The sequence below is a fragment of the Pleurodeles waltl genome, chromosome 2_1 (assembly GCF_031143425.1).
Source record: "Pleurodeles waltl isolate 20211129_DDA chromosome 2_1, aPleWal1.hap1.20221129, whole genome shotgun sequence".
NCBI classification, from domain to species: domain Eukaryota; kingdom Metazoa; phylum Chordata; class Amphibia; order Caudata; family Salamandridae; genus Pleurodeles; species Pleurodeles waltl.
This window is the reverse complement of record NC_090438.1, coordinates 649,104,600-649,176,688: the sequence shown is the minus strand read 5'-3', so window position 1 is coordinate 649,176,688 and position 72,089 is coordinate 649,104,600.

Sequence of the window (72,089 nt, the reverse complement as noted above, 5' to 3'; positions counted from 1 at the left end):
TAAATTAAATATGCCAACCATTGATAAACCAATCCCCAAAACAACTCAGACAGAGAGCAGTTGCACTCTAACTCTGGCCAGCAGTGGTAAAGTGCCCAAAGTCTTCAAGCCAGCAAAAACGAAGTTCAGAAGAGGATCAAAAACAGGAGGTCACAAGCCAAAAAGACAGGGAAACCCCACCAAAAGCTGACAGGTCTAACAATCAGGATAAGGAAAAACTGCACATGATAAGAGCTGCATTTAAACGGTTCTGCTAGCTCAGTGTATTCAAGCATCAGCAACTAGATGGCCATCCATTTTTGGTATATGCTACAATACTTTAGAGCTCACTTCCTCTGCTTCAGTTTAATGAAAAGGCCTGAAAATCATTTTCTTATAAAATCCCAACTCTAACTATGTGGGCAATTTTCTGCAAGTGGCAAGAATCGTGTGAAAGAAAGTGCCGTCCCCAAAATAAATCGTAACAAATAACTACATAAAAATATGAATTTGTTCTCAGATCCCATTACTGGAGTTCGGTGACCACCATTGAATCATTATTGGAGACTGGGGACCCCAGCCTAAGCAATTCCTGATTTTAACCCTAAAACAATACGTATAAATACAAAAATTAGTATACACAAAAAATTTTCAAGTAGTGAATAATTCACAATCAAATATAGACACATTTTTCAAATGTTGTGTTGCTTCATTTGCATATACTTTATTCTTTTTGATGTATTAATTTTAAGTTGCGGGCTCCCTGAGTAGGCTTTGAAGACCCTCAGGCATCCTTGGGCCACAGTTTAAGAACTACTGCACTAGACGTTTAGGAAATTACATATTAAACATTTTTGCGGTTGCAAAGTATGCATTTCACAAGGTCACAGGCTTTGTGATCACAAACATGTGGGACTCAATAAACAAAGCTGAATTTTCAGACCAAAAACCACTTGCAAAGAAAGGGCTGTTCACTGGGCACCCTTGTCTCCTTAGCAAGTCAGTGTTCAATGGCTGATAAGGTGCTGAGCAATGCTCAGTTACCCGGAACTGAAATGGGGTGGTGACAGATTTTGCTAACGTAAATGGCAGCTTCCTTTAATGGGGAGACCAGATAGCAGTGAACCTCTGCATGTTCATCCTAATATCATTCCCTGAATGGCAACCTTTTTTTTAAAGAAGCTCCTCTCCGTTTAAAACACAATGGCTTCTTTATGAAAAAATGTGTTAGCAACCAGGGAAAACCAATCCAGAGTTAGATGAGTGAGGATGGAGGTCTGGTGTTCATCCCTGAATTTACAGCCATTTCAAAGGGGTCACAAATGGGCTCCTGCCTCCTACATATTAATAAAGCAAGAGTAGACATCTGAGAATAAGCCTTCTGCATTTACATTTGTTGCCTCTCTAGATGATGGTGAGGTCACTAATCAATTGTTGTTCAAAAAAGCACAGACAGGTTTGCACATCATCTCTTTTAATCTGTAACATTTAAATCAACCACATTGCTGCCAGTGCACTACTATCTTGTTTCACATAATTTATACTGGAATGGAGTAGAGATGGAGAGTGATAGCTAAATAACTTGCTGTTATACTTTTACTTGGGGATGCATGAGATGCAAAGTATATATGTACAGGTAAGGGACCAAGAGGGCCAGAAAGCAAGTACACAACCAGTGTTCATTTCACAAGGGATATAGGGCCAAATTTACAAGGATTTTGGCCACCATAGCGTCATTTTTTCTTTACGCTGTGGAGGTGCAAAATAAATGTCAGATTTACTAAGTAATGCTAGTGGCCTCTAGCATTACTTTTACTGGGCAGCATCATTTTTCATCAGCGTTGGATCTGGCTGTGTCAAATACCAACAATGATAGGCAAAGTAGGCTTTCCCTCATAAAAAATTATGCTAGCCCGCTAGTGCCGTATTTACAATCATTTTGAAGAATGACACGCACCTAGGAAAAGTCGCGCTTACTCTGACTAGCATCAAAATTTAAAAGCCCGGTCAGACCAGGCATTAAAATGTCTCCTAGGCACAGGTACATTAGGAGAACACTTACAGAACACCCTGGCAACAGGGAGAACAACATTGACCTACTCCTGTTACAACTTGGGACACCAAGGAGACCAGCGCAAACCCCAACATCACCACCATAACATCCAGCACCACACAGTTACCACCACTCAGACCACAGAGACAGCGTAGGAGAAGGGAGAGCCTCTACCGCCAATGGACATCCCTGATTGCCCTCAGGGAGGAGGAGGTCATCATCTTACACTGGCTGTGCAGAGAGCCAATTGTACAGCTACACCGCCTCATTGCACCTGCAGCCAACGGTTGAGCGGTTCACCACCATCTGAATACTGACCAAGCTTTTGGCTGTGCTTTACCTCCTTGCATCTGAATCCTTCCAGACCACAGCAGCATGAGTGGGTGGACTACCGCAGTCCCCCCTGTCTGTGTTTCTACCCTCTGTTGTGGATGCAATGATCCACCTCACACCCCAACACATCCTCTCCCCCAGCTCCAAGCAATTGCAGCATGAAATTAAACAGAGCTCCTACGCAATTGCTGGGTTTCCCAATGCCCTCGGAGCCATGGACTGTGCATATGTGCAACTGGTACAACTTGACACAACAGAACACGTACCACAACCAGAAGAACACACACCTGATGAACGTTCAGGTCATCGTAGATTATCACAGTTTAATCCTCAATGTGCTGGCCAAATACCCAGGCCGTGTCCATGATGCATACATCTTCTGCAACCCCATCATCAATCAGAGGTTTCAGGATGGACAGTATGGGAATTACCTGCTTGCAAGTACCTAGAAGACACAAGAACAAACAGATATGGGAGACACAATACACAGATCACTCTCTGCCTGCATAGATAGGAACTGCACAATGAGGACGGTCACATAAACATGCACTCTGCTACTGTATGGATATCTAATGCAAGTCACTGTGACATACAGGTGAACACATCTCAACACAGTTTTGCATATGTTGCATGGCACTCAGCCATGTTTTGCATACAAGAAACATGCTCAACATCGACGTGTGCAAAGAATGTGCACCATCTACACTGGGGAGTGTTCACATTCAACAGAAATGGGACATCATCTGTGTCATGCCCATAAATCAGGGTTTGGGGTCTCAATTACCAGGCTCTTGTTCCACTTTGTGCCACCAGAGCAACATTTTTATTATGCTCCACTGGCACAGTATGCCAGGCCAGATTTATAAGGCAGTGCAAAGCCACCTTGCATGGCTTCTCCTGGCCTTGTAAATATGTACAACCTTGAAGCACAATACTATGTGAAAAGGCTGTTTAGTGGGTGTTGTTTGGGTATACCCACACAACAAACATGTAAAACAAACCTAACTGATCTAATCACAGATTTACAAATCTGGAAATGTATCACAATTTCATGCCATCTCAGGTGTGAGGCAACAGGGAGAATGATCTACATCACTCCCTGTATCTTCCTCTTTCCATGTCTGCTGCATTCTGTAGCACAACTAAAAAGAGCTAAACATCTCCAGTGATGTTTTGTGTGCAGGAAGGTGTTCCTTCCTGAACAAAAACAATCATCCACACAATGCAGGCACCCTTGCACCATGGTGCAAAGATGCCTGCTTTTGTGCCAGGCATCAATTTGTGCATCAGTGCATAGGAAAAGGTAAGAAAGGTGCCTTATTTTGTATATATTGTGCATACCTGGCCTTTCCTGGTGATGCATGCAGCACAGCAACGCACTTGTGTGCTACCCTGTGCCATGGGCTTCATAAATGAGGCCCTAAGTGCTAGGTGAAAAACCAACATCTATGGCCAGGTGACATGTAGCTGTACAATTGTCTGATGCATTGTAAAGTAACTCACATCTCACAAGTGCAAAGTGTAGTGTCACACACAGACATCACTCACCATGCCACTGAGGCCACAGCCTTGTCTGGAAGGTGCACCTGCACACACAAATTCCATCCTGAAAGCTAAGAAGTGCACCTACAACCCCTGATGCAAGTATGAATGTGTACTTCCCGGGCAACTTCTCTTTAAGCCCAGTCCCTTGGACCCCAAATTGGCATAAGCCCCCAAGTAATGTGCACCAGGTTCTCTTCTAAGAGACGTAGTACAGTGCATGAAGTTGTGTAGCTGTCCTACAGATGATGAAACACAAATCTGCATGCTACATGTCATGTGTGCACAAATTGGGAACAAATCTGTCTCATATGTATATGATGTTACAATACTGTGTCATGTAAACATGGATTGAGAAATGGCAGTTGTCATATCATGTCTCTCAGTTGGGATGTCTAAGGGCATTCTGTGTGGATGGCATCATGTCAACTGTCATGGACAATGTAGGAAAATCATGGGTTTGGGCAAATATAATGCAGGGCAATGCCAACATCTAGGGAGGAGCCTGGACCTATACATGTGTCTGTGTCAGCCATCTCTGGCATGTCACCACCAACCTAGGCTGGACATACAAAAACAATTTGCTGCCACATTCTGTCCCACCACACATGTAGTGGCAACACAAAACATTGAGTGGACCAGAGTGATGGGGATCGGATACCATCAAACCCTCTTGCACAAATATACCTGTCAGGAAGTTGATTAGTATGATGTAGATGCCCGTGGACTGCAATGGACCTCACATACAGTCAGTGAACAGGCCCCTGAAAATGGCATTACACTGCCATGATGTGCGTACCATGTGTTCATATTTGGGCGAAGTGCATTGTAATGGAAATACACATGATACACATGCAGGATGAATGCAAATGCAATAAAACATATTAATGGCTATCTTTTGTGAAACATGTCAGCTAACAAATGTTATGGCATCCAACCATGGGGAATGACACATTTCGGCAATTCAGAAACCAGAAACCGATGTGGAGAGGGCTTATAACCAGGCACATGTTCGGACCAGGACATTTTGGAGAGGACTTTTGGCTTGCTAAATGCATGCTTTCACTGCTTGGATGTATCAGGTGGGTGACTGTTGTACCGTGGTCTGCAAGATGATGATGGCATGTGCCATTTTGCAAAATATTTGTGACAAAACAAATGTCCCCTGGGATGAGGAGCATGAGCCTCCCTGGGAAGAGGAGGAAGATGTCATGCCAAATCATCTGTACATTCAGAACACTGCTTCCAGTGCACAGCGATGTGCCCACAGTCCCAATGACTACATGTGGGATAAGGCATGGCTACCAAACATGGGAATAAATGTTCATAATCCACAACAGGTGGAGCAATATCCACCAAACGTCTGCACTGATCCCTTCAGCAGCTCCTACTCGTGAAGAAAAGTCAACATTCAAAGTTGAATTTCTTGAACTTTATTCCATGTGATTATACCAAGTATGGAGCCTATTCACACAATTTCATCATGTATTGTAACCCATATATGAGAGCATTTTATCTTTTAAATTCTAGATTTACCCTCACCATTCAAAGTGCCTGGTATTTCTAACATTAATACATTTTTTTTCTGTTTTATAAGGCACAATATATTGATAATTAATCCTTTGTTCAAACTTGTGGTATATGCATGTAATAGAGACAAAAAGGGCACTTAATAAAGTGCAAAGTGCTAACCATCAAAAACACTTCTACATAAATTGTGAGTATCACATGTTAAAAACAGTGATGGAAAATGTATCTCTTCCCCTACTATCATATAAATATCGGAAGAAACAAAATAAATCAAAATCAAAAATCAAAAATAAACGCATACTGTTCTGTGTTTCTCAAGGCAACATAAAAAAAAAAAAATCACCACTTATTGATGGTGAATGTAGATAGTATACTATATGCAAAATCCAATGGATGCTGACTACTGCATCAATCAATAACATTTTCCAATATATTGTAATAGGAATACATGTCCTATGATACATCATAGATGGACATGTAATTCTGCATCAAGATTGTGCCCCAAGGAGACTCAGAACCAAGTAATAAAATCATCTTAGATTCCATTTGTCTAAGTTCTGATGTTCTATCACCCGCCCTAGAACTGCTTTTGATAAATTTGATTCCATAGAATATTAGTGTGCTACAGTCGCAATTGTGTGTATCCCAGAAGTGTTTAGCCAAAGGATAAGTTTTATCATGATTTTTAATAGCTCTAAAATGTTGTAGAAATCTGATCTTCAACTTGTGGATGGTACTGCCAACATATGTTTTACAACATCCGCATTCAACCACATAGACCACATATTCAGTGTCACATGTGATGCGATCCTTGATATCACAATGGCATCCATCAAAAGTTTGATAATTTTGCATATTCTGTGCATATTTACATGCCTTACAGTGGCCAAATTTCCAAAATCCCAGATGTTTTCTGCTCAGCCAAGATGTGTTATCTTTCATAGAAAAGAAACTTCTAGTCTAATGATCTCCTAATGAGCGAGCCTTGCGATAGGATATTGGCCGAAGATGTCCCTGATATTTGAATCATTCTGTAGAATATGCCAATTTTTTTGTAATATGGTTTTCAATGAACCATGTTGTTGATTAAATTCCAAAAATATTCTAGGAGGTGATTGTTTTATCTCATTACTTATAGGTGTATTCTTAAAAAGTAACTCATCCCTGCTTTTCTTTTTGACTCTGTTCTGTGCATCCACCAAGATTTTAAGGGGATATCCTCTACTTAAAAATCTTTCTGTCATTGTCATGATTTCTATATCATAACTACCCTCATCAGAGCATATTCTGCAAGCCCGCAGAAACTGACTATAAGGTATGCTCCATTTTAGTGTTGTAGGATGTCCACTATTGGCATGCAGAATGGAATTGCACGCTGTGGGTTTACGATAAATGGTGGTCTCTAGTCAATCATTTTTCAATTCCAGTAGAACATCTAGAAATTCAATTGTCTCTCTACTGAAAGTGGTTTCTAAGGGAATGTTGAACTCATTATCATTAAGTACATTTATATAGTCCAAAAGTGATTGATCAGAGCCATCCCAGATAATAAAGAGATCATCAATATATCGAACCCACAATACCACTTTGTCCATGTAAATGTTATTGCCCTCAGACCAAGCCAACTCTTTCTCCCACCAACCCATATATAAATTGGCATACGTGGGAGTGAAAGAAGCACCCATAGCTGTCCCTTGTTTTTGCAAAAAACAATCATTATCAAATATGAACAGGTTATGGGTCAAACAAAATTGTAGCATGGACATGAGCATTTCTGTATATTCAAAAAATTCAATGGGTCGTGTTCTTAAAAAGTATCTGCAGGCTTGTATCCCATATTGATGCTTGATAAAAGTATAGAGAGAGGCCAAATCCATGGTGACCATTAGATAATCTTTATGCCAAGGAATGTTGTGTATCTTGGCCAGGAAATCATTAGTATCACATAGATAGGAGGGTAGTTCAGTGACAAAGGTGCACAGAAACAGGTCTAAATATCTTGAAGTATTTTCCAACAGAGACTGATTTATACTAACTATAGGTCTACCCGGGGGATGTGATTTATTCTTATGGATTTTAGGCAAAAAATAAATACATGGAACTTTTGGATATTCAATATTGAGATATAGATATTCCTCATAATCAATAAGATGTTTAGTGTGCCATTTCATGATAGGTTTTTTGATACTGAATCATGGGGTTGATCCGTAACTTGTCATAATGGTCCATATTAGTCAATTGTCGGTAAGTTTCTTTCGCATAGTCTTGTGTGTCCATGATGACAATATTACCGCCCTTATCTGAGGGCTTGATAATAATAGATGTATTAGATCTTAATACGTTCAGATCTTTCCAAACTTGTTGGGTGAAATTCGATCTATTCATGCTTTCAGATGGAGTTTTCATACGGAATTTATCAATATCCCCAATTACCAACTCATGAAATATGTCAATTAAATTTCCACTAGGTAATTGAGGATTAGATTCGCTCGACAGTTTTCAATGACTGGTACTATGATGATCAGTGGTAAAGCCCATCTCATTCAGCATCCTAATGTTCGTATTAGTATCATCATTGGTCGAATATCTATGTACATTGCTCTCTTTGGCTAAATCATTAATGGCGACCAATTCTGTACTCTCTGCAATACGGAATCCTGAAGAAGGAGCCTCACTGCTCCCACTTTGGGCAAAAGAGATTTTATCCTTATTAGAGAAGTGTTTAATCAGTCGTAGTTTGCGAACAAATTTATAAAGTTCAATACGTGTGCTGACATAGTCCAATTGAACATGAGGACAGAAGCTAAGTCATAATAAAGAATACATGTTTGATTATCTGTTAAGGTGATCTTAGAAATGTTGACAACAGTGCTGGGGTAATTCAAATTATTCAGAGGATGAGTATTCGATTTTATTCCTTGTGCTGATTGCCTCTTCATGTTCATATACAACATATGTCTCAGAGTGTTTGGCATAGTCCCATTTCCTAAAAACTCTACATGCAGGAAACCATGAGTAGGCCCCAAGACCTTTCAACCTAATGTGAACAATGTTGTCATCCTCTAAGTACCAGACATGATGCACTGAGTTCAATAAAGTGTGGTGTCTGATGCTTGTCTGCCAAACAAACATGTTTAATCATTTCTGCCATTAAACTGTTGTTCCAAATGGAAAACCAATATATAGGTATCACTATATGATGCATCAGGGCAACACTGTATGCCAAAGTCAGAAACTAACCAGTTGTTCAGTGTGGGATATGTGTCAAATCAACAGGTGAAAGATTTATAACACTGCTGAAAACACACAACATCTTTTGCACTCATATGCATGACAAATAGTAAGTGTATCACAGAGCACAGTACATCTGTATGTGTAGCACAGTGTCTCAAACATCAGTGCTCATCTTGCATGTATGCCAATCGATGTCACAGCATGTTCCATTCTGTTGGCAATAGGTCTTGGTACATCATGACATAGAATGACTTGTGTATCTGTGTTGGAATGTTAACTGGACACAAAACATGATCCAAAACCACCCCTACTCACTGTGTAGCTGACAACGTATAGAGTCTGTAGCTGTGGCTGACTATTCCTTACAAACACAACCACAAACAAGCCTAGCAGAGCCCAACTCTCGGTCTTACCAGGACATGCTATGTTGTGTAGGGTACTCCCAGAGTACCCCAGTACCAATCCTGGAGTCAGGAGAAGATTTGGGACCATTTACCCTACTCCCTCACAATAGCCATTAAACCAATATTACTGTGCTGCATATTGCAAAGACATGTGCAGGTCACAATCTCCCATTGCCCAATGACAATGAGGAGCAGGAACAGCTGGACGATGAGGATGTGAAAGATGGGGAGCAAGCCCAACATGTAACATCAATAGTAGCAACCTTGCTGAGTCACCAAGACTAGTCAACTGTATGGGACATGTGTGAGAGACTTGCACAATGTCAGAAGAGTGTGATAGCAAGAAAGAGTGTACCTGTGTAAGATTACATATAGCATGGCAACCAGTGTGTGGCCAAGTTACCTGCTCAGCCACAGTTTGTAAAAGTCAACCAGTTTCCATAAACTACAATTTTTCAGTCACTGAAAATGGTGTGGACTGACCTTGGCTGTACCCTGGGTCTGCTCACCAGGCCTAGGGCCACTACTCTGAACAATAGGCATAAGCTAAATTGGCAGAAGCACAATTGCCAATGGCAGATACCTGTGACTCACTAGTAGATAATAGGTCAAAGTTGAATCCTGCTACCTATAATTCCCTAGTAGAGATTAGGGCAGGGGGAATCACACTACCCATAAGCTCCTAGTAGAAAATAGAACAAGGTGAAATTGCTCTACCTATTATAAGTCCATAGTAGATGATTGTGCAAGGTTGAATTGCACCACCTATAAGTCCCTTATAGATAATTGGCTGTCTGACTGTCTGATCTATGTCAAATGTGGTGCCAGGTGGAGGATCCATATTCTGTGGCAAACTGCCCATGTGTCCCCTGATGGGACATCCCTGGATGGGGGGAACATGAGCAAATTAAACCATTCACATACCCATACACATGTGTGTGTGTTAAGGGTCAGAGTTACAAGCCCATTGTGCCACTGGAGTGTCACTCTTCTGCAATGCTCCAGGGGTGCTGTGCTCTGCTCCAAATTTACGAGGTGGCATCAAGCCACGAAACGTTGCTTATCACCACCTTGGAAATATGATGAAGGGCACAGTGCCACCTGAGCGTCACCAAAAGTGAACCTCTTATGGCAATAGCAGCTTGCAAATGTGACCCTAAGTATCACAACTCATGTCTCCACCACACACAGAACACTACCCCACACTTGCATGACAAACTGGTGTCTGCATTTTGGGACACAGCACGTATTGTTTGATGTGTGCACAGTCCTACATGTGGGTGACCGGACCACATTCCATGGCTAATCCATGGCATCCCTGGGGGTAAACTAAGCAATGGACTGAGGTGCCAACACAGAGATGGCACCTGAGGCAACCGTCTGAAGTTGTTGTGTACATGAATCATAGGAAATGTGGCCTATGTGTTGTCTGATTCTTGTAATGCATGTACTCTCACCCATGTGCACTTACAATACATACATTAGACACTTGGAAAGAGAGGAGTATGTGGAACACAATTATTCACAGGCAACACAACAATCCATATGACTGAAAAAATGATTTCCACATGACACCATACATCTTTACACATATCACATTGCGCCATGAAAATTGACACATTGTTCCAATACATGTTTTTTTAACACATCCCATGTGACGTGCCAGAAAGGTCTCATGGTGCGTCGTTATACGGCATGAAAAATCCATGCATTGGCGTGTGGTGTCAAAAAAACAATGCATTGACAAAAACCTTCTGCATCACCACAGGAAGTTAGGTAATGGATCTGCCATGCTGCAAACCAGGAACTGCTAAATTGCTTTCACTTTGTCTTACAGTCATAATATTTTTGTCTGTGTTGGAGAGAGGCTGTGTGTTGTTGGAGCTGTGTTGAGAAGGGCTGGTAGAGGTGCATTTTGTGCTGTCTTATGTCTCTGTAGTGTCCCTAAGGTTTGTTTTGTCCTGTCTATTTGTGTATTGCATATTTTTGGGGTGATTTCATCTTTTGAGGGCAGTTTGGGGTTCTTTTTTCTTTCTTATGGGTAACGTGGGTTTGGTTTGAGACAGGTTGGGAAAGGGAAGGGCCCATCATCTCAGTGCCAATGAGTTGGGAGGATTCATCTGGCTCATCACACCCTCCCTCCCTAATATGGTGGACATTGGGGGGGAAGAGTCATCCAGGGATGCCGAACGGAGGCACGCAAGCTGCAGTGGGGAAGGTCCTGTTCCACATGTTTCATGTCCTTGAGGTCGAGCACACAGCCCACTAATTAAAACATAGCTGGGCAGACATCATTGCTAAAGAGCGTGACCTTCTGGACCACCTGGGAATCAAGGTCGGTGGAACTGTAGTTGAGTACACAGCCTTTTAACTGAATCTTGTTTTACAATTGCAAGTATATGACTGTTGGCCATAGGGCTTCCTTTACCAAGTTATGACAAAGGTCAGGGCTGTGAGTAGTGTATCTGCACCAAACAGCACCCATGACAGAGGTAGCAATGCACCATTAAGAAGCTAAGTGGCCTATTCCTGTCCTTGTCCCCTGTGCTTAGCCACTAACTTCTGATGTGCACCAATGCCAATACACCTGTGTCATGGTGCAAGGGTACATGGCCACCAGGGAAAAGTGTCCATGTCCACTACGGGCCTGACTACTGTTGTATGTTGCATAGGTAAAAGTGATGCAGGAGTGAAGGGAGTTATGGCTGATTGTGTCAGGTGAGTCATGTATGTGCAGAGAGTAATCTCAATTAGCTATGCTTGAAAAATGTTGTAGTAGGAAGTCATCTGCAAAATTTGAACAATGTAGCTGAGATATGTATGTATGGTTCCAGCACATATGTGCACATGTTATCCTGGCCTACCAATGTATGTCACTGAGACATGTCTAATGGTATATTTGAGTATACACTAACATAAGTCTTCTATGTCCATTAGCAAATCATGTGTAATGTGAAATATTAGTTCATAGTGCTCAGTGTTCAACATTCACAGTGCTGTGTCTTATGTTATTTATTACAGGTGGACCCCAGTCTTAAAGCATTGGAGAGGTGGCAAGCTTTGCAGACCGCAGTGCTACCAGTGAGTGTCAAACTGTATGTGTAATGTGCAGTGCACATATTGTGTGCGATGTTGTATGTCGTGTGCAAAGCCATGTACCAAGTGCATGTATGCTACTACAGACATTGTATACTATACACAGGCTTGGACTGTATAGTTGATGTTGTCTGTAGGATGTGCATCCCAAGAAAACAATGCACTGGTGGCAACATGTGGTGCATGGGCCTTGTAAATGTTGAACATGGTGTATGAGCCCAAACACAGTGATGACGGTAAGGACATGTGCCAGAAGTACAGTATACTGCACATATATGCAGGGTGGCAAGATGTTGTTTTCTAAACATGTTACTGCTCTGTGTGCCACACATAGCACACATTGACTCAGGTCATGGTGGGAATAATGGCTATGTGAATAGGTTCCTAAGATTAGCAGGACAGTGGTCAACCTCTCACACTTGAAAATGCTGTAGATGTGGTGTAATGCCCCATACTCTGTGTTGTATGTTGCAACATTGCCAACCCATGTCATCCTCACAGACCTTGACATGTGTGTTTGGCCTGAGGGATGTCTGTACAACATTGTTATATGACATGCCAGCTCTCAAAACATCATCAGATAGTGATGGTCTGGATAGTGTCCATGATGCAGTGCAAACAGCTTCACACAATGTACAGTATTATCCAGTGTTGTTGCAAGATTCCTGTCCAGATAAGGTATAGGGCATGCATGCACCCACATATGAGATGGAGGTGCTGAGTGCTGTTTTGCAACATGCTGTCCAGATTTTTGGACACATATATAGGCAATGAGCAACATAGTGGGACACATCAAGTAACTCTAGGACTATGCATGCAGTTATAGTACAGCTCATCAGGTAGTGACCTAAGTGGAGGGGGAGTATTGTCATGCTATGCGACATGAGTGAGTGCTCCACCCTCCATTTTCACATATGATACATGTCACATCCATTTCCCATGTAGCAGTGCGCCAGAAATCTGTCCTTGCCACATCAGGCACAAACTGTTGGGAAACTAGATTTAACTTGCACTTCTTGCTCAGATGAGTTTGGTACTTGTCAACAGAGTTAAGGGCAATGGTGCAAGCAGGCGGAAGATTGATGAGGAATCCAACATGATGACTGTGACCTACCATGGTCACATAACTGATGTGCATGAACAGCATAGTCAATGGTGACATGGTCCTTTGAGGATGTTACAAGATGGTTCAGCGGTATTGTGTGACATTAGCTAGCCTTGATACCTAGGACATGAGCAATATCAAGACAATATTTGGTGTGCAGATTTGTATTAATCTTGCCCTTCAAGATATCATTGTGATTTGTGCTGACCAATGGGTGACAACTGCATATGGTGTTTCCATTGCGAGTCTGTTGTTCAGTTGCCTAATATACATTTGGCTGACATATTCAATTCATTAATGTTTCAGCTGCCAACATGACCCCATCCCTGAAGTAGGAGCTTGAGAAGCAGGAGGAACGCTACCACTACATGTGTATGGTACAGAAGGGCTTCTGGAGGATGGGTTAGCTCTATGAGAAGGAGCGAGCACTGGGCTCCTGGAAGGCATTTCTTCAAGGGGGACCACCCATGGACCAGCCGCCTCCAGCACCCACACAGCAGGCAGGTCTCACATCGCAGACAGGGCAGCGCCTTCAGGGGCTGGACCATCACCTTCAGCTGAAAGTACAAGTGCCTGTAGGAGGCTGGCCTGGCTTATAGTGGTACCAATGGTACTTACACCATGTGCCAGGTCCAGTTATCCCTTATTGGTAGAGTAGTAGTGTTCTAGCAGCTTAGGCTTATAGAGGTAGCTATAGCAGAGCAGCTTAGGCTGAACTAGGAGACATGCAAAGCGCCTACTATACCACTTATATCACATAGGTACTATATCATAAGAAAGACAATACTCAGAGTTACTAAAAACAAAGGTACTTTATTTTAGTGACAATGTGCCAAAAACATCTCAGAGGAAATACTCCCTTAGGAGGTAAGTAAAATACACACAATATACACAGAAAACCAAATCAGGTAAGTAAAACAGTCAGAAAGTAGTGCAAACACTGTAGAATACAATAGGATGCAATAGGCGTGGGGCAACACAAACCATATACTAAGAAAGTGGAATGCGAATCACGAATGGACCCCAAGGCTAGTGTAGTGTGTAGAGGGTTGCTGGGAGTGTAAAAAACAATAAGGGTGTCACAGATACCCCACCCCAAGACCCTGGAAAGTAAGAGTAAAGTACTACTATTTCCTCAGAAACACACTAAAGTCGTGATAGAGGATTTTGCAACGACCAAAACAGACTGCAAAGCACTGAAGACAGATTCCTGGACCTGAGGACCTGCAAAGGAAGGGGACCATGTCCAAGAGTTGCGAAAGTGTCCAGAGGGAGCAGAAGCCCACCAAACCCCAGATGAAGGTGCAACATGGCTGCCTCCAGATGGAAGAAGCTGAAGATTCTGCAACAACGAAAGGTGCTAGGAACTTCTCCTTCGTGCAGAGGATTTCCCACGGCGTGCTGGAGGATGCAGAATTGTTTCCTTGGAAAAATACTGCAAAGAAGCCTTGCTAGCTGCAAGAGTCATGGTTGAAGAAAAAGGGTGCTGCCCAGGCCCAGGAAGGACCAGGATGTCACCACCTGGGAGAGGAGACAGAGGGGGCCCTCATCAATATAGAGAGCCCATGCACAAGAAGGTAGCACCAGCAGAAGTCCTTGAACAGGGGTTCAAGAAGTCTGAACATGGCAGTCATCTCAACACTGCAGAAGAGAGTCCCAAGACACCGAAGATCAACTCAGGGAGCTGAGCATCGCAGGACAGAGTGCTGGGGACCTAGGCTTGTTTGTGCAAGCAGGATTTCATGGAAATGTGCACAGAAGCCCTTGTAGCTGCAGTTCAAGCGGTACACAGGATTACTGTCTGGAGAGGGGAGGCAAGGACTTACCTCCTCCAAATTTGGACAGTTGGACCACTGGACAGTCTTGGTCACTTGGGTCCACCACCTGTGTTCCAGGGGCCAGGCTTGTCAGGATGAGAGGGGTCCCAGTGTACCGGTGAAGCTGTCATTTGGTGCCTGCTGGAGCAAGAGGAAGATTCCATCAACTCACAGGAAATTTCTTTGTGGCTTCCAGTGCAGGATGAAGGCAGGCAGCCCCCAAAACATGCACCACCAGGAAACAGTAGAGAAAGCCGTCAGGATTAGGTGCTACAATGTTGGTGGTAGTCTTCTTGCTACCTTGTTGCAGTTTTGTAGGCGTCCTGGATCAGTCAACGGTCGATCCTTGGCAGAAGTCGAAGAGAGAGGTGCAGAGGAACTCTGGTGAATTCTTGCAAGTCGTTATCTGACAAAAAGCCCACTGGAGAGACCCTAAATAGCCCAAAGAGGAAGATTGGCCACCTAGTCAGGTAAGCACCTATCAGGAAGGGTCTCTGATGTCACCTGCTGGCACTGGCCACTCAGAGGCCTCCAGAGTGCCCTCATGCCTCTGGATCCAAGATGGCAGAGGTCTGAGACACATTGGAGGAGCTCAGGGCCTCCCCCCTGGGGTGGTGATGGACAGGGGAGTGGTCACTCCCCTTACCTTTGTCTAGTTTCATGCCAGAGCAGGGATTAGGGGTTCCCTAAACCAGTGTAGACTGGCTTATGCAAGGAGGGCACCCTCTGTGCCCTTCAAAGCATTTCCAGAGGCTGGGAGAGGCTACCCTTCCCCAGCCTTTACATCTATTTCCAAAGGGAGAGGGTGTAACACCCTCTGTCAGAGGAAATTCTTTGTTCTGCCTTCCTGGGACTGGGCTGCCCAGACCCCAGGAGGGCAGAACCCTGTCTGTGGAGTGGCAGCAGCGATAGCTGCAGAGAAAACCCCAGAGAGCTGGTTTGGCAGTACCCCTGGTCCATAGTGGAACCCCAGCGATGCATGGAATTGGCTCCCCAATACCAGATTTGGCATGGGGGAAAATTCCATGATCTTAGACATGTTACATAGCCATATTTGGAGTTACCATTGTGAAGCTACATATAGGTATTTACCTATATGTAGTGCATGCGTGTAATTGTGTACCCGCACTCACAAAGTCTGGGGAAATGGCCCTGAACTAGGTGGGGGCACCTTTGCTAGTGCAAGGGTGCCTCACTTAGTAACTTTGCACCTAACCTTCAGCATTAGTGGTTACTTAAGTGCAGCGAAAATGGCTGTGAAATGACGTGTGTGTTATTTCACTCAGGCTGCAGTGGCATCCCTGTGTAACGGTTTGTCCGAGCTCCCTATGGGCGGCAAAAGAAATGCTGCAGCCCATAGGGATCTCCTGGAAGCCCAATACCCTGGGTAACTAGGTACCATATATTAGGGAATTATAAGGGTGTTCCAGTGTGCCAATTGAAATTGGTAAAAGTGGTCACAGGCCTATAGTGACAAATGTAAAGGCAGAGAGAGCATAAGCACTGAGGTTCTGATTAGCAGATCCTCAGTGACAGTTAGTCACTACACAGGTATACATATTCAGGCCACAACCGATGAGCACTAGGGTCCTGGCTAGCAGGATCCCAGTGAGACAGGCAAACACAAACTGACATACATGTAAAAATGGGGGTAACATGCCAGGCAAGATGGTACTTTCCTACTGTGCCCTAACTACTCCCCAGGCTGTTCCTTCTTTTGTTGAGGCACTCTATGTGCAGGAATTATGTACAGAGCTTGAGGACTGGAACATAAAATGAGCAAATTATGCAAATTATGAGGGTGATCAAGGCTGCAGTGACGAGGCACTGAAGACAACAATGGTCCAGATGGACACTGTTTCCCTTCCCCTTGTATATAGTTTTCTACATAGTTGGGGTATTTACATAGTTTGGGTTTGATTACTTAGTGTAGTATAGATTATTGTTAGTACATAGTAGTTCTACTTAGGGGAGGCTTTTTGCATTTCTCTTGTCTTTGGTGTTTCAAGGGGGTAGGTATTGGTTTGGATTTGTTTGTTCTAAAAATAATAAATAAATAAAACTAAATATATACGTTGGCAATGGTGTAACATCAACTATCTCTAGACATTGGTCAGCAATGTACATGACAATCTGGATGTGCAAGGTTACACATCTGAAATATCAATTTATATGCAGTTGCTCTGTGTTGGTAAGGCATGGGTCATATATTGTTGAAATGCTGTTGTAATAGCACTCACCCTAAATCAAGGATTTGTTCCTGATGCACTTATGGCTGCCCCTCACAGTCTTGAACATGCATCCTTTCTTTGAATGTTGAGCTGTTGCTACCATCCTTGCTTAGCCCAGCCACTTGTGATGTGATTTTAACAGCTGTCACAAATCATGCATGCTACCTTTCGCATGACATCGTTAGGAGCCTCAGGAACTGCTTGCTAGACAACATAGATATCAGTCACCCACGTATGTTTCAGTCAGTGTGTGTGGCTTTGTGTCTGTCACAAATCCACACATGTTTCTTTGGTAAGCAGTCAGTGTGTTAGCTTCACATGTTGCAACATGTTCATGTTTTTCATGCATCTGACACACATACAACACTGAGGTTGTGCAAAGTGAATTTATTTACAACTGTGATTTTGCATGCAGTAATTCTGCACATTATATTGGATGACAACCCCATCAGATGCACATAGCCATTGGATGTCCAGGCAGAATCCATGGAGGTGAACATGTCCTGCGACATGGGCAGGAGATGAGTGCTTCAGTGAGGAGGAAGAGCACATTGTCATTAGGAAAGATTGGGCAGAATAACAGTCTACATATGTGAGGGGTCAACAGTGAGAGAGTGCAATCGAAGGACAGTGACAGATGTTATGACCCTGGCATGATATTAAGCGCAAAGGAGAAGGGGGCCATGTGCCACAGAGAAAAGCTACCAGGCAAGTTTCCTTGTGAAATATGTTTTTTCTACATCTTCATCCTCTGATGCATATGGTGCCTCCTGTGACAGGGGTGCTGTCGGTGATGCAGTAGAGGGAGGAACAAACACATCTGGGGCTAATGATGTGGATGCTGTGTCCCCAGCTGCTCTCATCTTTGGGATCACAAGAGGCAGCACAGCAGCAAGAAGGGCCTGCAGGGTCTGCAACACTGCAGCAACATTGTAGTGGTAGGCACCCAAGTTGGCAATGAGGGAGTCCTGCTTCCATTCCATGGACTCCAAGACCTGCTGCATTGTGCCCAGCCTGTTGGCAACCTGGCTGGTGCCACTTTGGCTGGGCATTTGCTTGTGCCTCTGCCTCATGGCACCAGTGATGTCAGCCAGAGATTGCTGGAGCATATGAAGTAAGGAGTAAGTGCCTCATATAGACGCTGAGTTTTCCTTATTCAGAATGAGGCACCTCTGGACCACCTCTAGGGTACCCGCCACAGTCTCAATCCCCACCCACACTGTGGGGGTCATTCTGACCCCGGCCGGCGGCAGAAGCCGCCGGCCTGGCTGGAACCGCCAGAATACTGCTGCGCGGTCAAAAGACTGCCGCTGGTATTCTGGGTTTCCCGCTGGGCTGGCAGGCGACCGCTAGAAGGCCGCCCGCCAGCCCAGCGGGAAACACCCTTCCATGAGGATGCCGGCTCCGAATGGAGCCGGCGGAGTGGAAGGGGTGCGACGGGTGCAGTTGCACCCGTCGCGATTTTCAGTGTCTGCATGGCAGACACTGAAAATCTTTGTGGGGCCCTGTTACAGGGGCCCCACGACACCCCATACCGCCATTCTGTTCCTGGCGGCCAAAACCGCCAGGAACAGGATGGCGGTATGGGGGTCGGAATCCCCATGGCGGCGCAGCAAGCTGCGCCGCCATGGAGGATTCCCCAGGGCAGCGGGACCGCCGGTTTTCCGTTTCTGACCGCGGCTGTACCGCCGCGGTCAGAATGCCCATGGGAGCACCGCCAGCCTGTTGGTGGTGCTCCCGCGGTCGTTGGCCCTGGCGGATTTTAGCGCCAGGGTCAGAATGACCCCCTGTGTCTGCCAGCTCCCGCTGGACTTCTACTGCAGTTTTTTGGAATGTGACTGTTGGGTCCTGGGAGTTCAGGGCTGGGGTTGAGCTGGCAGGTGGTATGTGTTGTCTGTTGGGTAGATCATCTAGAACCTCTGCAATACTGCTTGGCCTTTTTGTGACCAAAGATAGTGTCTATATGGCCCCCGGATTCCCTGAAGGGTCTCGTCATTGATGGTTTGCAGCTGGTCATCCACATCATCGGAGAAGTCCAGGACAGGCAGCTGGCCAGGACGTATGTTGTCATCCTCTGCAATGATATGGAGGTGAGTCAATGTTGAGCTCTTCTAGATGTTGACATAAGTGATCATCTTTACAATCAAACTTTCCAAGTGAGCATTGTAGGTGTCTGATTTCCAAGGCCCTAGCACCACTCTGCACAACTGGAGTCTCAGTGACTTTTGATGCTCCAGTGGCACAGTGTGCAGACCACTACTTTACCAGGCTGCACCATGCCAACTTGTGTTAGTTGCGATGACCCTGTAAATGCGTACCCCTTTCACACCTTATACTACATAACATTTGAGTCTAATGCGTGTTTGTTGTGGGTGTTCCTCCACAACACCCATGGATTCCCTGAGGAATGTTACACATTTACAGATTTCGATATCTGGACATGCATCAGATTCCTAATTCATATCAGGGGTGGCAATGAAGTGGTGCAACAGTGAGATCTGACATTGTAGTCCTCACTTTTCCTGTATCAATGTGTGCTGCATACTGCAGCACACATGGAAAATGGAAGAGGGTAAACACGATTTTTCAAGTACAGGAACGTTTCCCTTTTAACACATGGGCAATCATCCCTGCAATGCAGGCACCCCTACACCATGGTGCACGTATACCTGTGTTGGTGCTAGGATGCAGTGTGTACATCATCACGGAGGAAATTACAGGTAGGTGTTGCATTTTGGTACATGGAACACATGCCTGCACTTTCTAAATGACACAGTATAGCACAGCAAGCTGTCTTTGTGGGCTACACTGCATCAGTTCCTCATACATGAGGCACTAAGGCCCATATTTATACTTTTTGACGCAAAACTGCGCTAACGCAGTTTTGCGTCAAAAAAATTAGCGCCGGCTAACGCCATTCTGAAGCGCCATGCGGGCGCCGTATTTATTGAATGACGTTAGCCGGCGTTAGCTGCCGGCGCCGTCTGGTGTGCGTTAAAAAAAACAACGTACACCAGGCAGCGCCGGCGTAGGGGGATATGGGGCTTGGGCGTCAAGAAATGGGGCAAGTCAGGTTGAGGCAATTTTTTCACCTCAACCCGATTTGCGCCATTTTTTTTCCACTCCCAACCCCCATAGAAAGTACTCCTGTCTTAGCAAAGACAGGAGTCATGCCCCCTTGCCCAATGGCCAAGCCCAGGGGACTTCTGTCCCCTGGGCATGGTCATTGGGCATAGTGGTATGTAGGGGGGCACAAATCAGGCCCCCCTATGCCACAAAAATAAATTTAAAAAAACACTTACCTGAACTTACCTTAATGTCCCTGGGATGGGTCCCTCCAGCCTTGGGTGTCCTCCTGGGGTGGCCAAGGGTGACAGGGGGTGTCCCTGGGGGCATGGGAGGGCACCTCTGGGCTCCTTCAGAGCCCACAGGTCCCTTAACGCCTGCCTTTTGCAGGCGCTAAAAAACAGCGCAAAAGCGGCCGTACGTCATTTTTTTTGACCCGCCCACTCCCGGGCGTGATTTTTGCCTGGGAGCATAAATCCGACGCACATGCCTCGGAGTTGATTTTTTAGACGGGAACGCCTACCTTGCATATAATTAACGCAAAGTAGGTGTCCACGCTAAAAAATGACGCTAACTCCATGGACTTTGGCGCTAGACGCGTCTAACGCCAAAGTATAAATATGGAGTTAGTTTTGCGTCGAAATTGCGTCAAAAAAAACGACGCAATTCTGGTGCAAACGGAGTATAAATATGCCCCTAAGAACCTTAATTATGTGGCCAGTTGTGCAGGGGGTGCAGCAAGTACCTTGCTGCACTGCCCTGTGCCACCAGGAAGGAGCAGAGATTTACCATATGTACAAGTTAGGGTGCATTTCTTTCCTCTTCGCCTGCAGTGGTACACAAAAATCTGGCTAGTGCCAATGCAGAGACCCTTGGACCATGGTGTGAGGATGCCTGCATTGTGTGGATGATATTTTAGGTTCTTGGAGGGAATGGTACCACAAGAGGAGTAGTCGAGATATTTCTCTATTTAGTGTTATTACTTTACACCAACCCTGGGGTGGCGTTTGAAATGAACACATTCCCCCTTGTAAATCTGTGTACCAGTCAGGTTTCTTTGGTTTCCATGGCTGTTCCATGGGTGTACCCCAAGCAACACCCATTGAATGCCCCTTTCACATGGTGTTATGCATAAAAGATGTCCAAATTCCCAAGGCCATGACAAACTATGCAAGGGAGCTTTGGGTGGCCTTGTAAGTATGAACTGGCACACTGCATCACCAAAGTGTCAATGTGAATAAAGTTCCCATGGCACAGTGTGCTAGTAGTGCCCTGTACACAGGCCCCAAAGTGGGGAACACCTTAAATGATGCTGCACTTCACACAATGTGGTAAGTTAGGTGTTGGTCCTGGCCTGGGATGTGCTATTTGTAGTAGGTCAGTGCACATTACAGGGCTTCTTTCCAACTACCTTACACCACTGGTGCATCCTTTTTTAAAAGTGAATAAGTGAGGCAACAGCAGTGTAAAGGACATGTAAGTGAGCCCCGAAATCTGATTGCTGTTTAACGACAAGCATGCCAGCATCCTTCACTCTAGCCTGCAAACAGTACATTTTGGCGCAGGGACTTGGCTGCCTCCCCATTTTGCCATTACGGGGCTTCTTTCCAAACCCCTTGTGTGGCCGTTGCCTCCCTTTTTAAATGTGAAGAAGTGAGGCAACAGCAGCACAAGGGAATTGTAGGTGAGCCCCCACAACTGTTTGCTGTTTAACCATAAGCATGCCAGCATCCTACGCTCTAGCCTGCACACAGCACATTTTGGTGCAGTGACATAGGTGCCTCCCCCTTTTGACATTACTGGGCTTCTTTCCAAGCCCCTTGCGCCGCCAGTGCCTCCCTTTTATAAACGTGAAGAAGTGAGGCACCAGCAGTCCAAGGGACTTGTAGGTGAGCCCTTTCATCTGTGTGCTGCTTAACCATAAGCATGCCTGCATACTACAATCTAGCATGCAGACAGTACATTTTGGTGCAGGGACATGGCCATCTCCCCCTTTTGGCATAATGTATTTCCCACATTCCCCCCCAATGCAACCTACCCTGTGGCTGTTGTGGTTCATCATGTGCTGCACTGTCATGTCCTTGGACTCCTGTGACCAACTCCTCAGAAATGACTTCTGCCATAATCTCCTCCAGTTCATCTTGCTCCTCCGGGGGTGCTGGACTTCCACTTCCAGTCTGAAAAGTTGCCTTACGGTTGCTGGCCACTTTCTTCTTTGTTCTGTGCTTGCAATCGTGCCACACTGTTGACTTTGTCAACTATGGACTGCCATATTGCCTCCTTCTTCCCTAATGGCAATTTGGAGGTGTTGATGCTGCTTCACCTCCCTGATCAATATAATGTTCTCCTCCTCACTGAACCTGCACTTCCTCTTAATCTTCCCCTTCTCTTGGGTGTCTGCCTGGACATTCCGGATGGTACCTGGGTTGTTGAGGTTGTCCTATGGGCTATTTGGTCCTGTGTTCTCCATTTCTGGGTCTCCTGAGGTGTTTTCTGTGTCTCCTGTGTTTTTGTTCATAGAACGGTGTCTCGCTGAAGGTTTTTGGATGCTTTTGGCTCTAAAGTGAGGCTAGGATGATTAGTGTCAAAATATGTGCCACTAATCAGGCTAACATCACTTTTGTAGCACTAGCATAATTTTGCTTTAAAACATGGCAAAGGTTAGCATCATTTTTTTTTATGCTAACCAAATCCTAATGGCATGGTCAGCCGTTTTAGAAATACAGCCAGACACAGCATTAGGATCTGATGGCAGCCGGCACTAAATATTTTGACGCTCAACTACACTAGCGCAGTTTTGCATCATTTCTTGTAAATGAGGCCAATAGTTTTCAGACTACTGAAGATGACATCTATGACACATTCTTTGGTGAGGCACAGGTGTCCATGTGATCTCAAGGCCTTACCATAACTTTCTTGTCTTCCATATAGGAGCAAATGCTGCAGAGAAGCCACACCCTAGATGCTTTAATCTTCAAGTTCTTTAGCAATCATCACATATGTGCTCATAACACCACAACAATGCTCATTCCAGGTCACGTGACCCTAACAGACCTAGTTATAAATAGGCACAAGATAAAATGTATACACACTTGGCTAGTGATCAATGCCATGCATACTTTCTGCATTTTCATAAGCACAGCTGGAGGAGTTTTGCATTGATAATGTAAAACTTGCTGGAGGATAGACTGACATTTCTTAGTATACACTCTATGTTTCAGTTTTGAATTTGTGTGTCCTTGAAAATTTGCAAAATATAAACATCGTTCACAGGCTCGGGCTTCAGAACAGGTATGCCCTTATTCACTATTATTCCTCTTGGCATTTAATTATTCTTACCTCAATTAGGTTTTTGCTGCATATACATTCATCATCAGCAGTGCCTCCGGTGTTGAAGAACAAAAAGCCAATTTGGGAACGTTTCTTAGTTTTCAGGCGCTAAGGGTATTTTTATTATGGCACCCCTAAAGGTATTCACTGCTATTTCTAAGGGGGAGATCACTAAATATGACAATTGTTCCTTAAAGATCTCGTCCCCTGAACATGTGCCAATGTTTGTCGCATAGGTCCTCATTATGCCAATGAGACTACTGCATTTGGGAGACAGGATCACATGGATTGCGGTTACTAAGTAGAATTTCACACCACATGACCCCTGTCTAATCCCGGTACTCCAGCTAACTAGCAGCACCTCATCTCTGGCCGAGATGATTGTGGCAACTGGGCGCATGACAAGAAGACTTCTCAGGAGAATCATGGTCGATCAGATCCAATTCCTTTTTCTCAGTTACCAAAAAGTCTCATGCTGGCAAAGACAACAGAGGCAGAACACAGTTCAATAAGGATTTATTGAAATAAATGTATCTTAGATAAAAAGGCCTGTATTGCAATAACTAGGATGATAAAACACAATAAAGGCAAGCATGTAAAACACAAGAATAGTCCTACCATACTGTCACTAGGAGTAACGTATATATTTCTCCTACCTACACTATTTCTGAGCACAGCGTAATAATCCTAATCTGCCCTTTGGGTTTTCCCCCTGGGGGTACACCATCCCTCATACCTGGAGGAAGAAGCCTGCAGTCTGGAGAGATATTGTTGCCATGTGGACAAGGGGCCCGGCCGTCTAGGCAAGTAGCTGCAGCGAAGCAATCAGCAATCAGCTACAGTTGTGGTTATCTGGCTAGAATCTCCCTCTAACGTGTCTGGGACAAAGGGGTGTTTTTATTATAAAACAGTTGACATTCTAAGAAATGGTCCCCATGTATGAGTGTGTGTTCTCTGTGAATGATGGAGACACAGCATACCACGTTTGTCGGCAACCCTATCTAACTATAGCCTTGGAGAAAGCACAAAGTGAAATAAATGTCCTACTAAGAACGTAATGCTTTCCTAGGCGAAAGTACAATGAGATAAAGAAAATAAAACAGCACCACAAATATTGCTATTACTAAAAAATAAAGCAATGCTGAATAAAATGTAACAGGGATAAAGTGCACAGCGGCAGGCCTAGTCAGCATAAAACAATGGGGTCCATTACGACCCTGGCGGACGGTGTAAACGGTGCGGTAATCCCGCACCAGGCCGACGGACAAAAAAAAAGGGAATTATGACCCTGGCGGAAATCGCCAACAAAGACAGCCACTTTAACACACCGCCCGCCACAGCGGTACAGACAAGCAGCGCGGCGGTCACCGGCAACAGACAGGCGGAAGACAATGTACCGGCCACACTATTACAACCCGCCAATCCGCCACCTTTTCCAGGGCGGATTCACCATGGATAAAAACACGGCGGAAACAGCTTTTGCTATGGGAAAACGCTCACCTGAACATATCCCACGAGGAGCGACGACTCCATGGACCCCGAACTCCAAATACTACCTGCCCTTGTCTTTCTGCTCCTTTACGACCAACAGCAAAGTAGGCGCAGAAGATACCCGTGAGTACTGCATCTACGACACGGGGAGGGGGGAGGCAAAAGTTAGGGGGACACCCACCAAACACCCCCACCCCCACCCTCGCATATCACAACATACACACCAATGCAGTCAAAAATATCACATTAACAACCCACAATCCCCCCGGAAGAATGAAAACACAAAGCGAATTTCGGTCAAACATTGTAATGTGCCAATATACATGTCATACAAAAATATACAGATATATATCTCTAAATCACTCATAATTATATATACAATACAAGAAGTAGTGCAGATATGTACACAACAATGTCCGTGCACCAACAGTCCAAAAATGCATGGGCGAGGCCCACAATAGATACCTGACCAAAATCGGAGAGAACACTGCCGGGGCATCAGATAGAAACACTACAGGCACCTCAGGGGGAAGGGAAGGGGGGGCACCTCAGCCACATGAATGCAAAGCCAGATCCACGATGGGGCTACATGCCCATTGATGTATCCTGGGGAGTGCAAAGCCACAGTCTCTCAAGTCTCTACAGTGGGTGGTTTGCCCACTGTGCCATCCTGGGGAGTGCAAAGCCACAGTCTCTCAAGTAGATGCAGGTCTCGACTGGTTCTGGAGGGGGACTGGTGCCCAGACTGGATGAGTCTCCCCGTGAAAGTTCCTGTCCTGTCACTGTCCCAGCTGCACATGGGATAAGGATGCCTGATGTGGTGGTCCATTCATTCCTACAAGGTGCATGCCCTGTTCAGCGGTGCTTTGCCATTGAGGTACAGGACTGTTCAGCGGTGCTTTGCCATGGCGGTCTTTGCCCTGTTCAGCGGTGCTTTGCCATTGAGTTTCAGGACTGTTCAGTGGTGCTTTGCCATGGCGGTCTTTGGCCTTTTCAGTAGTGCTTTGCCATGGCGGTCTTTGGCCTGTTCAGCGGTGCTTTGCCATGGCGGTCTTTGCCCTGTTCAGCGGTGCTTTGCCATTGAGGTTCAGGACTGTTCAGCGGTGCTTTGCCATGGCGGTCTTTGGCCTGTTCAGCTGTGCTTTGCCATGGCGGTCTTTGCCCTGTTCAGCGGTGCTTTGCCATTGAGGTTCAGGACTGTTCAGCGGTGCTTTGCCATGGTGGTCTTTGCCCTGTTCAGCGGTGCTTTGCCATTGAGGTTCAGGACTGTTCAGCAGTTCTTTGCCATGGCGGTCTTTGGCCTGTTCAGCTGTGCTTTGCCATTGAGGTTCAGGACTGTTCAGCGGTGCTTTGCCATGGCGGTCTTTGCCCTGTTCAGCGGTGCTTTGCAATTGAGGTTCAGGACTGATCAGCGGTGCTTTGCCATGGCGGTCTTTGCCCTGCTCAGCGGTGCTTTGACATTGAGGTTTAGGACTGTTCAGCGGTGCTTTGCCATGGCGGTCTTTGCCCTGTTCAGCGGTGCTTTGCCATGGCGGTCTTTGCCCTGTTCAGCTGTGCTTTGACATTGAGGTTCAGGACTGTTCAGCGGTGCTTTGCCATGGCGGTCCTGATACTGACATTGGTGTCTGGCATGACGATCTCTACACTGGGCATTGGTGTGTGGCATGACGATCTTCACTGGACATTGGTGTGTGGCATGACGTTCCATCATTGGCCAGCAGGGCTGTGGCATCCTGTCCCCTCCTGGGCTGTGACTCTGGTGGTGGTCTCTGGACCAGTGACGATACTTGGGCCCTCCTGGGCTGTGACTCTGGCGGTGGTCTCTGGACCAGTGACGATACTTGGGCACTCCTGGGCTGTGAGTCTGGCGGTGGTCTCTGGACCAGTGACGATACTTGGGCCCTCCTGGGCTGTGACTCCGGCGGTGGTCTCCTGACCAGTGACGATACTTGTGCCCTCCTGGGCTGTGACTCCGGCGGTGGTCTCCTGACCAGTGACGATACTTGGGCCCTCCTGGGCTGTGACTCCGGCGGTGGTCTCTGGACCAGTGACGATACTTGGGCCCTCCTGGGCTGTGACTCTGGCGGTGGTCTCCGGACCAGTGACAATACTTGGGCCCTCCTGGGCTGTGACTCCGGCGGTGGTCTCTGGACCAGTGACGATACTTGGGCCCTCCTGGGCTGTGACTCCGGCAGTGGTCTCTGGACCAGTGACGACGGTGCTGGCGGTTGTGTCTGGACCACCGGGAAAGATGGCGCACTTCTCCGCCGTGACACTCACAACAGGCTGGGCAGACTTCCTCTGGACCTTCCCCACCTTTTTTTGGTGTTACAGCTGACTCACCAATCGCCTTCGATCCCATTTCACTTGTTGTCCCACCAGGAGTCTTGACACGGTCCTGTCGTCCACTCTCCAATTTCAGAGCCTTTACAGGGGGTGGGCTGCCAGTGCCTTGGCTCCGGGTCCTACTGCCTGCCCTGGTGGACGGTGCACTCCAAAAACCTGGAACACGCACCACTGGTAATGGAGGCTTTTTGGCTGAGGCGCTATGACGGGACTGATGAATTGGAGGGAAGGGGCAAGAAGGTCAATTTGACATAGGGACAGTTTCTGATGGACACTGGGATGGGTAGCTGGAGGGGGTCTGGGAGTGGAGGAAGAGGAGGTGGTTGTAAGAGGTGTCACTTTAGGTGTTTTGGGTGCAGGTGCAGGTACTGGAGGCTGTCGTGAGGTGGATGGATGTTGGGTGAGTGATTGCCGGCGTTTGGGTTCTTTGGGAGGGGGCGTCACAGACACACTGGGAGAGGACACAGGGGATGTGTAAATGGCAGTGGAGGTGGTGAGTGCAGGTGAGCGGCTTGTGGTGCTGGGTGTCATAGTGCCTGTAGATGTGGTGCATGCAGGTGTGTGTGTAGACGAGACTGGAAGGGAGGAGGGAGAAGAGGAGGAGGGGGACACAGTGGAGACAGTGGATGTTGCTGTATCTGTATGTGTGTGATGCTTGTGTGAGTGCCTGTGGTGTGTGTGGTGCCTATGTTTGCTTGAGCTACTTGTGTGTGTTGACTTGTGTGCATGCTGGTCTGTAGGTGTGCTTGGGATGGGCTGGGGTACAGGGGATTGGGTCTGGGTGGAGGAAGTTGGAGGGGGGAGGCTAGACACAGGGAAAATGGCTGCCATCAGTGCTGAGGCCAGAGATTGCAGGGTTCCTGAAGGGCAGCCTGACCAGAATGAATGCCCTCCAGGAATGCATTACCGTGTTGCAACTCTCGTTCTACACCCTGGATGGCATTCACAATGGTAGACTGCCCAACAGTGAGTGACCTGAGGAGGTCAATGGCCTCCTCACTGAGGGCAGCAGGGGTGACTGGGGCAGGGCCTGAGGTGCCTGGGGAGAAGGTGATGCCCACCCTCCTGGGTGAGCGGGCACGGGGCGAACGCTGAGGGGCTGCTGGGAGGGCGGTGCTGGTAGGGGAGGTGGCGGCTGTACCTGTAGAAGTGGGGCGCACAGATGGTGCCGCCACCACAAGGGAGCTCCCATCGGCGGACAAGTCTGTGTCGCTGTTTGGTGATCCGGTGACCGACGTGAAGCTCCCCTCGCCCTCCGTCCCACTGGTGTATTCAGAGTCTGTGGTGTGGCCCTCCATGGCCATGTGGGATGCAGCTCCCTCGTGCTCCGGTGCCACTGTACCTCCGCCTGATGATGCTGATGTACAAAAGGACAGGGAGAGCAGAAAATGTGGGGGAGACAGAAGTAAGAGAGTTTTAGTGCATGGCATACCGCTACCGTTGGCGGACAAGACAGACGCAGCAGCCCCATGCATTACGCCGTGCTCCTGCCCTCTGCACATGCAATTTCTGGGATATGGCCTACATGGCAATGGTGGAAATCTGCGCACATGGATGCCACAGGGGCAACTATACCTCAACTTGCCACTCTTCTGAGGTGGGGTAGAGTGCCACATGGCCTACATTACGGAGGGGCCTTGCCTACCTAACTCGCCCTGGCCTAGGGACACCCACAGCCCACCTCCCCCACCCAGACCCCTCCACTGCACGCAAAGTCCGCAGAATGAGGTTGTACTCACCCCCTTGTGTCTGCTGTAATGTCCTCAAGCGCCCATCCAACTCCGGGGTAGGCCACCGCCAGGATCTGGAACATCAGGGGGGTCATGGTGCGACGGGCACCCCTCCCACGTTGGGAGGCCATCCCCAGCTGAGCCTCCGCCGTCTTCTTGCTGCAGCGGCGAATGTCCTCCCATCTCTTCCGGCAGTGGGTGCCCCGTCTCTGGTGGGCCCCCAGGGTCCGGACCTCCTTGGCGATGGCACGCCAAATGTCCCTCTTCTGGTGGGCGCTGACCTACATGACATGCACAAGGGAAGAGGAACAGTCATTACCAACTGCACCATCAATGTGAGTGGCCCCCTCCCTACTCTGACCATGTGGCCAATTTATTCCCATGCTTTGCTGTAGTATGAACTCTGCCACCTTCCCTCTTCCACCCAGCCCTGTCCACCCAGGCCTAGCCCATACAACGTGCTCCCTGTGTACTAACCTGTTGGTCTGGAGGAACGTAGAGTAGCAGGTACTGGGGGAGGACCCCATCCACAAGTTTCTCCAACTCCTGTGCAGTGAAGGCAGGGACCCTTTCCCCAGACGCAGCAGCCATCGTCGCTTCCAGACCGAGGTCACAGCAGCACTAGCAGTGTAGGTCCTCTCCTGTCGAAGGTCAGGTATCTAGTGATTGAACAGATAGAAAATGGCGGTGACGTCTGCGGCGGTGCGCATCATCACCGCCAGCGCACCTGTTCATTGGCTCCTGGGACCCATAGGGTCCAATGTTAACCAATGCAGCAGTGCGCCGCGGTCTACGACCGCCTACCGTGACGGTGTGCAACGCCAGCGCTGTTACCCCACAATCCCATTGTCCCAGTTTAGAGGTCAGGCAGCCGCCATTTCAGGGGCCCACATGGATTCTTTTTCAACTGCGTCACACATACCGAGGCCTACACTCAACACACATACAGGAAGGGTTCATTTTCTGGTGTAGTCTTGTGTATGACTGTGGGTACATACCTTGAGGAATAGTGACTGTTTCTTTGCTGTTGTCCTTCTTAGGCACCGTCAGCTGGGACATATGAGAAGATGGCGGAATCCTCCGGTGTACCGACCGCTGGTGGACCTGTTCACAATGGAAGAGAGACATTTAATCGTCACCTACAGGTTTGACCGTGCCACAATCCAGGAACTATGTAGCCAGTTGGAGCCAGACCTGATGTCTCCCATCCGCCATCCGACTGGAATTCCCCCTGACGTGCAGGTGCTGTCAGTGCTCCATTTCCTTGCAAGTGGGTCTTTTCAGACAACAGTGGCCATGGCATCAGGGATGTCCCACCCTATGTTTTCCAACGTGTTGTCCAGAGTGTTATCTGCCCTGCTGAAACACGTAAGGAGATACATCATTTTCCCTGAGGTGGAGGATTTGCCTACAGTGAAAGGTGACTTCTATGCCCTTGGACATATCCCCAACGTCATAGGTACCATTGATGGGACCCATGTAGCTCTGGCCCCCCCCCGCAGGAGTGAACAGGTGTACAGGAACCGGAAGAGTTATCATTCGATGAATGTCCAGATGGTCTGTTTGGCAGACCAGTACATCTCGCAGGTAAATGCTATGTTCCCTGGCTCTGTGCATGACGCCTACATCCTGCGCAATAGCAGCATCCCTGATATGATGGGTCAACTCCAGAGGCACCGTGTATGGCTATTGGGGGACTCTGGTTACCCCAACCTTTCCTGGCTATTGACCCCAGTGAGGAATCCCAGGACCAGGGCAGAGGAACGCTACAATGATGCCCATGGGCGGTCTAGGAGGGTTATCGAACGCACCTTCGGCCTTCTTAAGGCCAGGTTCAGGTGCCTCCATATGACAGGTGGATCCCTATTCTACTCACCGAAGAAGGTGTGCCACATCATCATCGCCTGCTCCATGCTCCATAATTTAGCATTGCGACGCCAGGTGCCTTTTCTGCAGGAGGATGATCCAGATGACAGTGTTGTTGCAGCTGTGGAGTCTATGGAGCCTGTGGACAGTGATGAGGATGAAGCTGAGGAAGAAGAAAACGACAACAGGGAGTCAGTCATACAGCAATATTTCCAGTGAAACTCAGGTGAGTACATTTTCAGGTTTAACAATACATTAACTTTCACACGTCTACCTCTATCCTGTACCGACATTTCACTCACTATTTGTTAACTGAGCTGTCCCCTTCCATTTCAGTTTCACAAATGTGGTAACCTACGTGTCAACTGCTTGCATCCTTGAAGGGCTTGTGATGTGTGACATTGGTATGTTAGCCTTTCAATGGGTAACCCATTATGACACTGTCATTGATAATACAAAATTACAAATCATAGACTGACTCCAGTTTTTTTAGTATTTCAAGGGTGTTTATTTAAGTGCTAAAAATGAAGGGGGGTTGTAAAATGGTGATGGGTGATGGTGGAGGAATGTCCATGGCAGAGTCCAGTCTATTAGTCTTAGAGGTACATTGCACATCTGCCCATTGGAAGTGGAGCTGGGGCAGTTCCGATTTGGACAGGGTAACAAAGTGGGACAGTGAGGGGACAATCAGGGTGGTCTTATTTCCTGGCGGGGGTCTTGCCATCTTGCTCTGTCCTGTTCCTGGATCTCAGGGCCCGCTTGCGTGGTGGTTGTCCGTCTGCAGGGGATGGGGTGCTGGTGTGGTGGTCCTGTGGCGGGGCATCCTGTCCACTAGCGCCGGCGGAGGTGGTAGGCAGTTCATCGTGGTGGCTAGTGTCAGGGGCCCCTTGGAGTGCCACGGTGTCCCTCAAGGTCTTTTGAATGTCCATCAGCACCCCTACAATGGTGCCCAGGGTGGAGCCGATGGTCCTGAGCTCCTCCCTGAACCCCAAATACTGCTCCTCCTGCAGACGCAGGGTCTCCTGCAACTTGTCCAGGACCGTTGTCATCGTCTCCTGGGAGTGGTGGTATGCTCCCATGATGGAGGAGAGGGCCACGTGGAGAGTTGGTTCCCTTGGCCTGTCCTCTATCTGTCGCACAGCAGCCCTCCCAGTTCCCCTATGTTCCTGTGCCTCCGTCCCCTGGACCGTGTGCCCACTACCACTGCCCCCAGGTCCCTGTTGTTGTTGGGGTGGTGGGTTAGCCTGGGTGCCCTGTAGTGGTGGACACACCGCTGATTGACCTGTCCTGGGTTGGGAGGTTTGGACCCGCTGGGTGGGTGCTGTGCTGGTGTTACCAGAGGGTGGAAGTTCGGTGTTGGGCTGTGGCTGGGCAAGGGGAACCGACTGTCCTGAGGCCCACGATAGTCCGGGCTGGTCATCATGATCCAGTAGGGCAGAGCTGCTGTCGTCACTGTGGGCCTCTTATGGGGGTGGAGTGGTGTTGTCTGGACCCCCTGGTATGGTGACGGTCCTTCAGGTTCTTACAGGGTTATGAGAACATGATTATTGCATGTGTGTGTTTCATAGTGTGCAATGGATGGGTGTGCGTGAACCCCAGTGCAGGCATTCCTCTGTGGGGGCTTGTGTGGTGATGGTTGGGGGGTGTTGTGGGTCTGTGCAGTGGGCATGCTTTAGTGATGGGTGTCCATGCTTAGTTGTGTCATGCAGGTCTTGGGGTTGGGATGGGTGGTTGGTGTTATGGGTAGATTAGTGAGGAGTTAGGGTGATAGGGGAGGGTGTGAGGGTGGGGGTGTGTGATAGCATGCAGGTAGGGTGGGGGATATGATAGTGAAGATTAGACTTACCAGTGTCCGTTCCTCCGACGACTCCTCCGCGGCGGTCTGTACCGCCAATGGAATACCGCGGTTGAAAGACCGCCGCGTGGATTCGGGGGTCATAATAGCATGGGCGTGTTTCTGTTGCCGTGGAGGTGGAGGATTTGTTTCCGCATATTTATCGCTGACCTTTGGTGTGGCGGACTTGTGTGGGTGTCTGAATTTTGGCGGATTCCGTGATGTGTGTCATAATAGCTGTGGCGGTCTCCCGCCGCCGCAGCGGTGTATTGGCGGTCTTCTGCACGGCGGTAAGCGGCTTTTACCGCCAATGTTGTAATGACCCCCATGGTGTGCAAAATCATTTTGACCTGTGCCATCCTGCACAACATATGTGTAAGAAGTAACATGCCCCTATATGAACCCGACCCACAAATGCCTGAAGAGGAGGAAGAGGAGGATGCTGTCCATCAACATGAGGGGGATTATCCAAACACAGTTGGAGGATTGCGTCGGAGACAACATATTGAGGGTTATTACAACTTTGGAGGAGGTGTTAATCCGTCCCAAAAGTGACAGTAAAGTGACGGATATACCACCAGCCTTATTACGAGTCCATTATATCCTATGGAACTCGTAATACGGATGGTGGTATATCCGTCACTTTACCGTCCCTTTTGGGACGGATTAACACCTCCTCCAAAGTTGTAATAACCCCCATTGCCCAAAATTTCTTTTAACTCTACTCGTCCATTACCACTGTCTTACCATATGTCAATAAACACCTAATCTAATCACTATATCATGGTCTGGATAATAATTTTTGCATAACATTACCCCTAACTATCAGAATCAGAGTGTAGCTTCATGGAGCATTGCAATAATACAGATTAGGATACAGAAAAATCCACATCAAATTTGATGCGTATGAATGTACAACCAGATTCACACACACTGTAAATGACATATATCCTGTACATTTCACATTTTAAGGGCAATAGCAGAGGACCACAGCTATTTCACACATACATGTTGGCAACATGGTTTATCGCAGCATACGGCACACAACTAAGACACCATCAGTCAATAAGTGAAAAAAATGCCTCATACATGAGGCAGTGGATGTGCTATTGCATTGGTGACAAGAAGGTATGACCAGACCCTTGACAGCAGTAAGTGTTACATCAGCTATCTTTGCAAGGACTATGGTGGTCATTCCAACCTCGGCGGTAAAAGGCGCTTACCGCCGTTCAGAAGACCGCCATAACACCGCCGCGGCCACGGTAAACCGCCACGGTCATTCTGACCCATAACAGGCAAACCGCCAAAATACAGACATCCACAAAAGTCCGCCACACCAAAGGCCAGCGGGAAACTTGCGATGACCAAACCTCCACGTCACGCCAACAGAAATATGCCCACACTATCACGACACACGAATCCACGCGGCGGTCTTTCAACCACGGTATTCCATTGGCGGTATACACCGCCGCGGTCAAAATACACACACACTTACAAAACACAACCACATTGGACAATTCAAAATGCACACACCTGAGACACATACACACACCACTCCCACACACCCAATTAAATATAAAACACACACCCACATCACCCACAAACCTCCACTCCTAGAGATTTGTGAACACGCACTGAGAAAAGACATCCGAGCACCCAGACGCCCAATTCACTGTCACCCAGCAATATTTGCACGCACTTCACACAACACAACAATACACATCACCACACTTAGCAGCACACAATCCACCGCACACATCACCCACACCACCCCATGGCACCGCAAAGACACCCCAGGTTCTCTGATGATGAACTGAGGGTCATGGTGGAGGAAATTGTACGAGTAGAGCCAGAGCTGTTCGGGGCACAGGTGCAGCACACCACCATTGCCAGGAAGATGGAGCTATGGAGCAGAATAGTGGACAGGGTCAACGCTGTGGGACAGCACCCAAGATATCGGGACGACATCAGGAAGAGGTGGAACGACCTACGGGGGAAGGTGCGTTCCATGGTATCCAGGCACAACATCGCGGTGCAGAAGACTGGCGGCGGACCCCCACCTCCTCCCCCAGAATTTACAACATGGGAGGAGCAAGTCTTGAACATCCTGCATCCTGAGGGCCTCGCAGGAGTAGGCGGAGGAATGGACTCTGGTAAGGCAAATCTTAACTACTTCTCCCCCCCACCCCACCTGCATGCCAACTCATACCCCCACCCTCACCCTCACCCCCATCACATCCTACTCCTTGCAACTGTCTCACCATCACAACCCACCCATCCCAACACCTAGCCCTGCATGCATCCACAAAGCATGGACACCCATCACCTAAGCATGCCCACTGCACATACACATACAAACCCCCCCCCAACCACCATCACAACAGCCCCCACAAAGGAATGCCAGCACTGGGGTACACGGGCACCCACCCATTGCACGCTATGACACACACAGAAGCAATAACCATGCTTTTATACCCATGCAGGACCCAAACACCAAGTCACCGTGCAGGAGGGTCCACAAATGTCCCCTCCACCCCCAGAAGAGGCCCACAGTGAGGACAGCAGCTCTGTCTCCCTGGATCTAGATGACCAGCCCGGCCCATTGGGGACCTCGGGACAGTCGGTTCCCCTCACACAGCCACAGGCCACAGTAGACCTTCCCCCCTCTGGGAACACCAGCACAGCACCCACCCAGCGGGCCCATACCTCTGTCCCCAGGACACGTCAATCAGCGGTGTGTCCACCACTACAGGGAACCCAGGCTAACCCACCACCCCAACAACAACAGGGACCTGGGGGCAGTGGTAGTGGCCACACGGTCCAGGGGACAGAGGCCCAGGGAAACAGGGGAACTGGGAGGGCTGCTGTGCGACAGGGGGGGGACAGGCCAAGGGAACCCACTCTCCACGAGGCCCTCTCCTCCATCATGGGAGCATACCACCGCTCCCAGGAGACGATGGCGACGGTCCTGGCTAGGTTTCAGGAGATCCAGCTTCTGCAGGAGGAACAGTATATGGGGTTCAGGGAGGAACTAAGAAACATCAGTTCCGCCATGGGTACCATCGTAGTGGCCCTGAATGAGGTAGTCACGACATTGCGGAACACAGTGGCACCTCAAAGGGCCCCTGACACTAGCATGCACCAAGAACTGCCTACCACCTCCGCCGGCGCTAGTGGACAGGAGGCCCCGACACAAGACCAACAGGCCACCAGAACCCCACCCCCTGCAGAAGGAGAACCACCCCGCAAGCGGGCCCTGAAATCCAGGAAGAAGACAGAGTAAGATGTCAAGACCCCCGCCAGCAAAGGATACTGCCCTGATTGTCATCCCACTGTCCCACATTGTCACCCTGTCCAACCTTAAACTGCCCCTGCTCCACTTCCCACAGGCATTTGGACAATGCACCTGTGAAACTGATAGTCTGGACTCTGCCATGGACAATCCTCCACCATCACCCCTCACCAATTTGCAACAACCCATCCAATGTAGAGCACTTGAATAAAAACACTTATTGCACAAAACAATCTGGAGTCTGACTGTGATTTAGAACAAATGTATTAGACATGACCGTGCCAAAATGTTCATTCACATTCTGATGGTAACAAACCGCTGTCACACAGCTGTAGTCCATGGGGAAACAAAGCAGATGTCACGCAGTGGGGCCCACTGTTCTGAAAACGGAAGGGAAAGTCACAACACAGTTACCATACACTGGGGGAAAAAGTCAGACAGTAGAGAGGTAGGAGTCATTAAGTAAATGTAATATGCCGGTGTCTACTCTTACCTGTGTGTCACTGAAAATACTGCTGTATTACTGTGTTCCTGTTCTCTATGTCGTCCTCTTCGGCTTCCTCCTCTTCACTCTCCACAGGCTCCACAGCTGCTACAACACCACCATCTGGACCATCCTCCTGCAGAAAAGGCACCTGGCGGCGCAAACCCAGGTTGTGAAGCATACAGCAGGCCACGATGATCTGGCACACCTACTTTGGTGAGTACATTAGGGATCCACCTGTCATATGGAGGCACCTGAACCTGGCCTTCAGGAGGCCAAAGGTTCGCTCGATCGCCCTCCTAGTCCGCCCATGGGCCTCATTGTACCGTTCCTCTGCCCTTGTCCTGGGATTCATCACTGGGGTCAGTAGCCAGGACAGGTTGGGGTAACCAGAGTCCCCTAATAGCCACACCCGGTGCCTCTGGAGTTGACCCATCACATACGGGATGCTGCTATTCCACAGGATGTAGGCATCATGCACTGACCCAGGAACTTGGCATTAACATGGGAGATGTACTGGTCAGCCAAACACACCATCTGTTCATTCATCGAATGATAACTCTTCCGGTTCCTGTACACCTGTTCACTCCTGCTGGGGGGGACCAAAGCAACATGTGTCCCATCAATGGCACCTATGATGTTGGGGATATGTTCAAGGGCATAGAAGTCACCCTTCACTGTAGGCAAATCCCCCACCTCAGGGAAAACGATGTAGCTCTGCATGTGTTTCAGCAGGGCAGACAACACTCTGGACAACACCTTGGAAAACATAGGCTGGACATCCCTGATGATATGACCACTGTTGTTTGAAATGACCCACTTGCTAAGAAATGGAGTACTGACAGCACCTGCACTAGAGGGGGGATCCCTGTGGGTTGGCGGATGAGTGACATCAGGTCTGGCTCCAGCTGGGCACAAAGTTCCTGTATAGTGGCTCGGTCAAGCCTGTATGTCAGTATGACATGTCGTTCCTCCATTGTCGACAGGTCCACCAGCCGTCTGTACACGGGAAGATTCCTCCATCTCCTCGCATGTCCCAGCGGACGGTGCCTACGAAGGCCAACAGCGAGCACAGAGTCAAGCAACCCACAGGTACGTAACCACAGCTTGCACATAGCACGATTCCCAATGCATTGAATGGCTTGTATGAGTGTTGGTGCATGGCCTAGGTATGTGTGACGCAGTTGGTAAATAGGCCATGTGGGCTCTTGAAATGGCGGCTGCCTGACCTGTGCGACAGTGGGATGTGAGGTCATTGCGCTGGCGTGGCACACAGCGGCGGTAGGCGGTCGAAGACCGCGACGCTAAGCCGCATTGGTTAACATAGAACCCTATGGGTTTCAGGAGCCAATGACGATGTGCGCCGGCGGTCGCGGTACGCACCGCCGCGGGCGTGACCGCCATTTTCTATCTGCTTAATCACTCGATACCTGATCTTCGACAGGAGAGGACCTACACTGCAAGCGCTGCTGTGACCTCGGTCTGGAAGAGACAATGGCTCATGCAACTGGGGAAAGGGCCCCTGCCTTCACTGCGGAGGAGTTGGAGAAACTTGTGGATGGGGTCCTCCCGCAGTATGCGCAACTCTACGGTCCTCCAGACCAACAGGTAAGTACACTGGGACCATGCTTAGTGGGCAATGCCTGGGTTGAGTCGGGTGGATGAAAGATGGTGGGGAGGGGAGCGATTGAGGCATGCATCAAACGACAGATGAGAGCATGTGCCACATGGCAAGAGTGGAGATGGGGGGCCACTCACATCGAGCATGCAGAAGGTAATGACTATTTTTCTCTCCCTGTACATGTCACATAGGTCAGCGCCCACCAGAAAATAGTGATTTGGTGTGCCATCGCCAAGGACTTCCGGACCCTGGGGGTCCACAACAGACGGGGCACCCACTGCCGAAAGAGGTGGGAGGACATCCGACGCGGGAGCAGGAAGACAGCGGAGGCTCTGCTGGGGATGGCCTCCCAACGTAGGAGGGGTGCCAGTCGTCAATTGACCCCCCTGATGTCCCGGATCCTGGCGGTGGCCTACCCCGATTTGGATGGGAGCGTGAGGACATCACAGCAGACACAAGAGGGTGAGTACAAATACATTCTGCTGACTTTGCGCGCAGTGGAGATGTCTGGGTGGGGGAGGAGGGCTGTGGGTATCCCTAGGCCAGTGCGATTTCTGTAGGCTAGGCCCCTCCGTAAGGCATGGCCCTATGCCCCCGCCCCCCACCTCTGTAGGGTGCCAAGTACAGGTATCCATGGCCCTGTGTCATCTATGTGTGCAGTTGTCGTCCATAGGCTTGTAGACCATGTCCCACGGATTGCGTAGTGGACCCCAAGTGCGCGGCGTAGTGCAGGGGGCTTCTGTGTCTGTCTTGTCCGCCAACGGTAGCGGTAATCCATGCACTCAACATGTCTTTATTTCTCCTCCCCCCTTTTTTGTGGTCTTCCTGTTCATGTGTGCCTTAGCATCATCAGGCGGAGGAGAAGTGGCATCGGAGCACGAGGGAGCTGCATCTCACATGGCCATGGCGGGCCATGCAACTCACTCGGATTTCACCAGTGAGACGGAGGGCGAGGGGAGCTCCACAGCGGGGACTCGTGCTGATGTCAGTGACAGCGACTCGTCCTCTGAAGGGAGCTACCTTGTGGTGGTGGCAACATCCGTGCCCCCCGCAACAACAGGTACATCCGCCACGCAGCGCACCAGCACCGCCCTCCCAGCAGCCCCTCAGCATTTGCCCCCTGCCCGCTCACCCAGGAAGGTGGGCATCTCCTTCGCCCAAGGCACCTCAGGCCCTGCCCCTGTCACCCCTGCTGCCCTCAGTGAGGAGGTCATTGACCTCCAAAGGACCATCATTGTTGGGCAGTCTACCCTTTTGAATGCCATCCAGGGTGTACAAAGAGAGGTGCACCAGAGTAATGCATACCTGGAGGGCATTCATTCGGGTCAGGCTGCCCATCAGCGATCGTTCAACACTCTGGCCTCAGCACTGACGGCAGCAATTGTCCCTGTCTCTAGCCTCCCCCCTCCAACTTCCTCCACCCAGACCCAATCCCCTGTACCTCTGCCTATCCCAGACACACCATCAGACCAGCATGCACACACCCCAACTCCCAAGGGAAGCTCATCCAGACATAAGCACCACACATCACACAAGCATTCACACAAGCAACATCCACATGCAGACATACCAACACCCACTGCCTCTACTGTGTCCCCCTCCTCCTCGTCTCCATCCTCCCTCCCTGTGACGTCTCCACTCACACTTGCATGCACAACATCTTCAGCCACTAGGTCCATCACCAGCACACCCATCAGAACACTCCGCACACGTGCAGTCACCACCCCCACTACCATTTACACGTCCCCTGTGTCCTCTCCAAGTGTGTCTGTCACCCCCTCCTCCAAACTACACAAACGCAGGCAGCCACCCACCCAACAGCCATCCACCTCACGACAGCCTCCAGCCCAAGCACCTGCACCCAAAGACACCAGACTTCACACTCCTACAACCACATCCTCTTCCTCCACTCCCATACCCACTACACCTACCCGTCCCTCTCTTTCCAAATTGATTTTCCTTTCCAAACTTGACCTCTTTCCTACAACTCCCCCACCCCGTCCGTCTCATAAGACTCCAATCAGCACCTCAGCCACCACAAAACCGGGACCAGTGAAGACTGTTGTCCATGGACTGTGGAGTCGCCCACCCTCAAGGGCATCCAGTTCAGCTAGGAGCCAAGGCACGGCCAGCCCACCACCGGAAAAGCATCCTAAGATTGCCAGTGCCCGGCGTGAGCGACCAAAGACCCCAGGGACCAAAATCCCTACATTGGCACCGTCAGAAAGTGAGGTGCCACTTGGCACACCGCCAAAGGTGGGAAAGGGCCACAAGCGTGCAGGGAAGGGTGGGAAGGGAAGCACGCCCGACAAGTCTGGCAGAAGGCCAGCTGGCCAGGAGGGCCCCACCAGCCCCATCCCAGGTGTGCAGGAGGACACACACAGGCCCGGTACTGCAGCCCAGGAGGGCCCGCCAGCCACAGCCCTGCTGCCCAGGAGGACCCCGCCAGCCACTGCCCAGCTGCCCAGGAGGGCCCCGCCAGCCACAGCCCAGCTGGGCAATGAAGGACCGCCAGCCACAGCCCAGCTGGGCAATGAAGGACCGCCAACTCAAGCACCGCTGAACATGGCAAGGACTGCCAAGGCAAGCACCGCTGAACAGGGCAAGGACCGCCAAGGCAAGCACTACTAAACAGGGCAAGTACCGCCAAGGCAAGCACCGCTGAACAGGGCAAGGACCGCCATGGCAAGCACCGCTGAACAGGGCAAGGACCGCCAAGGCAAGCACCGCTGAACAGGGCAAGGACCGCCAAGGCAAGCACCGCTGAACAGGGCAAGGACCGCCAAGGCAAGCACCGCTGAACTGGGCCCTTCATCTCAAGCACCGCTCCGCTGGGCACCGCCATCTCAAGAACCGCTGCACTGGGCCCTTCATCTCAAGCACCGCTCCGCTGGGCACTGCTGTCTCAAGAACCGCTGCACTGGGCCCTTCATCTCAAGCACCGCTCCGCTGGGCACCGCCGTCTCAAGCACCGCTCCGCTGGGCACCGCCGTCTCAAAAACCGCTGCACTGGGCCCTTCATCTCAAGCACCGCTGAACTGGGCACCGCCGTCTCAAGCACCGCTGAACTGGGCACCGCCGTCTCAAGCACCGCTCCGCTGGGCCCTTCATCTCAAGCACCGCTGAACTGGGCCCGTCATCTCAAGCACTGCTGAACTGGGCCCTTCATCTCAAGCACCGCTCCGCTGGGCACCGCTGTCTCAAGAACTGCTGCACTGGGCCCTTCATCTCAAGCACCGCTCCGCTGGGCACCGCCATCTCAAAAACCGCTGCACTGGGCCCTTCATCTCAAGCACCGCTCCGCTGGGCACTGCTGTCTCAAGAACCGCTGCACTGGGCCCTTCATCTCAAGCACCGCTCCGCTGGGCACCGCCGTCTCAAGCACCTCTCCGCTGGGCACCGCCGTCTCAAAAACCGCTGCACTGGGCCCTTCATCTCAAGCACCGCTGAACTGGGCACCGCCGTCTCAAGCACCGCTGAACTGGGCACCGCCGTCTCAAGCACCGCTCCGCTGGGCCCTTCATCTCAATCACCGCTGAACTGGGCCCTTCATCTCAAGCACCGCTGAACTGGGCCCTTCATCTCAAGCACCGCTGAACTGGGCCCTTCATCTCAAGCACCGCTCCGCTGGGCACCGCCGTCTCAAGAACTGCTGCACTGGCCCCTTCATCTCAAGCACCGCTCCGCTGGGCACCGCCATCTCAAAAACCGCTGCACTGGGCCCTTCATCTCAAGCACCGCTCCGCTGGGCACTGCTGTCTCAAGAACCGCTGCACTGGGCCCTTCATCTCAAGCACCGCTCCGCTGGGCACCGCCGTCTCAAGCACCGCTCCGCTGGGCACCGCCGTCTCAAAAACTGCTGCACTGGGCCCTTCATCTCAAGCACCGCTGAACTGGGCACCGCCGTCTCAAGCACCGCTGAACTGGGCACCGCCGTCTCAAGCACCGCTCCGCTGGGCCCTTCATCTCAATCACCGCTGAACTGGGCCCTTCATCTCAAGCACCGCTGAACTGGGCCCTTCATCTCAAGCACCGCTGAACTGGGCCCTTCATCTCAAGCACCGCTCCGCTGGGCACCGCCGTCTCAAGAACTGCTGCACTGGGCCCTTCATCTCAAGCACCTCTCCGCTGGGCTCCGCCATCTCAAAAACCGCTGCACTGGGCCCTTCATCTCAAGCACCGCTGAACTGGGCCCTTCATCTCAAGCACCGCTGAACTGGGCCCTTCATCTCAAGCACCGCTGAACAGGGCACCGCCGTCTCAAGCACCGCTGAACTGGGCCTTTCATCTCAAGCACCGCTGAACTGGGCACCACCGTCTCAAGCACCGCTGAACTGGGCACCGCCGTCTCAAGCACCGCTGCACTGGGCCCTTCATCTCAAGCACCGCTGGCCCATTGGAGGAAGGGGCAGGCCCGCATCTTTGTCGGGCAGGGCTGCACGAAGCACTCTGGGCACTAGTCCCCCTCCAGTACCAGTGGAGACTGTTATCCACTTGAGAGACTGTGGCTTTGCACTCCCCAGGATTGAACAGTGGGCAAACCACCCACTGTAGAGACTTGAGAGACTGTGGCTTTGCACTCCCCAGGATGCACAGTGGGCAACCCACCCACTGTACAGACTTGAGAGACTGTGCCTTTGCACTCCCCAGGATATGGCAGTGGGCAAGCCACCCACTGTAGAGACTTGAGAGACTGTGGCTTTGCACTCCCCAGGATATGGCAGTGGGCAAGCCACCCACTGTAGAGACTTGAGAGACTGTGGCTTTGCACTCCCCAGGATGGCACAGTGGCCATGGAGGCCCCTCGTTGATCTGGCGTCGTGGACTCATCAGGCTGAGGTGCCCCCCCTTCCCTTCCCCCTGAGGTGCCTGTAGTTTTCCTATCTGATGCCCCTGCAGTGTTCTCTCCGTTGGAGGCAGGTATCCTGTGTGGGCTTTGCCCATGTGTGTTGGCCCAGTGGCCCACGAACAATGGCTGATGGACATATCGGACTGGACAATTCATGTATATGAAATTATAGATGTGTGATATATTTTATACTCAGTCTTACAATATAATTCTATATTTATAATCATTTCCTTTTGCCTTTGCATTCTTCTGGGGGGATTGGGGGTGTAACTGTGATGTGTTGCTATGCATTGATGTGTGTGTTGTAGTGGTTGAGGGTGAGGGAGGGTGTGTCGCATATGTGTGTCCCCGTAATTTTTTGCCTCCCCCTCCCCTGTGTCGTAGGTGCAGTACTCACCGTTGTCATCTGCGCCGGCGTTCGTGCTCCTGGTAGAGGAGCAGGAAGACAATGGCTGGTAGGATGTGTAGTTCGGGTTCGATGCTGTCCAGATTCCTCGTGGGGTGTATGGATGTGAGCGTTTTCCGTTTGAAATGTCTGTTTCTGCCGTGTTTTTATCGGCGGGGCTACCGCCCCGGAAAAGGTGGCGGATTGGTGGGTTGTGATAGGGTGGGCGGTACATTGTCTCCCGCCTGTCTGTTGGCGGTGACTGCCGCGCTGTTTGTTTGTCCCGCCGTGGCGGGAGGTGTGTTAAAGTGGCGATCTCTGTTGGCGGTTTTCGCCAGGGTCGGAATAGCATTTTTTTTACTGCCAGCCTGTTGGCGGTTTGACCGCCGCTTTAACACCGACCGCCAGGGTTGGAATGACCCCCTATGTGTGACAAAAATTCCATATAAGCAGAAAATGGATAGCACAAGTGCCCCAGGTATGACAATGTTCAGCCCGGTGACATTTTTATATGTAAACTCATATACATCCATTCATGCAGTATGGTGTGTGTTAGGTAAAATATGGGTCAAATGTCACATACGTAAGTTTTGGCTTGAAGAAAAGTTTGAAGGCAATATCTATTGGCTTAGACATCCCTTGAGGAAGTGTTATTCTGTCCAACACAGCATTATGGTATATAGTTCCTATTTTCCTCTGAAATAACCCTCAGGAAGGGCAGATGATGATACAATCCAGACCACTGTGCATAGTTATCAGCCAACAATCTTTCAGGTTAGGTGTATTGACAATCTATAATCATTTACCTGAGGTAAACATCACTGATCTACCTTATGGTTGATGTGTCACATTACACATAGACAAAGTTGTTGTGTAAGTGCTATTTATTTTAAAGTGCTGTAGTGCTATATGTACATTGTCCATGATTGTGAGCCCATTAGTGTGACACCTTCCATTGTGATCCTACATAAGTGCAAAAGGACATGTCATTAGACATGCTGGAGTGAAGTGTCATACAGTGTAGAGGGACAGGATTTGCCAATGAGATAGTAAGAGACAATCACAGGGCAGGGTGACAAAATAAACAGTGGGCTGAAGAACAGTGCCTGAGTCCAGTTGTTGCAAGACTGGCATGTTACAAAGCACAAGACCTTGGCAATAGGTGGCCATGTGGCAGGGACTAGTGCTACCGGGTACTCTTACGGGTGAAGGTGATCTGTTCCATGACTTCATCTTCTGATGTGTGCATTGTCTCCTCTGCCCTTGGTGGTGGTGGTTGTAAAGGGGTAACACACACCTCAGTGTTTGAAGACGTGGAGTCAGACATCCCTGTAGATGCCAACTGTGGGGCTATTAGGGCAGTACTGCAGCAAGGAGGAGCTGCTAGTTCTTAAGAATAGCAGCCACATCACTGTGGTAGGCAGCCAGGTCAGCCCTGAGGGGTTCAATATTGCATTTGTGCACGCATTGACAGGATTGTTGTTGTAGGTGTTGGGTCAAGTCTCTTACAGCTGTGCTGATTTCCTTCAACCTTTTTTCAAGTTCCTGCAAGTTCTTGCATGGCTGCTGCCTGTTCTTCAGTTGACATCATGCATGAACGCACCCCTTCTAGGCTGGCTGCCATTTCTTGCATCCCCACCCGCACCTCCTTGGCCAGCTCCCACTGTACTCCAACTACAGTTCTCTCAAAGCTGGTGCCAGTGTCGTCAGAGTCCTCAGCTATGTTGGAGCTGGCAGGTCGTACAGTTGGGGTGGTGGGTGGTTCCTCTGTGATGGCTGCTAGTTCTGTGCTCCTCCTTGTGACTGAAGGTGGGGTCTGGAGGGTTCCAAGGACATCTTGGAGGGTCTGCTGGCTGCTGTTTATCAGCTTGTCATCCATGTCATCAGGGTAGTCCTGGACAGGCATATCCGCAGGAGAGCCATCATCCTCTGCAGTGAGATATGGTACAATTAGTGTGTCTGTGTTGTGGGATTTGTGATGTGACGTGCCTCCCTTCCTATTATTTTCACATTGTTATCTTGGCTCCTGTTCATTGTTCCTGTCTTTCATATTAGCATTCTCCCAGGCCTATGCCCCACCTGCATGTCACATGTATTGTGGTCAGTTTGTGGACTTGTCAGCATCACATCGTCCAGGTGTTTGTTCAGGCCAAATTGTGAATTGCCACCTTCTTGTCCTACTCAACCCTCCATCTACTTCCATTCTCATGGTGAGGCCTTTCACTGGCTGTGGGTGTTCTGATGGTACTAGCACCACACTTAACATTCTGGAACTGCCCCAGTCTCTGATATTTAACATCCACCTATATGTTGCTGAGATCTAGCATATATTATGTATAGCATTGGTATGGTACGATACGGATGTCAGCATTGGTAATGTGTACTGCTGATGATGGGAAATGTGTGTTACACTGGATTGCACTGATGGTCCTAGCAGTGTTCCATTTCCTCCTCTGACTGTGCAGGTGTATTTCTGTAACCAGTTACATATGTCCTCCCCCTCAATGCTGTTGTCTGAGCAGTATGACATTTGGGATGTTGCATTGTGACCCAGGCACAGGGTGGACCCTGACATATGCAACATGGGTATGAAAATAGTGCTGTATACCTCATAATGTTTATGACAATGGCTGATGTTTGTAGCAACTATGGACAATCACATTTGATAGGATTGGAACATTTGTATTGATTTCAGGGGACTGATAATGTTGTCATCCTGAACCCTCTAATGTGGGTGTGTTTGATCCATGGGGACTTTATTGCCGTTAGCTACTTGACCTGCACACACAGGAGAGGTGGTAATGGCAACTGTTGTCAATGTTAAATTGGCCAGAGGTTGTTAATTGGGCCCTAGTTAATGTAGGGTGAATACTGGCTGACGTGTGACAGCATGCCAGTTTTACGTTGTACCCTACCCTCCTGGCCAGGCTTTACCTTTCCAACATCCTTGGCATGGCAGCATACCCACATGCAAAGGTTGTTGGTGTGGTGTAGCACTGTGCCCCAGGTTTCCTCTGAATGGGCCATGCCCCGTACCGTGCTGCTTTAACCATGCCACTCCCTGAATATCATGACTTCCATGCATTGTGTAGTGGGTATGTCCCCCCCTGGTTGCAGTTAACAATTAGGCATTTTAGTTCCCCATGCGACTTACCCTGCATCTGTGTTGTCTCCTGGTAGTCTGCGCTGTCCTGTCCTTGAATCCCTGTGACGATCTCCTCAGGGATGACAGCTGCCACCATCTCCTCCATGTGGTCCAGGGCCTCCTGCGGTGCTAGACTCCCACCTCCAGTCTGCAGTACCTCCTTCCTGTTCCTGGCCATCTTTTCCTTGGTCCTGCGCTTGCAGTCATGCCAGCATTTCTTGCACTCAATGACTGTTCTCCGTACTTCTGCCACACTGTTGATCTTGTCAACAATTTGTTGCATATTGCCTCTCTCCTACTAATTGGCAACTTTGAGGTGACAAACAGAATTTCCTGCTCCTCTGCACTAAAGTGACACTTTCTTTTCTTCTTCTCCCTGTCCTGGGTCTTGTGTGGGTCCTACTGGCTGGTACCTGGTCTGTTGTCATCTTCCTGGGGTTTGTGCAAGCATCTGGGATCCATTTTGGCTCTCCTTAGCACATTTTGCTGTGTTTGTGCCGCTTTTTGATGCTATTGCATAAAAAAAAGGCCTGTTTCTGGTTTGCGACGTCGTAAACCGGCTCACAGTCATTTTCACCGCATTAATGTTGTTTTTCTTTACGATGTGACGCATTGGTTTGAGTAAAAAAGAAATGACTCACACCCGTGGTTTGCGTCGCCATGCGTCAAACTATAAATTTGACACCCGCACAGTGCAAAGAAATGGCATTAGCCGGTGGTAAAAAAAATTACGCAAAACTGCATCGGTGCAGTTTTGCGTCAAAAAGTATAAATATGGGCCAAAGTATCAAACGGTAAGTATGTGCTTATCTTCTATCATCCACATATATGTACCTTGATGATATAGACATCTTCAAGATGTATTGATATGTAGTTAAGAATAGTTGATCTTTTCTTCCTTCTGTACACTTACCTTCTGATATTTTGTGCCTCAAAATTTATCTTTGATATGGTGGCACAATATTCTTAAACTCAAATTTCAAAAGTACATTCCTAAAGGAGCATTGTCTCCGCTTCTGTCACTCCAGTGCCCAGGTTTCTTCCCTCATGCTTCAGGAATGTCAGAAATACAATTCCACTGTTTGGAAAAAGAACTTCATTCCATCTTGTGCAAAGGTCAGGGGTATGTAAAATGTTTCCACATTCTCCATGCAAGCACACTGTTAACTTACACTTGGGATGTTAGCACTAGAACCAGAAGTAAGCGCCAGAAGAGGAACTTTACTTAAGTGGGTAAGTAGGCATGCAGTTTGGTGAGCCAGATAAAATAGTCTGGTCACATCTGTAAATTCACAGATCATTGTACAATGTCAACACCTCTTTACATGCTAAACACTGGTCAGAGACAGTCCACTATCTGTCGATGGGAGAAAATTTGGTGCAACCCTCCAGGTCAAGGGAGAGGCCTAGGCCTCTGTGCACATGCTAGATTAGCCTGACGCTAGGTAAAAAAAAAAAAAAAAAAAACAGGATACCAGCTAGACGCAATAGGGCACTCATGATAGGAGAACACAACTGAACACCATGCAGGGGACGTTCTGTCCCAACAATAATATTTATACTTCAGAAATAATTTCCCTGTTTTGTAAAGATTGAAAATTGAAAACTCAACTAAAAGGCTGCACATTTGCAGTTTGTTTGCATTTTATCTTATCTTAAATCTAGTCTTTGGAAAGAACATTTATGACTCAAGGATTATCTTGCTTTATGTTTAACTTGAATGCTGTCATAAAGTTTTATTACTATGGGGGTCAATCTGACCCTGGCGGCCGGTGACCGCCAGGGTCACCGACCACGGGAGCACCGCCAACAGGCTGGCGGTGCTCCCAAGGGCATTCTGACCGCGGCGGTTCAGCCGCGGTCAGAAAGGGTAAACCGGCGGTCTCCCGCCGGTTTACCGCTGCCCCATTGAATCCTCCATGGCGGCGGAGCGCGCTCCGCCGCCATGGGGATTCAGACACCCCCTACTGCCATCCTGTTCATGGCGGGAAACCCGCCATGAACAGGATGGCGGTAGGGGGTGCCGCAGGGCCCCTGGGGGCCCCTGCAGTGCCCATGCATGGCATGGGCACTGCAGGGGCCCCCGTAAGAGGGCCCCACAAAGTATTTCACTGTCTGCTTTGCAGACACTGAAATACGCGACGGGTGCAACTGCACCCGTCGCACCCCTGCAACTACGCCGGCTCAATTCTGAGCCGGCGTCCTCGTTGCAGGGGCATTTCCGCTGGGCCGGCGGGCGCTCTTTTGGAGAGCGCCCGCCGGCCCAGCGGAAATGTTTGAATGGCCGCCGCGGTCTTTTGACCGCGGTGCGGTCATTTGTCGGCGGTACCTTGGCGGACGGCGGAATGACCCCCTTGGTGCTCCCAACGGCATTCTGACCGTGGCGGTTCAGCCGCGGTCAGAAAGGGTAAACCGGTGGTCTCCCGCCGGTTTACTGCTGCCCCATTGAATCCTCCATGGCGGCGGAGCGCGCTCCGCCGCCATGGGGATTCAGACACCCCCTACCGCCATCCTGTTCATGGCGGGAAACCCGCCATGAACAGGATGGCGGTAGGGGGTGCCGCGGGGCCCCTGGGGGCCCCTGCAGTGCCCATGCCAATGGCATGGGCACTGCAGGGGCCCCCGTAAGAGGGCCCCACAAAGTATTTCAGTGTCTGCTTTGCAGACACTGAAATACGCGACGGGTGCAACTGCACCCGTCGCACCCCTGCAACTACGCCGGCTCAATTCTGAGCCGGCGTCCTCGTTGCAGGGGCATTTCCGCTGGGCCAGCGGGCGCTCTTTTGGAGAGCGCCCGCCAGCCCAGCGGAAATGTTTGAATGGCCGCCGCGGTCTTTTGACCGCGGTGCGGTCATTTGTCGGCGGTACCTTGGCGGACGGCCTCCGCCGTCCGCCAAGGTCGGAATGACCCCCTATATCTCTTTAGGAGTCACTCGCTTCTTCCTCTCTCTGTTGAACACAAATACATTCAGAAAATGCTGTCCCACACTAAACTAACACGTGTGGATGTTTCTTGTAATATTTGCAAAGAGATCCTGGAGAAACTGCTGTCAGGAAATACAAAAATCGGATTTTAGAGAAATGTCATAATTTTGAGATGGAGAGTTCAAAAAGCCCGCAAGCTAAAAGAGAAAATCATTTAAGCATTGTAGAAAAGTGTGTTACTCTTGCTGCCAAAATGTGTTAGAGATTTTCACTGGCATCTTCTTCCTGAGTTATTTTTCCTTTCATGTTCATGGTACAAAGCTTGAGAGAGAAAAAACTAAAAACAACACCCCAGATAGAGCGACAGCTAAAGAAAACCACAGGGTTCCAGAATATTGTCTGGTGGTAGCAGGCAGGTTGGGACTAGCCAGCAACCATGCCAGTGTTAATTAGCTTTGTAGTGGCCACCTCTAAGGTGGCCCCTGGGTACATTTTGCAATTAATCCAATACCAGTACCAGTTTGGATGCATCATTGTGAGCTGTTTGGTACCAAACAAGCCAGGGTTCAGAGTGGCTGTCATGTAACTGTGAAACTCTTACTAAATAGTGTCCAGCACATGCATTTAAAATGTCTACTCTTTTCACTTACTATGTCCTAGGTTTGACAAGGACACTGTAGGGACACATTGCTCATGTATCTATGCTCACACACAAAGTATAGTGCACCCTGCCTTAGGCCTGGGAGGCCTGCCAGAAGGGTGACTTACCTATATTGCATGCAGTGTATAGTGGACAGGGCATACAGGGTGTGTGCCATGTCGAGGTTGCATTTAAGGATTGCACCAGGACACTCAGCCTGCAATGGCAGTGATTGGTGCTTGTGGATGCATATCCCTAGATGGTGGCACAACCTGTGGTGCTACCCTCAGGGGCCTACCCATGGCACCCCACGCCCTGGGTACCTAAGTACCATTCACTAGTGGCTTATAGTGGCAGCTAAAGGTGTTGCCAATTGTGCCAATGTATCACAACAGTTTTAAGAAAGCGATCCGGCACAGGGAACCTGTTTAGCAGGGGCCCTGGGCACTAACAACTTTAAGACCACATCAAACACAAGGCAAAAAGTGGGGGCTAGCCATGACAAAAGAGGCCTTTTCTCACGCTGGTTGCCTCTTTTTGTCTACTTCTCATCACTGGGGTGTGAAATGTGTGATGCACACTCAGACTTCAATGCGTAGCGCCAAAGCAAGTGATAGGACTTAAGCCCTGGATGGCTACTACAGCACTAGGGATCCCAGGTAACCCCTCAGGGGTTGGACATTGGGAAGCTGTTGCAAGCACGATTGGTTCTGGCTTAATCAGATCTCAACCTCTGAAGGAGCTATGGCACTTTCTGGACCACTGAAGTCTACTACTGTCGATCTTCTTGCCAGGCCACAAACAATTCAGTTAGTTATAAAAATGCCCTGGTGATTTGGAAGGGTGAGGATGTTTCACCTACTTCTGCCCTCTACTCTGGCCCAAGACTTCTGTGCTGCAGGTGCCAATGGATCTTGTGGTGAAAACTGACCAACCCTACTTGCCTGAGGGGGGTTGTGGGACATCAGAGTCTCCGGTGCCTGTGGAGGAGACACAGCTTAGGGTACCCTCAGTGGGTGTCCTTACTTCTGTCCACACAGCCCCCTCATCCCTTTCCAATGGAACCTAAGTCAGTGATGGTTTGTGATGTTATTCAGTTGGCCCACATAAACTATGTGCAACCTGACGGTACAAATGACTCTCATAAAGTCTTGGATTTCATGGGTGGACATGTAAATATTGTAACCACTAACATAGCTGTGATGCATGACGGGACTTGTGATTCATCATCTGGTGAAAGGGTCAATGCAAGTGGCTCCAGAGAGGTGACAGAGGCAAATTAATTTGCTGCTACATCTAGAGTTCTGGCAGCTCCAAGGCTAAGACCCCCTGGTCTCAGTACTTCCACAGACTCTGATTTTATATTTGAGGGGACAGTTGAGTAGGGGGCCTAATAGAAATTTGAAGAGGGAGAAACTGAAGAGGAAGACTATGCATATGGCTAGCGGTAAGGATAAGGAAAATGGGACATGGCTAAGGAGATGGGGTAGCAATATTTCTTACTCTTGGATGTATTGTCTATCATCTTTGATGTTTCTGAGGGTGACTTTTCAAAGGACTCTGTAAATGATAGCAGTAACTCTGTATCTTGGTCAGGATGCAAGGTTGGTAATGCTTTGTCAAAAGTTAGAAGATGCTCTGAAGGGATTTCTGAAAAGGAAGGATCGAATACTGAGATAAAGTGGGATTACTTGTTAGCCCAGCACACCTTCATGAGTGCCATTGGACTATCAGTAGGGTTTCTACCTCCATGGACCCTAAAAGAGGGAGTGGATGCACCTACCCTGAAAGCAATATACCGGGGATTGTGGGACATCAAGAAGAGACCCAGTCTGATAATAGAAGGGCTTGGGCAGCCACAAGAAAACTGCAGTGGACAATCCAGAAATTTTCCAAAACCTGTTCTGTGATAGCTGATGAATCTGAGTGGCTGAAGGACATCAAGTGGCTTTGGAATCTGACATTACTGCTGGGAGGGAACACACTACCACCCAAAGCTCCTAATTCATTGACGTTAAGTGGAAGGTGGAAGGCTTTGATAATAACTAAAGAAAGAATAATCCAAGGATTTTGGGGATTAAAGAAGGGACTAAAGGGGATGAGATAAAATGATTTGTAACCATTTTTTCCAATCTGCCTTCCTGGGGCTAATAGGGTGGAAGTGGGAGAATGAGATTCAAATTTGTTTATGAAATGCTTGCGCCGCCTAAGCATAATTTTTTTTATGTTAAAGCAGTGCAAAAATAACTCCATATTTATATTTTGAAGCTAGATCCGTCTAATGTAAAAATTTAGGAGTTATTGCCATTTTAAGGGAAGGGCAAACCACTTTGGATCTCATTGCGCCAATGAGATGCAAGGTAGGCATTCCCTTTCAAAAAATGAAGCTAGCCCTCTAGAACTATATACTTACCTTCCGATGCAAAAACAATGATGACCAAGGAAGCGGACTTAAAAAATGGCGCTAAGGCGGTCATTCTGACCGCGGCGGGCGGCGGTCATTCTGACCGCGGCGGGCGGCGGTCGCCGCCCGCCATGCGGTTACCGCCGAATGACCGCACCGTGGTCAAAAGACTGCGGGGGTCATTCCAACTTTCCCGCTGGCCCGGCGGGCGACCACCAAAAGGCCGCCCGCCGGCCCAGCGGGAAAGCCCCTGCAACGAGGAAGCCGGCTCCGAATGGAGCCGGCGAAGTTGCAGGGGTGCGACGGGTGCAGTGGCACCCGTTCCGATTTTCACTGTCTGCAAAGCAGACAGTGAAAATCTTTGTGGGGCCCCCAGGGGCCCCACGGCACCTGTTCCCGCCATCCTGGTTCTGACGGTGGACACCGCCAGAAACAGGCTGGTGGGAAGGGGCTTGGAATCCCCATGGCGGTGCTGCAAGCAGCACCGCCATGGCGGATTCCCTGGGCCAGGGGAAAACCGGCGGGAAACCGCCGGTTCCCCTTTTCTGACCGCGGCTTTACCGCCACGGGCAGAATAGCCCAGGAAGCACCGCCAGCCTGTTGGCGGTGCTTCAGCCGCCCTCCGCCATGGCGGTCATGGACCGCCAGGGTCAGAATGACCCCCTAAGTCTGATTAGCATAAAATTGTAATGCCTGGTCAGACCATGTGCCCCAAAAAGGGGCCAACACACTGCCACTCAAGTTAAACACACAGAAGGAGCTTTGAAAACCTCCAGGAGAACATGGAAGTGATACTGCTCCAGATAAGCATGTGCCACAAACGTTAGCAAAGATAGCAGGTCCCTCCACCTCCATCACCACCACCTCAGCAGCCGCAAACACCACCATAGCATTCACAAAGGCAGCACAGAAAGAGGGAAAGGATCTTCAGACAGCGCATAACCATCCTTAGACTAAGGGAACAAGATGTGATACGGATGTACAGACTGAACCATGAGTCCACTGTATGCCTGCTGCACCATATTGCAACACACATCACAGCAAGGGTGCAAACTCCCACTAACGTTCCACCCATGACCAAACTCCTTGTTCTCTTCCATATTCTGGCATCTCGATAATTTCAGACAACGAGTGCACAAGTGGCCGGTATCTCCCAGTCATCCTTCTCGGACCTTTTATACTAAAGGTCCTGGACGCTATTCTATGCCTCACACCCCACCACAGCTGCTTCCAAAACACCCAGCATCTGCAGCAGGAGACCAAGCAAGATTTCTATCAAATTGCTGGGTTTCTGCATGTGCTGAGTGCAATGGACTGCAACCATGTGCAACTGGTGCCACTTGCAGCAACAGAACACCTATATAGGAACCGCAAGCACACACATTCTATCAATGTACAGGCCACCGTGGACCACTGTGGGCTCTTCACCAACCTCCTTGCTAAATATCTCTGCAGCATCCATGATGCATATATATTTAGCCATTGCACCATCTACGAGCGGTTCCAGGATGGGCAATATGGCAACGGTCTACTCATAGGTAAACCACCATACCAATCATAACACACAACACACCAACCATCTAGGACAAAGAAGACAAACACCACAATAAATACACATGGGCAGGGTCACATAGATGTACAGGCAACAACACATATGCAACATGCCACACAACATTGCATACTTTGCACTTCACAACACATACACCCACATGTACATAACACAGCCACCTCCTGACTGGCACACCATATGTGGACAGGTGGAGACAAAGCCCCTTTGCATACAGAAGCTGTTCACAAACCACCACTATAAGTGTACACAGTTTAACTACAAAATACAGATCACACCCACAAATTACACCAAAAAAAAAGTGCCCAGGCATGTCAATGTCATAAGCCATGGTCATTTTGAAAAAGTCACACATGGACACAGTCCCACGTAAATCTTGTTGTGCAAGACTCTGGCAGAACCTAAATAAATTGCCACCCAAGTGGTGTCATAACCAACTACATATCATCTACACATAGCTGACATACCTGTGGCATGCACATACACCTGTCTGCTACATTGTGTCATGCACATACATGTACAAAATTATCTTCCATTAAAGACAATGGGGCACAATCATGAGAAATGGGGTAGCACCTACTCCAGTGCTGCCTCACATTCACTCCTAGTGCCCCCAAACACCACCATGTCTGTTCAATATACCAGAAATGTTCCACTATGGTTCGAGGGCTGTGAAAAAACTGAAACAATCATGGATGCCATAGTAGGACTTGGTAGAAGTATAGAGGACATACCTGACCTTGCATGCACCATACTAAGGGACCCATGTGTAAAATAGCTGTGCCCACTCCCAAAGCCTCCACTGTGTATGCGTAGAAAGTGTCTGTGAGAAATCATGTATTGGAAGCTAGGAGATACTACTGCACCAAATTACATCATACTTCTAATATGTGATACACACTCTCATACACTTGATGACTGCTACAAGCATCATCTACCATAAAGGGTCACAAAGTGTCACACTGCATGCATAGTGCCACATGGTAACATGGACTGCACAGTCTGGCTTTGTAGGGCAATTATGGGGTCTCAACATATGACACCATTTTGGTGCAAGGAGGTAGTAGGTTCCATCTAACAATAGAACACTGCTTCAAATATGGACTACAAAACACATTTCCCTAAACCATAACCATCATTTTGGGATCATCATAAAAATTCTCAGGCCCTTGAGTCACTACCCAAGATTGTCATGTCCATTTCACAAGAACAGGAACATACACTCTACCACAAGCAAGTCTGTGTCACCAACTAAAACTCACAACTGCCATGGTATGTTCCAAACCGCTATCAAGACTTACCAACACATACTCTCTCTCTATCATTTTCAGCTGATCAAGGGTACGGCATGCAGCCATGGGTGATGTCCCCATTTGCCACTCCCACAATGTTGGAATAGCAGGCCTACAATGAGGGGCACAGGAAAACACACAGGGGGTCATTCTGACCCCGGCGGTCTCAGACCGCCGGGGCCAGGGTCGGCGGGAGCACCGCCGACAGACCGGCGGTGCCCCGCAGGGCATTCTGACCACGGCGGTTCGGCCGCGGTCAGATGCGGGAAACCGGCGGTCTCCCGCCGGTTTCCCGCTGCCCTGCAGAATCCTCCATGTCGGCGGAGCGCGCTCCGCCGCCATGGGGATTCTGACACCCCCTCCCGCCATCCTGTTCCTGGCGGGTCTCCCGGCAGGAACAGGATGGCGGTAGGGGGTGCCGCGGGGCCCCTGGGGGACCCTGCAGTGCCCATGCCAATGGCATGGGCACTGCAGGGGACCCCGTAAGAGGGCCCCACTGTGTATTTCAGTGTCTGCAATGCAGACACTGAAATACGCGACAGGTGCAAACTGCACCCGTCGCACATACCCACTCCGCCAGCTCCATTCGGAGCCGGCATCCTCGTGGGGAGGGGTTTCCCGCTGGGCTGGCCGGCGGCCTTCTGGCGGTCGCCCGCCAGCCCAGCGGGAAAGCCCGCCGGCCTCGGAATCAGGCCCACAGTGTGTTGAAGAGGACATTTGGGCTCCTGAAATCCAGGTTAAGGTGCCTTGCCCTTACAGGAGAATGCCTCTTGCATTCTTCATCACTTGTTTGCAAAAATAATTCTGGCATGTGCAATCCTTCATAACATCTAGGTCAAAACAAACATCCCCTGGATTGATCAGTTTGATGTCCCCAACAAGGAGGAGGATGATGATGGAGCAGATAATGTGGAGGGGAAACAATAGAACACTGCTACAGGAGTTCGTGGGACACTCCACATTGTTGAGCACTTCTACACTTAGGGGGTCATTCTGACCCTGGCGGTCCAAGACCGCCAGGGCCACGAATGACGGAAGCACCGCCAACAGGCTGGTGGTGCTTCTTAGCCCATTCTGACCACGGAGGTAAAGCCGCGGTCAGAAAAACGGGTCCGGCGGTTTCCCGCCGGATTTCCCCCGGCTGGGCAAATCCGACAGGGCAGCGCTGCAAGCAGCGCTGCCCTGGGGATTCCGACCCCCTTCCCGCCAGCCTGTTTCTGGCGGTTTTCACCGCCAGCCTGTTTCTGGCGGTTTTCACCGCCAGGAAGAAGCTGGCGGGAACGGGTGTCCTGGGGCCCCTGGGGGCCCCTGCACTGCCCATGCCACTGGCATGGGCAGTGCAGCGGCCCCCTAACAGGGCCCCAGCCAGCTTTTCACTGTCTGCTTAGCAGACAGTGAAAAGCGCGACGGGTGCAACTGCACCCGTCGCACGCCCGCAACAACGCCGGCTCCATTCGGAGCCGGCTCCTGTGTTGCAGGCCTCCTTCTCGCTGGGCCGGCGGGCGCTAACATGGTTAGCGCCCGCCGGCCCAGCGGGAAGGTCAGAATGCCGGCAGCGGTTTTTTGACCCCCATAGTACCTATACTAAAAACATCACATTGTAAATAGCACAAATAAAATGCTTTGCACTTGATTCTCCTTGGTCTACTCATTCTCCACTACATACACCATTGGAATGTGACTCAAACCTCAGTGAGCAGGTAATTAACATAAAGATGACAAGTATGGTAGCAGCATCATTTGTGAACTAGTAGGTCTATTGCCTCCATCTCACATATCAGTGACACACAATTTATGGGCGTGTGATTCCTGAAGGTCTAGATACGCGCACAACTACATATATTGTGCTGTTAAGTGGGCAAGGTGCTAATACCTGGCTCATTCACCACAACAACCCAATTCCTAACAGAATGTATGCAAAGGTGGCACACATAAGATAGGGGCTGTCAGCAAATGGATATCAAGTAATATAGGAACAGAACACTGCCATAACTCATGGTGACTGCAGCTTTGCCTACATGGTACATGTGTGACAAGGGTGGGACTTCTTTGATAAAAATGGACCTTCAGTAATGGTCCAGGTATTGCAACCAATGTCTGATGCTGAGCAAGTGTATCCATGGGATAATGTCCTGGCACTGCCATTGGGCACAACCCTGACACATGGTGGACTGTACCTCACATATGGCACACCCACATTGGCTGTGGAATGCGCAGTGTGTTACCAGACAAAATAAGCAGCCTTGGGGACAGAATCAATAACCAAACACATGACCTATTGTCAGGATCCAAGGATTTATTGGGACAATGCACCACCAAAATGTTTATCTGTCTCAAATGTAGGAAGAGTGTTATATACTAACTATGTACATGAGGTGCACACATGTCACAAAAATATGCTGTTTTGACATATCCCTAGAGCACATCCAGATAAACATGTGAAGACTGATGTATGGGTGTATGACCTAGATAGCAACAGGTTTGCCAGTATCTTCAATGCTTGACATGTGTCAGCATGTTTACCTAGTATGCTCTGTATAACAACATCACACAGCACATAGCAATACACATCACTCCTTGTCACTCACATGACATAATAAGTGCAGATGGCAACAGTTTATCCCATACATGTTTTGGGCTCCAACATCACAATTAGGTGTGGGATGTGCTTGTGCTACTATGTCCAGCATTGTGGAAAAATATCTGAGATACAACATCAAAATGAATTAGAGTAGACCTAGACATATGTGTTGAAATTGGCTAATGAACAGCATAGCACTGAGATGATTTCACACCTCTACATCATTCAGTCACGGTAAGAGTTACCTAGGTTGAGGCTTGTTGGAAGAAATACATACCCATGTTCAATGGAGGTTGTGGATGGACAACTTTGAGACACCCACAGATACTTGCAAATAGAACACAGGAGGTCAAATGGAGACAACACAAGTACTGTGGCAGGAGTAATGTCATGTGCGTGGAACTCATTACATCTCACCGTCAATGGAATAGTAACTATCAAGTAGCCAGTAGTAGGAGATGTTTACATCTTCCAATTACACAAGTCACATGTTACATTATGTTGATATATGACCAGACAATGTTGCTGTAGAAGGTGTGTACAAAGTGCAAGCAGACGAAAGAATGGGAGCAATGTAGGTGACAATATATACCTTACCAGTAATGCTGGAATACATGGAGAAGGGCCAGACATGGACCAATACTGACTGTACAGTACATCAATGTCTACATATCAACATTTAAAATGAGTACAGAGAGGATGCCCAGGTCAATACATAACCCAGCCATGTTGGCCACTAGCATACCATGATATTTGCCCATTGCATGCCACCATGACAGGAGGCTGTGACAGAGAACACCATCTGTACCCTGGCACATTTCCAATATTGAAGTCACAACAGATATACAAGCCCTATACAAGCTGCCCCTGGAAACAACTAAGGACATCAAATAATGAGACGTCCTACACGTGCAAGCACCTGAGCTCTGTACATGATATCAAGTCCTGCTGATGAAAATGTGAAATCCTAGTCTGTATGACCACAATTGTGCAAGTGTCTGTCTGCTGAGAAGTGTGCATAGTTCTGTTGAGCAGAAATCATGTAGAGTATAGATCCCTGCTCAATAAACCCACACACCACCGCTCTGGCTACATTAATGTATGACATTGTCAGGGGCCTGATGCACATGCACAGTGGGCTGAGTAACCTGGTGCACCAGCAACCTACCCCTTCACATGCAACCATGGATTTGTGTTACCATACAAATTCACAAAGTGGTGATGATGAGTAGGCTGCCATCTATGCCAGACTGCAACACTGTTACACAGTGGTATGCCATTGGATGTGACAGTCATAACAAACATGAGGTCGACAAATATGAGTGCCCATTTGGAGGCATGCACATACATACCACATATCTCAGAACACATGTACCACTATAATGGTTCAGGCATGGTAATGTGTATGGATTCTGAACAGAAGGTAACCTAGCACAAAAATAAGGGCATAAGTATCACAAGATCAGTAACAGAAAGAAATTACCTTCACATGGGTGCTGACATTTAGAAACATAGATGGCACAGATGTGACTACACATGCATTTGTAAAATGCCAACATGTGTCTATGCAGGAAGATAGTAATTTGACGTTTCCGATCCCAGGAACACACCACTGTCATCATATGGTAAAGAAATTACACAACTCTTGTTTTTACACACACAAGGCATATACCAACCTAATACATAACATCACCTGCAACTAAGATGCATGGTGAACCAAATGGCACACGTGTAGCAGAGCAACATGAAGTAAAATCCAAAAACACACCACAGTCGACACACATGTACACACAAATTGCCAGGGGTTACATGATGTCAATGCAGTTCAAGTCCACTGAATACTCTGAGTACAAATTGTCAAGATTGTCACATGCCTTACCATGAGCTGGACATAGGCCACCATATATATTGTGTTGTAGGTATGTGTACATTTTTATCTCAGACATAATAATGTAGTCCACCCACAAATTAGTATACATACACATATGTACACACATGTGCCACTATGTATGTGGACACAGTGTAGCTACACATGCACATATGCACAAGGTACGAGTAATTGCATGCAGCAGACTCATAAACATATCTATAGGTTCAACATACCAATGTCACTGTAATGACATTACTGAAAAGTCACTCACATGTAGCCATACCACATATACAAAATTGTAGCACACCCGATGTGACATGTTAAATGAATTGGGTGCACTCAAGGCCTACAATGCAAAAACCCACGCAATTCCATCATGCATCAAAAAATGATGCAAATGCATCAACTCCACAAAACAAATCCATACAATTCCTCTAAGCTAAAAGACACCTAGCCCCTGAACGTCTATCGCACGTCCACAGGCAATATCATGCTAAAGGTGAGAAACACGACGCATGACTGTCTTGGGTATAAAAAAAACGACGCATGACTGGAAGCGTGACGCACATGCCCAGGAAGTGATGAAAACAGGACATCCTGCCTACAAACATGGTACAGTCAGATCACTTTCACTTCGCAGTCTTTTTGTCTGTGACTGTGTGTAGAGCTGGTGCTGTAGGAAAGTTATAGTGTTTGTAGTGTTTATTGTGCCGTGTCCTGTTGATGTTGTGTTTTATCTGTCTTTAAACTTGACTTTTGTATTGTAAGTGTACTGTTTTTGCAACTGGGTAGTTATGTCATTCTTGACTACCCCACAGATGCAAGGAGGCTGCAGTGAGGCAAGGTGCTCCACCACCTCACACGGATCTTTGGGACAAGAAGGTACGACCACCAACTCAAGTATCGCTGGGCAGATCTTGTTACAAGGGAGCAGGATATGCTGGATCATTTGGGCATAGAGATTGGTAGAGCACTTGATAAGGCTCCCATTTCCATTCTAAGTCTTTTCTTTTGCATGTGCATGCCAGTTGCAGATACGGTTGAGTGCTGCATGTAATGATTGTGGGTCTGGACATGTCATATACTACCTGTATGAAGAGTCCCAGTGCTACCTTAGGCCTGCAATTCAAATGTACAATAATTAAGCCAATGCTTGGCAGATGTTCCATTTTCCCTGCACAACCATTACAAAGTGTTGTCATACATGCATAGGGCAACTCGATAATGAGCAGCACCAAATGAGGCCTGCGCCATGCATCATGTCTGGAAGGGGTCCCGTAACCTGTTTGGGAGGCAAATGTATAAGCCACTGAGTAAAATGAGAAATCCTTTATTTAGATGTTTCATGCACTCTGAATGGCTGCTGGGAGAAGGTGTGATATGAGGGCATACAAATGTATGAGATGGGCCCCCTTGTATGTATGAGATGTTGTGATAATCTGTTGCAACTTCTGCTGAGTACATCATTTACCTACACATAAATAGATGGAGTTGGACACTACCTGCATCATGCTGTGCCTTAATTCTTCATAGGCACACACATGGCAGGGGTAAGGGGTGCACTGAGGGCCACAAGGACAGTATAGATGCAATAGGTGCTGCACCCCTGTTGTTCTATTGGCCCCTTTGTGTCATTGGCCAAGGCCATGTAAGGGAGCTTTACCATGCACTGGGTCCAGACTACTAGCACTTTCCTGTTCTAGTTCATTGTGTTTCACACACACCCTATACTATGTCTATTACCACACACATATGCAGAGTCAGTTCCACAGGCCTGCCGCTTCTCACTGGCAGTATTGTATTGTATTGTATTGTAATCGTATTTATATAGCTGCTGCCCTGCATCTACTCCATCAACTGGCACATCACTCAGTATCCTGCGCCAAAAGAAATGCATCCTTCGAACACAGAGCAAGTGTTTCTGTGTTGAGGCGTATTTCTCTTCACATGTTTTTATCCATCCTTGGACAAATAATGGTATACCAAGGCAACAATGGCTGGCCACACACTATTGGCAATACATCCGTAGTTTCAATCAGTCAATGTGCAGGTAGGTTCAACTATCATCACATGATTATACTCCCATAGCATTATCTCTCAAGTGTGTGTCTTGTGATGGCACACACTTATTACTTACTTTAATGAAGGATGTATCACATCATTCCTCAACACCTTATACCCACATAGCCCCTGGGCAGTAGTTTTTCAGTTTGCTGTAACAATGAGGTAGATGTCTACAACATCTGAGGCAGGCTCAAAAGTTGTGGGTGTCACAATGGGACAGCCACTGCAACAACCATTGCATGTCCCACAATGCAATATACAGTGTCAAGCAGTCTCATATGGTCGTGGAGGTATAGAGCTAACAGACACCTGCATGCAATGCCATATATAAATGGTGCAGGGAGAAGCACCGCAGGAGTGTCAGGGACAGTGATAGTTTGGTGGTGTGTGGGTCTACATTATCTGAGACTAAGGGGTCTTTATGAACACAGCGGTAACAACCGCAGTGTTCATGCTGGCGGTCCAAACAATGACCGCCAGCGACCCCGGATCTCCGCTGGCCACATTATGAACATTTCTGTGGGCCGGCGGGCGGAAACATTGTTTCCGCCTGCCGGCTCACAGAAAGGCCCGGCCGGGACATTGACGGTGGCTCCACATGGAGCTGCCGTCAATGCCTCTCTGCGGCAGGTGCAGTTGCACCCATCGCACAGATCACTGCCCAATTTTATCGCGCGACAGGGCTCTGCACTGGGGCCCGTGCACTGCCAATGCAAAGTGCATGGGCAGTGCAGGGGCACCCCCTCCGCCAGCCTTTCCCTGGCAGGATATCCCTCAAGGAAAAGGCTGGCGAAAAACGAAACATTATCCACAGGGTAGCGCAGCTACCGTGGCGGATAGTGTTTCAACTCACTGCCAGGTTTCCTGACGGTGGGAGCCTGACGGTGGGTGAGGGCTGCCGATGGCAGCCCTCACCATGTTCCGAATATGGCGGTTTGGCCTGCCATGCCGGCTGGCGGCTTCAGCCACCAATGCCGGCATGGCGGCCCAAACCGCCATGTTCGTAATGAGGGCCTATGTGTGATTTACTGATCATGGTTGTCAGTTGCTCTGGTCTACCACTAGGATAACTTGCTCACTCAGCCTAAGTTAACAGTGAACAATATTGTCCACTAAGTGATATGGACAAGTCACACTAATCAATGTTTTCCATTCATGTCTTGCGGGTGGACCTGCTCCCTATACTGTAGGAGAGTTTGCTCTATTTTAAGACCCCGATGCATCCAGTAGGTGTCATATTGTGCATCATGTATGCTAAACCAGGGTTTTGTGTGTGTCATTCTGAAGTGTGGAATGCTATGAAAGATGGTTTTGCCTGACCAATGATATGATATCATTGGTGAATAGATGGTGACATCATGAATGTTGGAATGTTGTGCAATGAGAATGTCTTGCTTGTAGTTCAAGGGGCAACATGTGCTGGCATGGAATTGTGTAAAATATGAATTGTAATGACTGGCCACTTATTCATTGATGTCGACCATGATAGGTCTCGGGGCAGCTGTTTATGTTCATAGAATGCCTGCTGACAACCACTGTGTCACAGCACTGTTGTCAGCACTGTGTGCCACCCATAGCTTACACTTACTGACAAGATGGTACATGTTAGAAATGGGGTCTTTGGTTGGCAGTCAGGTTACCCCTGTCCAATCAGTGGCCCTCACTCTGGTCAGGGTAAAGGAGAATCACACTCAGTTAAGCCCTGCTCACCCCCCTTGGTAGCTTGGCACGATCAGGCAGGCTTAACTTCAGAAGCACTGTGTAAAGTATTTGTATCAACACACACAGTAATATAGTGAAAACACTACAAAATGAACGGCAAAAATCTAACATACACAAGTCAAGATATGAATTTTAAAAAGAATAAGGCCCTCATTACAACATCGGCGGTAAAAGTCACTTACCGCCGTGCAGAAGACCGCAAAAACACCACTGCGGCCGCGGAATACCGCCACAGCTAATATGACACACATCTCGGAATCCGCCGATATTCAGACACCCACACAACTCCGCCACACCAAAGGTCAGTGTTAAACAGGCGAAAACAAATCCTCCACCGTCACGCCAACAGAAACACGCCCATGCTATCACGACACACGAATCCACGCAGCGGTCTTTCAACTGCGGTATTCCATTGGCGGTACACACCGCCGCGCTCAAAATACACACACATATACAAAACACCGCCAAATTGGACAATTCAAAATACACACTTCTGATACACATACAAACACCACTCCCACACACCCAACACAATATAAAACACACACCCACATCACCCACAAACCCGTACGACCATAATTCCCGAACGAAGGCCAGAGAGACAGAGAGCACAGCAATTGAGAACCCCACCACACAGAGGCACACAACACCATCACCCATACAACATTCCACGCACAAAACACCACACACCACTACACATCACCACACACATCAACACTTACACCACCCCACACATCACCCACACCACCCCATGTCACGCTAAAGACACCCCTGGTTTTCCGAGGAGGAACTCAGGGTCATGGTGGAGGAAATCCTACGGGTAGAACCACAGCTATTTGGCTCACAGGTGCAGCACACCTCCATAGCCAGGAAGATGGAGCTATGGCGCAGAATGGTGGACAGGGTCAACACAGTAGGACAGCATCCAAGAAATCGGGAGGACATCAGGAAGAGGTGGAACGACCTATGGGGGAAGGTGCGTTCTGTGGTCTCCAGGCACAACATTGCGGTACAGCGGACTGGCGGCGGACCCCCACCTCCTCCCCTACAACTAACAACATGGGAGGAGCAAGTCTTGACCATCATGCATCCAGAGGGCCTCGGAGGAGTCGGTGGAGGAATGGACACTGGTAAGTCAAATCTTAACTATCATATCCCCCACCCTACCTGCATGCTATCACACCCCCCCACCCTCACACCCTCCCCTATCACCCCAAATCCAAACTAATGTACTAATAACACAAACCACTCATCCCAACACCAAGCCCTGCATGACACAACTAAGCATGGTCACCCCTCACCAAAGCATGCTCATTTCACATACCCAGAACAGCCCCCTAACCATCATCACACAAACCCACACACAGGAATGCTTGCACTGGGTTACACGCACACCCACGCATTGCACACCATGACACACACAGATGCAATAATCATGCTCTCATATCCCTGCAGGACCACTAAGAAACGTCACCACACCAGAGGGTCCAGACATCTCCACTCCACCCACAGAAGAGTCCCACAGTGACGACAGCAGCTCTGCCCTACTGGATCCTGATGACCAGCCCGGACCATCATGGGCCTCGGGACAGTCGGTTCCCCTTGCACAGGCACAGCCCAACACTGACCTTCCACCCTCTGGTAACACCAGCACAGCACCCACCCAGCGGGCCCATACCTCCGTACCCAGGACATGTCAATCAGCGGTGTGTCCACCACTACAGGGAACCCAGGATAACCCACTACCCCAACAACAACAGGAACCTGGGGGCAGTGGTAGTGGGCACACAGTCCAGGGGACGGAGGCACAGGAACACAGGGGAACTGGGAGGGCTGCTGTGCGACAGGGGGCGGACAGGCCAAGGGAACCCACTCTCCGCGAGGCCCTCTCCTCCATCATGGGAGCATACCACCACTCCCAGGAGACGATGGCGACGGTCCTGGCCAAGTTTCAGGAGACCCAGCGCCTACAGGAGGAACAGTATTTGGGGTTCAGGGAGGAACTCAGAACCATCAGCTCCGCCCTGGGCACCATCGTAGGGGTGCTGAAGGACATACAAAGCACCATGCGGGACACCGTGGCACTCCAAGGGGCCCCTGACACTAGCATGGACGATGAACTGCCCACCACCTCCGCCGGCGCTAGTGGATAGGACACCCCGCCACAGGACCACAACACCAGCACCCCACCCCCTGCAGACGGATAACCACCACGCAAGCGGTCCCTGAGATCCAGGAACAGGACAAAGCAAGATGGCAAGACCCCGCCAGGAAATTAGACCACCCTGATTGTCATTCCACTGTCTCACTTTGTTACCCTGTCCATACTTTAACTGCCCCAGCTCCACTTCCTATGCCCATATGGGCAGTGCACTTGTGTGACCAATAGACTGGACTCTGCCATGGACATTCCTCCACCGTCCCCCATCACCATTTGACAACCCCCCTCCATTTTTTAGCACTTAAATAAACACCCTTGAACCACAAAACAATCTGGAGTCATTCTGTGATTTGGTAAATTTGTATTATCAATGACAGTGTCAAAATGTGTTTTCTATTGTAAAGCCAACATACCTATGTCACACATCACAAGTCCTTGAAGGATGCAAGCAGATAACACACGTTGGTAATCACACCTGTGAAACCGTAATGGAAAGGTACAACTCAGTGACCAAATAGTGCTATGGAATGACAGACATGATAGAGGTAGAAGTGTGAAAGTGAATGTAATGGTAAGAAAGAAATGTTCTCACCTGTGTGTCACTGGAAATATTGCTGTATGACTGACTCCCTGTTGTCTATATCTTCTTCCTCAGCTTCCTCCTCATCACTGTCCACAGGCTCCACAGCTGCCACAACACCACCATCTGGACCATCCTCCTGCAGAAAAGGCACCTGGCGTCGCAAAGCAAGATTGTGAAGCATCGAGCAGGCGATGATGATCTGGCACACCTTCCTTGGTGAGTAGAATAGGGAACCACCTGTCATATGGAGGGACCTGAACCTGGCCTTCAGGAGGCCGAAGGTGCGTTCGATCACCCTCCTAGTCCGCCCATGGGCCTCATTGTAGCGTTCCTCTGCCCTGGTCCTGGGATTCCTCACTGGGGTCAATAGCCAGGACAGGTTGGGGTAACCAGAGTCCACTAGGCTAGGAAGGACAACAGCGACCACAAATTCAAAAAATTTCCAGGGATGTACCCACAGATACACAGAACATGACACCAAACACAAAACTCTTCCTGTATGTGTGTTGAGTTTAGGCCTAGGTATGTGTGACGCAGTAGTAAATGAGGCCATGTGGCCCCCTGAAATGGCGGCTGCCTGACCTCTAAACTGGGACAATGGGATGTGAGGTATCTGCGCTAGACCGCGGCACAATGCTGCATTGGTTAACATTGGACCCTATGGGTCCCAGGATCCAATGATTAAGTGCGCCGGCGGTGATGATACGCACTGCCGCAGACGTGACCGCCATTTTCTATCTGTTCAATCACTCGATACCTGATCTTCGACAGGAGAGGACCTACACTGCAAGTGCTGCTGTGACCTCGGTCTGGAAGAGACAATGGCTGCTACGTCTGGGGAAAGGGCCCCTGCCTTCACTGCTCAGGAGTTGGAGAAGCTAGTCAACGGGGTCCTTCCCCAGTACACGCTACTCTATGACGTCCACCGGAGACGGGGCACCCACTGCCGGAAAAGATGGGATGACATTCCCCGCTGGAGCAAGAAGACGGCGGAGGCTCAGCTGGGGATGGCCTCCCAACGTGGGAGGGGTGCCCGTCGCCCCATGACCCCCCTGATGTTCAGGATCCTGGCGGTGGCCTACCCGGAGTTGGATGGGTGCTTGAGGGCATCACAGCAGGCACAAGGGGGTGAGTACACTCTCATTCTGGGGACTTTGTGTGCAGTGGAGGGGTCTGGGTGGGGGAGAAGGGCTGTGGGTTTCCCTAGGCCAGGGCTACTTAGGTAGGCTAGGCCCCTCTGTAATGCAGGCCATTTGCCATTCCACCCCACCTCTGTAGAGGGCCAAGTACAGGTATACATGCCCCTGTGGCATCCATGTGTGCAGATGTCCACCATAGCCATGTAGGCCAGATCCCAGGAATTGCATCTGTAGTGGCCAAGAGCACGGCATAGTGCAGGGGGCTGCTGTGTCTATATTGTCCGCCAACGGTAGCGGTAAGCCATGCACTCAACCTGTCTTTCTTCTGTCGCCCCCCCCCCCTTTTTGTGCTCTCCCTGTTCTTTTGTGCATCAGCATCATCAGGCGGAGGTACAGTGGCACCGGAGCACGAGGGAGCTGCATCCCACATGGCCATGGAGGGCCACACCACAGACTCTGAATACACGAGTGGGACGGAGGGCGAGGGGAGCTTCACGTCAGGCACAGGATCACCAACCAGCGACACGGACTCGTCTGCCGATGGGAGCTCCCTTGTGGTGGTGGCACCATCTCTCCCCCCACTTCTACAGGTACAGCCGCCACCTCCCCTACCAGCACCGCCCTCCCAGCAGCCCCTCACCGTTCGCCCCGTGCCCGCTCACCCAGGAGGGTGGCCATCACCTTCGCCCCAGGCACCTCAGCCCCTGCCCCAGTCACCCCTGCTGCCCTCAGTGAGGAGGCCATTGACCTCCTCAGGTCACTCACTGTTGGGCAGTCTACCATTGTGAATGCCATCCAGGGTGTAGAAAGGGAATTGCAACACACTAATGCATTCCTGGAGGGCATTCATTCTGGTCAGGCTGCCCATCATCGAACCCTGCAATCTCTGGCCTCAGCACTGATGGCAGCCATTGTCCCTGTGTCTCGCCTCCCCCCTCCAACTTCCTCCAGCCAGACCCAATCCCCTGTACCCCAGCCTATCCCAACCACACCATCAAACAAGCATGCATACACCTCAACACACACAAGTAGCTCAGGCAAACATAGGCACCACACAACCCACAGGCACTCACGCAAGCATCACCCACATACAGACACAGCAACATCCACTGCCTCCACTGTGTCCCCCTCCTCGTCGTCTCCCTTCTCCCTCCCAGTGTCGTCTACACTATCACCTGCATGCACTACATCTACAGGCACTAGGACTCGCACCAGAACACCCAGCATCACACCCCGCTCACCTGCACTCACTACCCCCACTACCATTTACACGTCCCCTGTGTCCACTCCCAGTGTGTGTGTGACGCCCCCGCCCAAAGTACACAAACGCGGGCACCCACACACCCAACATCCATCCACCTCACAACAGCCTCCAGTACCTGCACCCAAAACACCTAAAGTTACACCTCCTGCAACCACCTCCTCTTCCTCCACTCCCAGACCCCCTCCAGCTACCCATCCCAGTCTTCGTCAGCAACTCTTCCTTAGCAACGTTGACCTCTTTGCCACCACCCCCACCCCTCCAATTCATAAGTCCCGTAGTAGCACCTCAGCCAAAAAAACACCAGGACCTGTGGTGCGTGTTCAAGGTGTGTGGAGTGCACCGGCCACCAGGGCAGCTAGTGTGACACGGAGCCAAAGCATTGCCAGTCCACCCCCTGTGAAGCACCTCAAATTGGAAAGACAGGACAGGGTGAAGACTCCTGGTGGCAAAACTGCACACAAGGGTCCCAGGGGGATTGCAGAGTCAGCTGTGACTCCTTCAAAGGTGGTGAGGGGCCAGAAGAAGTCTGGTAAGAGCAGCACAGCGGAGAAGGGCGCCATCCTCCCCGGCGGCTGGGACGCCACCGCCAGCACCGTCATCACTGGTCAGGAGTCCACCGCCGGAGTCAGTGCCCAGGAGGGCAGCAGTATCGTCACTCGTCAGGAGACCACCGCCGGAGTCAGTGCTCAGGAGGGCCCTGGCAGCCACAGCCCCGCTGGGCAATGAGGGAGCGTCATGCCACACACCAATGCACAGGTCAGAGACCGCCACGGCAAAGCACCGCTGAACAGGGCAAAGCACCGCTGAACAGGGCAAAGCACCGCTGCACAAGGAAAAGACCGCCATGGTGAAGACCGCTGAACAGGGCAAAGCACTGCTGAACAGGTCAGAGACCGCCATGAAAAAGCACAGCTGAACAGGGCAAAGCACCGCTGAACAGGTCAGAGACCGCCATGGCAAAGCACCGCTGCACAAGGAAAAGCACCGCCACATCAAGCATTGTTCTCTCATGTGCAGCTGGGACAGTGACGGAACAGGAACCGTCACAGTGAGCCTGATGCAGTCTGGGCACCATTCCCCCTCCAGAATCAGTGGACACATACATCCACTCAGTCTGTCCTTAACAGGATGAAGCACTCTGGGCACCAGTCCCCCTCCAGAACCAGTGGAGACTGTTATCCACTTGAGAGACTGTGGATTTGCACTCCCCAGGATGAAACAGTGGGCAACCCACCCACTGTAGAGACTTGAGAGACTGTGGCTTTGCACTCCCCAGGATGTAACAGTGGGCAAACCACCCACTGTAGAGACTTGAGAGACTGTGGCTTTGCACTCCCCAGGATGTAACAGTGGGCAACCCACCCACTGTAGAGACTTGAGAGACTGTGGCTTTGCACTCCCCAGGATTGAACAGTGGGCAAACCACCCACTGTAGAGACTTGAGAGACTGTGGCTTTGCACTCCCCAGGATGTAACAGTGGGCAACCCACCCACTGTAGAGACTTGAGAGACTGTGGCTTTGCGCTCCCCAGGATTGAACAGTGGGCAAACCACCCACTGTAGAGACTTGAGAGACTGTGGCTTTGAACTCCCCAGGATGTAACAGTGGGCAAACCACCCACTGTAGAGACTTGAGAGACTGTGACTTTGCAATCCCCAGGATGTAACAGTGGGCAAACCACCCACTGTAGAGACTTGAGAGACTGTGGCTTTGCACTCCCCAGGATACATCAATGGGCATGGAGCCCCGCCGTGGATCTGGCGTGGTGCTGTAATCTGGCTGAGGTGCCCCCCCCTTCCCCTCCCGCCTGTTGTATTTCTATCTGATGCCCCTGCAGTGTTCTCTCCGTTTGTGGACAGGTATCTAGTGTGGGCCTCGCCCATGCATTTTTGGACCGGTGGTGCACGGACAGTGATATGTGCATACCTGCACTACTTCTCGTAATGTATATAATTTTGATTGTGTATTTATATCTGTATATATTTGGAACTGTATTTTGATACATTACAATGTTTGGACTGATTTATTTTTGTCTTTGCATTCTTCCGGGGGGGTTGTGGGTTGTTACTGTGATGTTTGGAAATGCATTGGTGTGTGTGTTGTAATGTGCGTGGGTGGGGCTGGGGGTGTTGCGCGTGTGTCCCCCTGACTTTTGCCTCCCCCCTGCCCTATGTCGTAGGTGCAGTACTCACCGTTGTCTTCGGCGCCGCCGTTGCTGGTGTTGGTAGATGAGCAGGAAGACAAGGGCAGGGAGTATTTGTAATTCCGGCTCCATGGTATCCTCCTTCCTCGTGGAGTGTGTTGAGGTGAGCGTTTTCTCCATTGCGAAAGCTGTTCCGCCGTGTTTTTATCCACGGTGAATCCGCCCCGGAAAAGGTGGCGGATTGGCGGGTTGTGATACTGTGGGCGGTACATTGTCTTCCGCCTGTCTGTTGCCGGTGACCGCCGCGCTGCTTGTCTGTACCGCTGTGGCAGGCGGTGTGTTAAAGTGGCTGTCTATGTTGGTGGTTTCCGCCACGGTCATAATTCCCTATTTTTGTCCGCCGGCCTATTTGCAGTATTACCGCACCTTTAACACCGTCCGCCAGGGTTGTAATGACCCCCAAAGAGTCTTAGACCCTGATTTTAAGATTGCCAGTAACTGCCACCTACCGCTGCAGCAACTTCCGCCAAGGGACCGTTGCAGTGACTACCATCCGTCCACCATATTATGACCACAGCTTGATTTCCGCCACAAGAAGGGGCAAAATCTGGCTGTGGCCATACTGGCAGATGGTAATAAGGTGGCGCTGCTACCACAAGCAGCGCCACGCCAGTAGACCGATGCCAGCTGCATTATGTCAAGTAATTCGGCCTGGCGGTGTTCTACTGCGTGGCGCTGCTGGTGGTAGCAATGCTCTGTCCCATCCCCTGCCGGAAGACCCCCTGGATCCAGGTAAGTTGGGTCTCCAACACGGGAGGGGGGTGTTGTGTGTGGGGGTGTGTGCATGTATGTGTGAATGTGTGCATGAATGCGAGTATGTGTGAGTGTGTTGTGTGCATGCATGTATGAATGTGTGTGAGTGCATGTATGTATGGAAGTGTGAGTGCGTGTAAGTATGGAAATTGGAATG